Source organism: Aplidium turbinatum, chromosome 6, assembly GCF_918807975.1.
Source record: "Aplidium turbinatum chromosome 6, kaAplTurb1.1, whole genome shotgun sequence".
Lineage (NCBI taxonomy): Eukaryota > Metazoa > Chordata > Ascidiacea > Aplousobranchia > Polyclinidae > Aplidium > Aplidium turbinatum.
In genome coordinates this window covers 30,023,718-30,089,236 of record NC_137477.1, presented here as the reverse complement: position 1 = coordinate 30,089,236, position 65,519 = coordinate 30,023,718, and the positions used below count along the sequence as shown (strand labels likewise).

At 40.1% G+C, this 65,519-nt stretch overlaps 1 protein-coding gene and 1 non-coding gene across 2 annotated transcripts; both read right to left on the bottom strand.

Moving 5' to 3' along the window:
• Nucleotides 1-10,840: 10,840 nt before the first annotated feature.
• Nucleotides 10,841-10,913, bottom strand: Trnar-acg (transfer RNA arginine (anticodon ACG)). Its single transcript has one exon. It is a non-coding gene; the product is annotated as a tRNA-Arg (tRNA).
• Nucleotides 10,914-25,357: 14,444 nt separating this feature from the next.
• Nucleotides 25,358-35,127, bottom strand: LOC145772100 (geranylgeranyl transferase type-1 subunit beta-like). Its single transcript, XM_082583934.1, has 9 exons — nt 34,981-35,127; nt 33,367-33,494; nt 32,615-32,685; nt 31,091-31,239; nt 29,170-29,302; nt 28,168-28,295; nt 27,175-27,277; nt 26,629-26,737; nt 25,358-25,809 (listed from the first exon to the last, which is right to left on the bottom strand). Exons 1-9 carry the CDS (start codon nt 35,073-35,075, stop codon nt 25,517-25,519), a joined length of 1,209 nt encoding a protein of 402 aa, XP_082440060.1. The 5' UTR covers nt 35,076-35,127; the 3' UTR covers nt 25,358-25,516.
• Between the last annotated feature and the right edge of the window lie 30,392 nt (nt 35,128-65,519).

Sequence of the window (65,519 nt, the reverse complement as noted above, 5' to 3'; positions counted from 1 at the left end):
AGTAAGGAGTTTTAGACGCTCTTTGTTTTTGGAGTGCATGATGGCCTAAAATGGAACAAGCTCCTATCGAAGCAAGTCACTACCTTTGGATAGGTTGTTGTCCAAATACCACGTGACACCATTGGCTACCTTACTTTTCTGTATTCAACCGCTACCCAGACAGCAAATCAGACACTTTTTACATCGATTCAACGTCTTTAGACGTTGAAATAATGTTAAAAACGAATAAATAGCTTCCTGAGATGTGCTGTGAAATACAAAGTGTTTCTTGATCATGCATAACCAAATTCGACAGTGTGAATGTGAAAAAAAATTTGCTTGATTTAGTTCCAATATCAAGTAATGACAGTACGTTTGAAAAAGTGTAGACTATAAACATGTGGCTAAAAAAGAACTTGAAATAGTTTTTTTTTGGTGATTTTGTCTCATTCTCTGCAAATGTTGAAACAAAGCAAATTTTTTTACAATGCCTCCGGCAAAACAACAAGCAAACGCGAGTCGGTCGCCAATTACGATTTCATTGAAGCGTGGACGACGTCTCCGCGTAAGAGATTAAAATCTACACAATGGGATTAACCCGTCACACTCAATTATAAGTTAATTACGAAGCAATTTCTCAAGTCAAATAAAAAAATATGACCAACCATCAAATTATTTGATTTTCAAGTTGCGCTGTTGAACAAATTGCAAATGAGTTTCGATGTTATGTTGTCAGATAAATTATCTACACCATGTGAAAATTTGATTGATCTATCTTGCGTAGTTTTTGAGTTACACGAGCTCAAAGTGATAGTGTCGAACCGACCCCCCCGTCCGCAAGTCAATTGGCCAAAATACGTCACAGGAAAAAGGGTTAAACAAACAGTTTTTCTTCCTTTTCTTGACAATTGCATGGCACTAATTCACGAGAGATTCAATGAGCACTGCTCGCTAGCTTTTAAAGTCAACACATTTCTGTCGTCATTGATTCATGAAGATGAGGACTGCCGATCGACGAGATTTTCGACTTCTACCATGAAATGCTGGATAATTGAACCAAGCAATTGCTTTGAAGCTACTACTGAGTTGCGAAGATGGAGAGCAAATTGGCTTGCAGTTTCTGTGGATAAACGACCTGCGACTCTTGTGGATGCGTGTCAAGCTGCTGAACAACTTGGCACTAATCCGATTATCCATAAATTACTTCGAATCTTTGCTACGCTTCCAGTTACAACTGCCTCCAATGAGCCATGTTTCAGTTCACTAAAGTAGCCTACCTGAAAAATTATTACCGCACGACCATGATACCGAGCCACGTTTGGATGGTCTAGCTCGGATGTATTTAAACAAGGATATTGTACTCGAGTATGATGCAGTCATTGATATATTTGCCAAGCGCAGCCATCGCATGGAAGTGTAAATTGTCATTGCAAATCGCCGAGAATTTTCAAAAGGTATTCGAGGTCGGAAGGACTAACTTTTTTTTTATGTTCTGAAGTGTTTGATATCTTTTGTTGGTTCATTGATTGGAACAGTAACTTACTTCTGCGAAATCGCTCTTGATTCTGGACTCCCCTACCTGACAGTATTCTGACGGTTTCATCTAACCTCTCCCCGTTCTGACGCATCATATGACATTTTGGTATACCCCTCCCACCTATTAAAAGGGTCAAAGAAGTCTAATTTTAACCCAACTAGAAAAAATTTGAACCGATTAACAGCCATCCATTTTCACCAAATTTGAGCTTTCTGTGTACTACCGTTGAGACTACCTGTGTGTACTATTCCGAGACCCCCATTGGCATCCAGCCGCCAAGTCAGCCGCTACGCGGCTGACTGACACAATGTCTTGGCCCCCCCCCCAAAGAAACTTTCTAAATAGCCTACGCCACTGTCGACAGGACATTTGGTCGACAGACATTTGGTCGACAGGACGTTAGGTCGACAGAACGATTCATTTTAGGGTTAGGGTTAGAGTTAGCGTTAGGGTTAGGGTTAGAGTTAGAGTTAGAGGTTAGTTAACTAACTCTAACCCTAAAATGAATCGTTCTGTCGACCTAACGTCCTGTCGACCAAATGTCTGTCGATCAAATGTCCTGTCGACCAAATGTCCTGTCGACCAAATGTCTTGTCGACCAAACGTCCTTTGTCGACCAAATGACCGGGTACCGTGCCTGTGCTGTGCGACTACGGTTTGGTGATAGTTGAGCCAGGATCTTCTGCTTAAAATCGCCACAAAAACAACGCTCCGGGGCGGACTGAAAGAGATGTGGATTAAGCACGCTTCCTTGGAAACAAGAAAGAACTTGGAAAACTCCGTTTAAGACGCCAAAAGGTTTTCATAACGTATCGCCCCATCGGACATGCATTGTTTCTAATTCACAGTAGGCTACCAAGACAGCAATAACGCACGAACAAAACCCATTGGAACATTACGCAAAATTAGTTTCTTAAACAGTAGATGATGATTTACTTTGGTAAAGGCTTTGGAAGCATCAAGAAAAGTAAAATTGAAAACTTGCATTGTTCACCCTATTTGAATTAACACCATCACATCCAGAGATGGGCGTGATCTTGATCTTCAAGATCAATTTTTTTTTTGGTGATCTTAATCTAAGATCACTTTTTTTGTGTGATCTTGATCTTGAAGAACAATAAGATCAAGATCACTTTAAAATTGAAGTTTACTTACTAGATAGAGACATTTTTTTTAGAACTCGCACTGTACAAAGTGTCGTACTAACACCAACGTGTCGTACTAACACCAACATACACCCAGTGGCGTAGCCAGAAAAAATTTTTGGGGGGGGGCCAAATATGTGGTGAAATGATGAGAACAACAAAGTGTTTAATTAAGCCATCGCCACCTGATGTGCAATGGTGGGAGGGGGGCCGGGGGCATATTTCTAGGGGGGTCCGGGGGCATGCTCCCCCCGGAAAATTTTTGCAAATTTACACTCAAATAATGAATTATAGCGCTTTCTGGAAACACTTTTAGGGTAATATTTGTATGAAATTTATTAGCAGATAAACAGCTATTAACTTATTAAAGGTAGCTGTTACACACAAACGGGCAAAAACTGCGTATAAAATAGAGAACACCAAAAACTAACTCAGCTACACAAAAACTCAATAACTACACAAAAACCCAACAGAGTAAGCCATTCTGAAATTGCTCCACAAATTAAATAAAAGAAACGTAAATTGCGTAAATTTTGCACGATTTACGATTTGCGAAATTTATTGGTGTCTTTCTGTGTGTCTAAAACAAGACCTTGGGGGTTTTAATAGCCAGATGTCTTGAAAAACGTTATAAATTTCTACAAATTTTATTATATTTTTAACAAAGGGCTTAACTTCGGAATCCAAAATTTAAAAATTGGGGGGGGGCCATGGCCCCTTTCGCCCCCCCCCCCTGGCTACACCTATGCATACACCTAACACACAAAGCAAACAACAGAGAATCTTGGAAACTTTTCATACAAGAGGCAGTCAATGCTTGGAATCAAGTGCGACAATAAAAGAAGACTGTACAAAGTAGTTAGTGGCAACTACTGTTAATATGATATGTGTCCAACAAAAGGCGATTTAAAGACTCCATCTAATCTGGTCAGTGTTGCCATTTCAAAATTGAAAAAGTTTTCTGTGTTGGTCATAATAAAGAAGTCAACTTACGTGTACTTATGTTGACGTATAATAAAAATGATTTAACTTTGCTCACAATTTCCATGTGTGAATTCTAAAGAAATGTTTGCTTTCTTTGACCCAATTTTAGATGTTTCAAAAGTCTAGAATGGTGGTGTTAAAAAATCTGGACTCTAGCCGACTTTGGTCATGCAAAGCGGTTTATTGCAGCAAATCAACCAGACCAAGACTTGTTTAGGGTCTGATTATGGAGCGGTTTGTCTGACCGCAAACCTCTGAACTTTTTTGATAGCAGACAATGGTATCAAGGTTGCCAGATGGATAAATGGTGCAATAAACATTGATACAATAGAGTGAAAGTTAAAACTACTTAGTATTATAGTAACACGTATAAAAACTCCCACATGAACCAGGCAAAAACTTGGTAAAAAATGATGCAGTTTAAAGTTTGTTTTTATTTATTTATTATAAATAAAAAGTATAAAACTAATTGCAGATTTTGCGACTTTTGCAGTAGGCTACTACTGTAATTAACCTCGGCCTTGGGTGTGAAGTTGCGATTATACGCAAACTACGTCAACAATTGATAGGCATAATAGCAACAGTCACTAACTTATTACAATTCTTAGGCCAGCGATCGAGCAGTTAAAAATAAAAGTTAGCAATACCAACTATATACCTTTACCCAGGTTGCTTATATAGCCTACTGTAGTTATTATTTTTTGCAACATCATTGATCAAAAACTTCATTTTTTTCAAGTACACAAAAAGTGATCTTGAAAGTGATCTTGATCTTCCAGATCACGATCTTGATCTTCAAGATCACGATCTTGATCTTCAAGATCACGATCTTGATCTTCAAGATCACATAGTTTGGTGATCTTGATCTTCAAGATCAGTTCAGTTCAGTTCAGTTGTTTTTATTTCTGACCATCATATCAAAAACAATACACGTCAACATAGCAAAGGTCGAGAAAAAGGTAGAAGCGACAAAACGCGAACGTTAAAACGTGCTTGTGACCAAAGTAAGTTATTGAGTTGAAAAAAAAAATTTGGCACGGTCGCAACACTTTCAGAAAAATTTAAGATGTAGGCCTAAAGGGAAAATAAAAAAAGAAAATGTTCCAAAAAAATAAAATAAAAAACATAAATTTAGGCTATAGCTTTATTAGCCCACATAGCTTTAGCTGATATATTTAAGATTTGTATGGACAATTGCTATGAAGATCGGCCATGGTGCGTTATCAAGAGTGCTGATGGTGGTAAGGGGAACACGTCTTGATGCGTTTAGCTCATAGCAAATAAGAGCAAGGCAGGCAAAGAAAACCCCACAAAGAAATCCTACCACGGGCAAAGCCATTTCAAGCGCAACGCACCTCGCACCATGCCTTGCATGAATCACAAAATAGATAGGCCATAACTTGACGACAAGAAAACAATGACAAAACAAAAAACTAGCAAAAACAACATCATCATCTTGCGGAAATCCAATTATACCCAGGAAAGTTATGTCTTGAAAATATCCAGCGTGCTTTGTTACAAAGTTGCGTTGATAAAGCGATAATTTTAGACCCCAGTCAGCTAAACTCGTCACCTCCACATCGATCCAACGTTAGCAAACGTTGAATTAATGCAAAAATGACAGGCATCGCTAGCTGGGATGTAGTAGTGGCATGTCACAGTAATATGAGAAATTTGGGTTACCGTATGTTTTACACGTTAAACCAAAATAAAAGTTAAAAAAAATCCAATTCGGCATATTAGGCCTACGTAGAAAAAATTGCAGACAAACAGATAATAGCATGACGATCCAGTCCAAGACATTAATATAAAAAAAAAAATAAAAAAAAACAAAAAACAACTGGTTGGAGCACATGGCCACCGCTTCACCGAAAGATGGCGATTGGTCGAAGAGAATGGAAAATCTTCTGCAGACTCTGTAGAACTTCTGTGGACAATAAACACAAGAACAAGAAAGCCAGTAGAAGTACCTACAACCTTACTATTTTGCTAATAAATCTACACACATTGGCCTATCATTGCTGGGCAAAGAAATATTAGTATGTTTGGTGTATGTAATACTTAGATAGGATTATTTCAAGGAAGATTTAGCTTGTTCATTTTTGATTTAAAGCCTTTTACAGTTTTACATTCATTTCTTATGGTAGTTGGAAGCTTGTTCCAAACCGTTGGCCCCATGTACCGTATTGATTGTTTGCAGGTGTCAATTCTGCAATATATAGGAATATATGGAGAGTTACTTCTTGTTGTTAGGCTACTTGATTGTTTACACATAATTATATCATTGAATGTTATGGGAAGTAGCTTTTTCGAATATTTAAACATGAAAGTTGCAATCTCTGTATTTATCATGTGGTCAGGGCCGGATTTAGCTGATGGGGGGCCTGGGGCACTTTTAGATCGGGGGGCCTCGCCGTGCAAAAAATTTTTTCGCGCCTGCGCCGCGAAAAACCACCTCTACGTCTACAGTAGCATCAGTTCAGTACTGCACAGCATTTTGCAGAAACTTTAAAGGCCAAAAGGAAAAAAATAACACAAAATCACATTTTTTTCCACATAGGGGGGGGCCTTCAAAAGTCGGGGGTCCCGGGGCAACTGCCCCCTCTGCCATAGGCGTAGCCAGGGGGGGCGAAAGGGGCCATGCCCCCCCACCAAATTTTCAAAGTTTAGATTCCAAAGTTGATCCCTTTGTTGAAAATATAATAAAATTTGTAGAAACTTACAAAATTTTCCAAAAGATCTGGCTATTTACACCCCCAAGGACTTGTTTTACACACACAGAAAGACACCAATAAATTTTGCAAATCGTATATCGCGCAAAATTTACGCGATTTACGTTTCTTTTAACTAATTTGTGGAAGCAATTTCAGAATGGCTTACTCTGTTGGGTTTTTGTGTAGTTATTGAGTTTTTGTGTAGCTGAGTTTTTGGTGTTCTCAAAGTTTAGCCGTAGTTTTTGCCTGTTCGTGTGTAAGAGCTACCTTCAATAAGTTAATAGCTTTTTATCTGGTAATAAATTTCATACAAATATTACCTTAAAAGTGTTTCCAGAATGCGCTATAATCCATTATTTGAGTGTAATTTTGCAAAAATTTTCCGGGGGGCATGCCCCCGGACCCCCCTAGAATACGCGTGCCTTTGGCACGCTCTAACTCCCCATCAGTTTTATTGCTTCTCTTGCTCAACCCACCAGGATACGCCACTGCACATCACATGGCAATGGCTCAAATCAAACACTTTGTCGTTCTCTTCAATTCATCAAATATTTGCCCCCCCCCAAATTTTTTTCCTGGCTACGCCACTGTCTCTGCCTCCCCCCTAAATCCGGGCCTGCATGTGGTAAATTGATTTTAAATTATTGAGTTCCATTACACCCTTTATGCTTTCTCTGCGGTCAATGTCAAATACAGTACGAAGAAAGTTATTGCATGTAGGCTACGTTGTAGCTTTTGCAATGTAGTTGATCTTGTGATAGTTGATCGGTGATCTTGATCTTGATCTTCAAGATCACCAATACTGGTGATCTTGCCCATCTCTGATCACACTATAGGCTACTGATTTTGCTTGTGGCTCCCTAATGTTTGTGCTTTTCCACAGGAGACTCTTTCATTGAACAAGTTTGCCCACTCCTGAATAAGACATGCAAAACACAGACGTGACCATAGCATCTTTTCACATATAAACTAGGTGGGCAATTGCCCACCTAGTCCCTTTTCTTGCCCCCCTAGCCCTTTCTTTGCCCCCCTAGTTTGAAACTAGGTGGGCAGTTTTTAAGACTTAATTTTTGTTTAAGTTAGATCCAAGTTAAAGAATGAACAGCTAAATGGAAAGCTTCGGCATACATTTAGAACTTATGAGCCTACCTTTGACCTTACTTATAATATCCTTAATGTTTCATTCAAGCAGATTAATTATCAATTTGTGTTGTGAGTAGGCCTACCTCAGGGTTGGAAGTCGTTAGTCAAAAAGCAATGACTATTTCACTATTCGATAGTTCCCAAAAAAGCAATGACTTTCCGCTATCGATACTTAAAAAAAGCAATAAATAGCAATTACTAAAAATATTGTATTTTATTGTAACTTATTTGCGTATTTTACAAACGACTCTCACAGGCATGGTTTTTCTGAACCATGTTGCCGCAAAATTTTCCTTAATCCTTTAAAGTTCGAAAACTGTAAGGGGACTAGGTAGGATAGTAAACCGAAAACTAAATCTCGTAAATTCGTTTTGACGACGAAGTAAGTGAACATCAAAAAACGATTCAGCAGTTCTCCTAAATATCGATTAGTGAAAAACGAATAATGATCTCGTTGCTTGCATAAAAAAGCAGGGAATAACGCGCATTCAAAATTTATTTTTAAAAGGAATGGATGTAAGCATTCGATATTCAGAAAGCAACGAATAACGCTATCGAATAGTGACAACTAGTCGTTACTTCCAACCCTGGCCTACCTCAAATTTTGTGTGAGGTTCTAAATGTTTGAATTACAGAATTTTGGTTCTTGATTCTCATCAAAATAAAATACCAGCTCTTTAGAATCATCTAATTCTGCAAAGATTCAACTCATTATAATATCTTAGCAGTTGTGTTTCATATAGATTATTATTATAGTTGTTTCTTTTTACTTTAGTACAAGAGACCTCTGCAACTAACTGTTGCTAGATTAAATTTTATTACATTGTTATTTACAAAATATCGTGGGCGGGGATGAATATAGGAATCAAATATGGGTCTCAAAAGTTTAGTCTAGGTATAATAGGCTATAGGCTACCTTTTTACCCACAATTTGCCTGAGAAATCTACATTTTTAAGCTTAGGCGGCTAGGCCCTATGCATAGGCGTAGCCAGGGGGGGCCAAAGGGGCCAGGGGCGCCGGAAGCGGGAGGGCAGGGGGGGCGGCCGCCCCCCCTGCCCTCATCTTATCTGCAGATGGAGGGGCAGGGGGGGCAATGGTGCCTTTTTAAGTTCATGTAAGCTACTGCACATTTCGCAATATAACAATTTCTGCTATTCGCCTTTAGCCTAATTATTAATCTTTCATTTTTGCCTCAAAATAATATATACGGCACAAAATTTTGCAACACAGTTAACAGGCCTTAAAACTCGTTTTTTTTTCGGAAGCCATCGTGGCCTACCGGGAGCTCCTTCTCGGCGGCCAAATCTGCGTGCTTATAGGCCAAAATACAAAATAAAAATAACGATAGCACAAGTAGGCTAAATAGAATTAAACTTGAAACAATGCAAAAATGATCACTTAGCGTTGTTGAAGTCTGGGCCTGGGCGACGTCTTACAATAGAATCGTTGCACCACGTAATAACTGCTTTATCGGGATTGTAATCCAGTACTGCGGGACCATCTAACGACACTCGCATGAGTGTCTCCAATGTGGCTGATTTTAAAGAAGTTCGCCACTCCCCTAGAATTCTGTTTTGCAACGAAAAATAACGTTCGACATGTGTTGACGATGACGGCAAGGTGATAAAATAAGTATTTCAATGATGTGAAGGACATTACTAAAAGAAGCATAATTTTTGCAAAATGTGATCAAAAAATGTTTTCCCCTCGGATGTCAACTAACCTAGTTCTCGTTTTTAACAACGATTCAATGTCCGACAACATCGAATCGACATAAAAACGACAATATTGCCAGCCGATGTAAATTAGCACTTCGGATTAAGACTTTGTTAAAATAAGCGTCGGGAATTACAACCAAGACTTACAGCGCTGGTGATCGCAGATGGATTGGATATATATTCCATCAATAACAAATATTCCCGCACAATGCAACAGCGGCGATTATGATGCGTTGACCTAATTTTGCGTCACTCTTTGATACTACATATTTTCGACAGTTAATTCGCGATCATTCTATTGCGAAATTAAATAATTGGCTAGAAGAGACCGGCGGCCAAACTTGGCCGATTGAGGAGGTAGCACCGGCGGTCATTCAAGCACTACTTAGCGGCCATGGCCGCAGTCTGCTTTAAGGCTTGACATTAGGTTACATCATTATAACATAGCATGATGCCCTTCTTTGTATACCGGATACTTGTAGGCTATCATTAGCCTACTCAATACATAGTGAGCTGATAGATTAGCATTGTCGCTTTATCTTATCTTAAAACTTGAAAAAAAAATTGGCCTTTTAGTAAACAAAAGTGCCCTTTTTTTTGTAATCTTGCCCCCCCAGTCAAAAATCGTTCCGGCGCCCCTGAAAGGGGCCATGCCCCCCCCAAATTTTCAAAGTTTGGATTCCGAAGTTGAACCCTTTGTTGAAAATATAATATAAATGGTATAAATTTATATTGTTTTTCAAGACATCTGGCTATTAACACTCCCCAGGACTTGTTTTAGACACACAGAAAGACACCAATAAATTTTGCAAATCGTAAATCGCGCAAAGTTTACGCGATTTACGTTTCTTTTAACTAATCTGTGGAAGCAATTTCAGAATCGCTTACTCTGTTGGGTTTTTTTGTAGCTAAGTTGTTTTGTGTTCTCTAATTTTTGCCCGTTCGTGTGTAACAGCTACCTTTAATAAAATAGCTGTTTATCTGTCTTAAAATTTCATACACATATTACCCTGAAAGTGTTTCCAGAAAGCGCTATAATCCATTATTTGAGTGTATGTTTGCAAAAATTTTCCGGGGGAGCATGCCCCCAGACCCCCTTAGAATACGCGTGCCTTCGGCACGCTCTAACCCCCCATCACTTTTCTTGCTTAACCCACCAGGAAACGCCACTGCAGATGTCTTAAATTAAACACTTTGTCGTTCTCTTCAATTCATCAAATATTTGCCCCCCCCCCCCAAATTTTTTTTCTGGCTACGCCACTGGCCCTATGTGTTTTTCGCTCTGGAAAAAAATGCCCCTTTTCCCATCATTTACGCGCGAAAAGTGCTCTTTTTAACATAACTCTCGCGCTAAAAGTGCCCTTTTTTGAAAATTTGCCCACCTAGTCCCAATTTGTGAAAAGATGCTATGGACGTGACAGACCTAAACTAGTTTTGTGGAGAAACAAAATATATTTGTTCTTAATAGCTCTAAAATGTTTGTTCAATAAAAATCAGAGATATGTATAAAATTTAAGTCAAAAAAAATTAGAAAGATATTTTGCTTATGCAGTGCGTACGTCATTGTTTTGAGAAAGTTGCCCTTCATCAAAAATCAAAATGTGTTTTAAAAAATGAAACGAGCGCGCCAGGACTCGAACCTGGAATCTTCTGCTCCGTAGGCAGACGCGTTATCCATTGCGCCACGCGCCCTTGCGCTGAAATCTAGGCAACATTATTTATTTATATTTCATAATGATCGTTGTACTGAGTGAGGTCACTTATTCAATCAATCGATCAATGGTTTTTGACATGCCCTTTAGATCAGTGATTCTCAACGTGATCCAGGTGAGGTGGACCACTGACAGGGGCGTAGCCAGGAAAAAATTTTGGGAGGGGGGGCCAAATATTTGATGAATTGAAGAGAATGACAAAGTGTTTGGATTTAAGACATCGCCACCTGATGTGCAGTGGTGTATCCTGGTGGCTTGAGCAAGGGGAAGCAATGATCCTGGTGTTTTTTTTTGTTTTTTTTGCAAAATTACACTTAAATAATGGATTATAGCGCTTTCTGGAAACACTTTTAGGGTAATATTTGTATGAAATTTATTAGCAGATAAACAGCTATTAACTTATTAAAGGTAGCTCTTACACACGAACAGGCAAAATCTGCAGCTAAAATTAGAGAACACCAAAAACTCAGCTACACAAAAACCCAACAGAGTAAGCGATTCTGAAATTGCTTCCACAAATTAGTTAAAAGAAACGTAAATCGAGTAAATTTTGCGCGATTTGCGATTTTCAAAATTTATTGATGTACCGGTATTGCAAAATTTATTGGGGGGGGCAAAAGGGGGCATGGCCCCTTTTGCCCCCCCCTCCCCCCTGGCTACGCCTATGACCACTGATGGTCCACTTGGAATTTCTATTGGTCCAGAGAGTTCTATAAATCTTTGATAAAACGTTCTTCAAAATTGTATTCTTTACTACAGTAAATTATGTAGGCTAATAACTGCAAACCGGTATCAGAAAATTATGTAGCGTGAAGACATCAACAGAAGAGTAGCTATCTGATTAAAACTGAATGATTTTGTCAAAATAGATTTTGATTACTTGTGCTAAAAACACCAAAGCCAAGTTAGTTGCTATAACTGTGAACTGTTCTATTGAAACTAAATAAAATTTGAAATTAAGTTAGAATAAAAGTTAGAATAAAATTTGAAATTAAGTTAGAATAAAATTTGAAATTAAAATTATTTATATTCAAACAGTTAAGGTTGAGTGTGCAAATTAAGAGGGTTTTCTTAATTAGTTAATTACGTATTATTTTATTAAGGATTAAGATTGAACACGCCCTTGAGCAGGGATGGAGGAACCATTTTAAAAGTAGGTGGGCCCAGAGGCGCAGCAGTCAAAGTCAATCCAAGTAGCACAATCAATAGAAAAAAACAAGAAATCGTATAGTGGTGAAGAATTTGGGAAAAGGTGTAACATGGAGGTTATTGAAAACATATGTCCAGAGAAAAAAAATAAACCACTTTTCCAGTGACGATCGGTGAGGGAAAGCAAGGAAAGCAGTGCTTACCTGAGCGAAAACTATGCAAAATATAATGACTGAATTCTAGGTTTAACTTCTTATTATTTTTATCAAATCTATTTTAACTTGAAAATTACTGTGTTCGTGACTAGAATTACTCGTAACTCTTGTGAGTATCTAAGTCCTCACCAAACCGCATTTCTTGCCTATAAATGCCAATTAACGCAAACGCTTTTGTCAGAAACCATCACTGAAGCTCCAGGGAAATCAACTTTCAAAAGTGCTTACCTTACATTGAAAAACGCCTTCGTTTTATCCAATCCTCAATCGTTTTGCAAAACGACACCAGCTGCTTAGCCAATCAGATGTGTTATCTGGTGTTATGGTTAAACTTGCTTTCCCAGTGACGTCATGGGTATCTCATAGCGGCTGCTTTTGGTTTCAGGCGAAAGGAAATCAGCCTCTACGCATGAGTGATTTTCGGGCTTGTAACTATAGGCTACTGAGTACGCTGAAAATAAAGCTGGTTCTCTTACCAAAAAAAACATAGATTCTACAATAAGACATGCAATTCCAAAGGGTACATTAACCAACCAGTACTGAAATAGCACAAGTGTTTTTTAAATTCTTTGGGTCAATAGACTGACATCACAAGTTCAGAGCAAACATACTTGTGTTCTTCAAGAATGGACTAGCTTAATTTATAGGCTAATTATTTGCTCTTTACTAGTGCACCAGTCCAATGCATGTTGTAAATGCTTACAGATGACATTGACAATAAGTTTTTGTGCTCAGTCTAAAAAAGCAGCCAACATTCTAGACTAGTCCCAGTTTGATTGATTGATTGAATCTTTATCCTCGGACTGGGAAAGTCCGAAGATTTTGTTTTGGAAATGCTCTCAGAGCGCACCAAATTGGAAGTGTTTTTCAAAATTTTCTGGGGGAGGCCCCCCAGACCCCCCGCTGGAAGTGTTGCCTTCGGCAACACGCCTTCGGGCTTCGCCCGACGGTTACGCCCCTCGTGCCTACTACCTTGCTGCAACATATTTCCAAGTTGCTTTCCCAATGGTTTAAGCCACCGAACGTCACTGCACTTTTCAGATATAGGCTTAAGTCTTTCAACAAAGAGTTCAGAATGCTGCTGCTCGGCTAATTACTTTAACACGTCAACGTGAGCATATCACTCCTATACTAAAATCCCTGCATTGGCTTCCAGTATTGTATCGTATTCGCTTCAAAATATGTCTATTAATTTATAAAGTTTTCCATGGTTTTGCTCCGAACTATCTAGACACTTTGCTTGTTCATTATAGCCTAAACCTGCCAGAACTTTGCGTTCTCAACATCAATTGCTCTTGTGCAACCCTTCATATAAGACACAGTATGGAAATCGTACCTTCCCAGTTGTTGCTGCCAGTTGCTGGAACTGTTTGCCTATTTGTGTGAAAGAAGCAGAAAATTTAAATGAATTCAAAACTCGCTTGAAAACGTTCTACTTCAATGAACATTATGACTGAAATTACCCTATTAATTATCACCATTGTCATGTACAGCGCCCAGGAGCATAGTTTGACTGTGGATGTGGCGCTATATAAATATTGTTATTATTATTATTAACAAGATCCGTAACTCGACGAAAAGAAGTCTTTCAACACATAGGTGTAGCCTGGGGGGGGGGGGGGGGGCGAAAGAGGCCATAGCCCCCCAATTTTCAAAGTTTGCATTCTGAAGTTGAACCCTTTATTGAAAATATAATATAATTTGTATAAATTTATATCGTTTTCCAAGACATCTGGCTATTAACACTCCCCAGCCAGGACTTGTTTTAGACACACAGAAAGACACCAATAAATTTTGCAAATCGTATATCGCGCAAACTTTACGCGATTTACGCTTCTTTTAACTAATCTGTGGAAGCAATTTCAGAATCGCTTACTCTGTTGGGTTTTTGTGTAGTTTTTGTGTAACTGAGTTTTTTGTGTTCTCTAATTTTAGCCGCAGTTTTTGCCCGTTCGTGTGTAACAGCTACGTTTAATAAGTTAATAGCTGTTTATCTGCCTATAAATTTCATACAAATATTACCCTGAAAGTGTTTCCAGAAAGCGCTATAATCCATTACTTGAGTGTAATTTTGCAAAAAATTTCCGGGGGAGCATGCCCCGGACCCCCTAGAATACGCGTGCCTACGGCACGCTCCACCAACTTTATTGCTTACCTTGCTCAACCCACCAGGATACGCCACTGCACATCAGGTGAAAATGTCTTAAATCAAACACTTTGTCGTTCTCTTCAATTCATCAAATATTTGCCCCCCCCCAAATTTGCCACTGTTTCAACAAGAACCGTAACTCGACGAAAAGAAGAGATATCAGAAAACATAATATCTAGCAAAAAGTGACTGTTTATTTACAGTTCTTCGCAATAGCAATAGATGAGAACACAGACACGACAGATAAGCCTACAGTTAACTGGCAGTATTTGTGCGTGCAGTAAACGAAGATTTTGATGTTTGAGAATTTGTTCAGCTGATTCCCGTCAAGGATATTACTAGCCGATATTCTGAAGGCATTAGGCTACGTCAACGCCTTGAAATCATGCCTCTGAATCTATCAAAACTGGTATTAGGCCTAATAGGCTACTGCCCGCCAAGACCACGTAAAGTTTGGCTTTGGCCCACTGTTAGAAAAAGGTTGTCGACCCCTGGTTTACACATTGCATTTTCATAATTGCCTTTCGTGCCAACAGGTAAAATTTTCCATTTTTGGGCCGGATTTGGTAAATTTTTTTTTATAAAATTGTTGAATTGCTCTAAGATACCGCTGTACAAAATGTGGCGATGTAGGCTACACACAAATAAAAAGGCAACAATGCACTTACAGTTAGCCTATCATACCACCTGGAAGTAGCCTAATAATATGCAACATTATACAGTCGGTATTTGTAATGATATCACTGTTCTAATAACCATAGAGAGCATAGAGAATGATTGTACTGATTGATAGATTGCTCCACCAGTCAAGGCCTATGAGAGGGAGGTAGGCTACGGAGGGTACGGCGTACCCTTGAGGGTCCAGGCCTGTGTTTGTTGGGGCCTGGGGGGCCCGAAATTGTGGTTTTATAGTTTACGCGTAAAATTTTTTGGTAAAAACCATCCTAAACGACTGATTTCAAGCATAAAAGTTGTTATTCTTTAGTCCTGGGGGGCCTGTAATCTAGCAAAAGGGCCCAGAAAGATAATCGAGTGCTTTGCGAGCAAATTAGGGCCCCAAAGTGTTAATTTAATGCTTTACGTGCAAAAATGTTCTGTTAAAAGCACCCTAAATTAAATCATAAAAGTTAGTAGTTTTCTTGTCCGGGGGGGGAGGGGCATAGTGTAGCAAAAGCAGGTTTGAGAAAAACCCGGGCTAAAAGCCCGGGTGTTTTTGTTTTTGTTTTTTAAAAACTATTTGACAAAGGTAGATTCACGCTTATTTCACTTCAAAATGAATTTCGGAGTTGGAGCAGGAGCCGGAGAATACTTTCGGAGCAGGACCGGAGCCGGAGTCAAAAAAAGTGACTTCTCTCGTTCACCTCTGCTAGTGCTGGGCATGTGGTGAATGCAAAAGTTAATGAAGAAAGGTTAGGATTGGTCAGATGATTAACTTGATGTTGTATTTCCAGACGGTTAATATAAAATAAGCAATAATAACAGTAGTAATAATAACAGTAAGTAATAATAACATGTAGCCAACCAAGTGAGAAAACCATTTACCTCTTGTTACTTACTAATAATAATAATGTTATGGTTTTATTTATTGTCGCTCTACAACAGCTAAATTCTTTTTAGCGACAGGGCTCATTTTTAATTTATATCAGGTTTACGATGTTATCACATTATTACCCGACTCATTCTCACTGCGCTATGCAGGATAGAACACAATCGGTACCGTTTTTAAAGTCTTCGGTTTGACCCGACCTGGAATCGATCTCAGATCTACCAGCACCAGAGCCGAAGGCGAAACCACTCGGCCACTGAGCTGGTCTTGTTACTTACTGATTCAGTGTATAAAAGCAACGCAATATATAGTAGGTTAAGAAACGCAAAACAATCAACTAAGGAACGTGGTAAAGAACGCTTAATTGATTACACGCGTTGTGCGGTGGTAATCAATTCCAGCGTCTGTACCAGAAAACGCTGAATGTTATTATGTAGTGAGGCAGGTCACAAGTTACATAAAATCAACGTAAATAAAATGACGACTATAACACCTCCCCGGCTCCCCCGATAATTTTTATACACAAAGAAAAATATAAACAAGACAACAAATTAAACAATAAAACTCAAAGTCGGAAACGAGCCGGAGGTCTGCGGCGACGGCTCGACCTTCGTGGGTTGTGTGGCCCGAATTCCGGTACAGTCGGTGTGTCGTCCGAATCCGTTCGAGCTGAGGTGGAGACAGCGGAGGAGTCGACTGTTGGTGCAGGAGTTTCTCCCGGCTTCTGGTCCTCCGATGATGCATAGCGAGGTTGCAGTTGGTCCATATGGCGCCTCCACGTCGGAACATGTGGCAGCAGACGTACCAGAAAGATTTGGCTACCCTGTCGCTTAATCACCGCGGCTGAAACCCAACGAGGATCCTGGCTCCGTCGTGGAGTGAATGATAGCGCGTAACAGGGATCTGAAAGAACATAATAATCATGCTTTTACAATCATGCTTTTATTTGCGCCCATTGCGATAACATACAGTACACTGCGATCACAGATGCGATACAACAGACGACAGGAAGCAGCGAAGTGACATATAGTCTTCGAGTCAGCTGCTCCCCTTATTTTGGCTTGCCTTTAAGTGTCTTTCGCCGAGACACAGCCGCATGCTCTGGAGCGGTGTCGAACCCACGTCCTTTCGAACGTCGCACAGACGTTCTCACCACTCGGCTACGCAGCCACTCGGTTACGCTCGCCACCACTCGGCTACGCAGCCACTCGGTTACGCAGCCACCACTCGGCTACGCAACCCGTGATTGGTACTAGATGCTTGGTAGCAGATTGTGGTTGAGCCAGCACAGTGGACGCCCAGTTACTATTTACGAGACAGCCGAACTGTCTGGGCAAGCTTTTGCCAGAGCTTTCTCAATTCAAAACATTCTTTCTTCTTTTAGAGCTACGGGAATATATCCTTTCAATCCAGACATTTTCCCAGATGATGTTTTTTTGCCTTCAGTTGTCACTGACATTCCACTTGAAGAAGGAACTCCTGCTAATAATTTATCCGATGGCATTTGGGCAACCGATGTTGAAATTGATGATGAAACTCTCCTAACGTCTATTCTGCCTTATCCGAGAGTGTCATCCACAGCAAAGCGAAGTACCAGAACGAAATCAAAAACAGCCATCATCACTGACACTCCAGAGAAAGAAAGGATTTCATCACTGCGAAAGAAAAAAGTACCAGTGTTTCCAATCGAGCCAAAGTGTCAGTGCTTACTAAACGAGCACAACAGCTCTCTTCCAGTAGCGACAGTGATCTGGCCATGTCTCTCCATTCCGGCACTGAATATGATGAGGATTGAGGAATCATCAAGCGCTGAAGACAGCGATTACCAGGAAAGGCAAACTGCAGAAGATGTGGCCAAGAATCGCTTGCAGATCTTGTAAAAGTTGGCGATCACATCATCGTGAAGGTATTCACAAACGGAAAACGACACCAAAATTTTATAGCAGTTATTACAGATGGACCAGATGATGATGGTGATTTTGATGTCAAATATATGAAGCGCTCTCAGAAGATTACGGGTGGTTTTTTGTTTCCAGAGGAAGATGACCTGGCATCAGTAAAAGGTGCTGACATCGTCCGTGTTCTGTCTGCGCCAATACCTTGTGCTGCTACAAAACGTCTGTCTGGAATTTTTAAGTTTGAAAGAAATCTTGCACATTATGAATTGTAAATCTGTAACTGACAAATAGTCTTCACTTTTGATTTTATTTTGTGCATTTATTGTCCAGTAATTACAACCTATTGTCGCAAAATCTCTGTACGCTCTAATAAACAGAAGAAACAATGATATTAAAAGTAAAAATCAAGTTAATTGTGCAGCACCTTTAACAATATTTTTCTAAAAATGCGTGTCCCATAGGTCCCGGACCATGTCCCATAGGTCCCCATCCGTGGGGACCTATGGAACACTTGATCACGTTTTAAATATATAAAAAAATATAACAAATAGTTATTGAAATCTTCTTATTGTTCGCAGTTAGGTAGAGCGTGGACAGCAGTAATAGAAAAACACCACCTTGGCCAACGTGTGCTGACATGTATCGCTAAATTTCAAAACATCTGAATTTGGTTCCATAGGTCCCCTACCTGTAAGTTGTCTAGTTTTTGGAGGTTTGCTGATGGTCCTTACTTTCACAACTGGTGCTGGTGGAGTGCCGTAAACAGTTTCTTTGGCCACCTCTTCGGTTTCTGATGCAACCTCCACCGCACGTTTGAAAGTAAGTTCATCAGCTCTGATTTTGAATAACGCCTTAAGCACCGCCTCGTTACCTATTGAACAAATAAAACGAGTACGTAAAACTTCGTCCAATAAATTTGAAATGGACGAGAAGTCACAGGTGACAGCTGCTTGGCGTATGCGGACGGCTAGTTCTTGAGCTGTTTGCAAGTAACGTGGCATGGTTGGTCGTTGGTGTACCTGTACGCTGCAGAAAGTATAATTCTTCGTGAAAGCCAACATTTGAGTTGTCAACACTCAACAGCCTTTTCAATGAACCCGTAAACTTAAACGGCGTGTTTTTGGATATTTACCGGTAGTGCATTTTTTAGAAGGGTGTTGATTTGGACCCAACAATCACATTTGTGCCGGGCCTAGCTTGTCTTCTCAATGGCCCTGGTGTTTATTTTGGAATACTTTCTCAGGTTTTTCGATGCACATAACATATTTTCGACTTGTTACATTTACCAATGAAAACACGCGTGTCGGGAACGATAGGCTAATAAAATCTGACTGAGCGGGGGAAAATTTTCTTTCAAAACAAAGAGAAGCTGCTTGTCTTTTCTCGGTTTAGGGGGCACGTGATCAAGCACCTCAACCCTGCATCCGATACTGTCCTCATCTGATAGAGGTTTGGTGATTTTCAGGTTTGCATCTAATTTTTATGACTTCGTTTTCTATGCGAATTTTTCAAGAATGTAGCCAAAAATTGGGTCAGAATTCGAAAAATTTTAGGGGGGTTTCTAGACACTTAGCCTACGGTACCTCTACAATCTACATTAGGGTCTCAAATTGCTCTGAGGACCAAATGAATAGCGCATGCGGCCGGCATGTTTGAGACCCTTGCTCTACATCACACTTAAACAGCCACATAATGAAATGCCCTTTTGATGGACTGTCGTAGCATGACTGCACCTGGAGATAGCATGGCCTCGGCAAGATTTATTTATAAGCATCTGATGCAAAACTGAGCATTCAATAGTAGGGGAGACTCGGGTAAGTTGGCCCAGCAAAATGAAAAATTGAATTTGTGAGCTAATAACACAACATATGTTAAAGCGAATGCTATTGAAGAGTAGAGAATTTATCACTTTAGAAGTGGACATATTCTTGCATCAAACAAACATTCTTAAGTATATAATTTTTCAAGTTTTCCGCAAAAAATAAAATGGACCATCTTGCCTTCCTGTGCGGGTAATTTGGCCCACCATGGAAGGTAAGTTGGCCACGTGGGCAACATGTCCATGTACGGTATATTAAACAGTGGAAAAGTTCTCTTTCTCCCCAATTTTATTTTCTTTCTAATTATTTCTTGGTTTTATGGAGGCATACATAGATTGTATGCATTCATGTATAGCTTATAATATAATCTATTATATTATGGTTTATACTAGTCCGGAAAGCAGAGGAGAAGTGTGGAAGGAACATATGGAAAATGTTATGAATAAGGAGAATGTATGGGATCATATGACAGAGGTTGATCTGGTGGAGGGTCCAGTGGGAAAGGGGACTCGTGATGAAGTGGTGGAGGCAATGGGGCAAATGAAACTGCATAAAGCAGCCGGTCCATCAGAAGTGAGCGTAGGGATGATAAAAGCAAGTGGAGAGTTGGGAATTGAAGTAATGCTACAACTTAGCCAAAGGGTATTAGATGGAGAGGGAATGCCGGAGGAGTGGAAGCATAGTACTGTTGTTCCACTGTTCAAGAGAAAAGGGGATGTGAGAAGTTGCAGTGCATATAGAGGTGTAAAACTACTAGAGCATGGAATGAAAATTGTGGAGCGAATAGGCTACTAGAAAAGAGGTTGAGAACATTGGTGAAATTAAATGATATGCAGTTTGGATTTATGCCAGGAAAAGGTACAGTGGATCCTCTGTTTATATTGAGAAGAATGCAGGAGGAATACCGAGAGAAGCAGAGAAAACTATATATGTGTTTCGTCGACTTAGAAAAGGCATTTGACAGAGTACCAAGGAAAGTGATGGAGTGGGCAATGAGGAAAAGAGGTATAACGGAGGTATTAGTGAGAGCTGTGATGTCTATGTATGAGGATGCAAGAACAAAAGTGAGAGTTGGATCAAATTATTCAAACGAGTTTTTTGTGAAGGTTGGTGTACACCAAGGATCAGTTTTGTCACCTCTGATATTTGCTATTGTGATTGACGTTGTAACTGAAGGAGTGAGGGAGGGCTTATTGAGTGAAATTTTGTATGCAGACGACCTGGTCTTGGCAAGTAATAGTATGGAGGGACTGGAGAGAAAATTTGAGAAATGGAAAGAAGCATTTGAAACCAAGGGTATGAAGGTGAATCTTGAAAAAACAAAAGTGATGGTGAGTGGAGCAGAAGGAACAGTTGTTGAGAGCAAAGTAGATCCCTGTGGAATATGTGGCAAGAGAGTGATGAGAAATTCAATGCAATGCAAGGATTGTGGAAAGTGGGTAGCCTACATGCAAGATGTGCTAATGTCAAGAGAGCCGCAACAAGATTGGCGAAGTGTTTTGTTTGTGGGAAATGCAGTAAAGGAAGGAATGAAGTGGAAAGCCATGATGATGAGTTCTGCCATGGCATCGAAACAGTGACAGACTTCTGTTATCTGGGTGATCGGATAAATGGAAGTGGTGGATGTGAAGCAGCGGTGACAACAAGGGCAAGATTGGGCTGGGCAAAGTTCAGGGAATGTGGGGAAATGTTGTATGGCAGAAAATTTTCACTAAGGATGAAAGGGAAAGTATATCGGAGCTGTGTGCGGCCTGCAATGCTATATGGTAGCGAGACATGGATATTAAGAGAGAGTGAACTGGCAATCCTGAGAAGAACGGAAAGGTCAATGGTGAGAGCAATGTGTGGGGTGAAAACGAGAAGGGAAAAAAGGACTGAAGAATTGTTGGATATGCTAGAGATGAGAGAGACCATAGACCAACTGGCAAGGACAAATGGAGTAAGATGGTATGGACATGTGATAAGGAGGGAGGAAGGAAGTTTTCTTAGAAAGGCACTAGATCTAAAGGTGGATGGGAAGAGGAAACGCGGTCGTCCAAGAAGAACGTGGAAACAACAAGTGAAGGATGAATTTAAAAAAGTCGGACTGAAGGAGGAAGATGCAAGGGACAGAGTGAAATGGAGAAAAGGGATTAAAACAATTGCTGCGCGGAAACAATCGGCCACCCCCACTAGTTGGGAACAAACCGACGATGGATTATGATGATATTATAAATATGGTATTAGGCTCATGGGCGTCCGCACATAGGGGCAAATGGGGTCAGCTGACCCCCCCTGGAAAATTGTTGGATGAAAAATGAAACAGCGAGAACATGCAAAAATAGGCATGAATTCAATGAAGCTGTTCGTAACATTGAATCATACAGAAAAGAACAATCAGCCACCAATTTAGTTAATCAGTTCTTGAATAAAAAGTGAAGTCGACGTGGGTCTTTGCCTAATTTTTCGATGACTTTTTGGATGAACGAATTTTTGTCCGAGTTTATTCGACTTCTGTGGACACTCATCATACACAGCCCAGATAGCCTGTCGTCAGACATGGTTGATCTGAGCCATGTTTTGACCCGCCTCGTTGTGCTGAATGATCTTTCTACCGTACAAGTAGTGGCGTGGAGAGTCAGTAATGTTATCATCGCTTGACGTACAGCTGGAAAAAGTTCCATATTTTTCACCAAGTCTACAAATTCCAATTCTTCCTGGTCTTCGGACTGAGGAAATTTTCCTTTTATGGTTATGTCATACCACGACATGGCGTCCTGCTGAAAGTTGTCAAAGTTGTAGAATTGGTGTATGGTTTTGACCAGGGCTTTGTAGTCTGAACGGTCAAATTCCTCCATCTGCGCTGGATGCAGTCGGTATAACAGGAATGCCGGCAAGTTCGTCTCTTAGAAGCGGCTTTGCAGAGACTGGATTAAAGAGTCCATGTAAGGAACGTAAATGGAGCGGCGATAGTATTCCTCACTGGTGCCACCAGTATTTGCTCTGAATACTTGACGGACACATTGCCGTGGGACAGATATGTTGACACCGAATTCTTCGGCTGACTTCAATGCCGCTGTATAAATGTTTTCTGCAAAAAGTGTTTCTGCATTTTGCCGATAATCACAAAACATTGATACGAGTTTGTCAATGTGCTTCTTGACACCTAACATGTTCAGTTGGACTGCCTGAAGGGCTTGGGTGACAGGCTCCAAAACCTATAGCGTTACTACAAGAGTAGCGGTTTCAGAAGCGGTCCGCAGCTGGTGTGCGGTCTGCCGTCTCTTTGCATTCGATTCGTGCTGCGCTAAATTCTCCAACTGCCTGCGAATTTTGGTGAAATTTTCCGCGAAGAGTCTTATACTTTTATATTTCGCGCTCCACCTCGTTTCACATAACAATGGCGTGTTTGGTATTAGGCATCTTCGTTTCGGGTTCTCTCTAAAAAAACTTATTATAGCCTTCACTGTTCCAATAGTGTTCCGTACATTCGAAACTGCATTCAGATTGTTGACCACGAGGTTAAAGCGATGGGCTGAAAAGTGGACAAATACTGCCAATGGATAGGCCTACTCGCTTCTAATACGTGCCTGCGTACTCCATTTTCTTTGCCTGCCATAGTGGAGCATCCATCGTATCCTTGACCACGTAGTTTATTTAAATTTAGACCGTACTTATTACACTGATTTATTATTGTCCCTGCAATCGTTTCTGCGTCCATTTCGTTCAGTGACGCAAAACCAAGAAACTCTTCTCGAATGACGAGATTTTTTTCGTCGAAAAACCTCACTCCAATAGCCAGTCGCTCTTTTCCTGAAAAGTCAGCGGTCTCATCCGCTAAGATTGAGAAGCCAACGGAATTGTTTGCTTCAGTAACAATTTCATCTCTAAACGTTTCTTCACACAAACTTATCACCTCGTTTTGTATACTAGCCGATGTATAGCCTACTTAGCATTGTCACTTGCGTGCTCCATGTGATCTTTCAAAATTCGATCACCAGCTTCAATTCTAAAACTTAATAAATCATTCAGATTACCAGACTTGGAATCCTTGACGATGAAAGTGAACCCACCTTGACCCCCTCTAAAAGAAAACCTGCGGACGCCCATGATTAGGCTATATAATGCTGTATTTAACATCAGTAAACTTTTTTACATGAGTAGCCTACACCAATTAAGCTTTCGAAAATAACAAAGGTTGTATCAAACATCATGTAGTTGGAACGGCATGCCTTTATTCCTAACGATTTGGTCACCTTAACGATACTGATAGGCAGGACCTTGTTTGCAATAGGCTACAAACTCAATTTTTGCATGGATACCAATATCGGAACATTTTTTTAATGTAGCCTATCTCCGACACGAGGTACGTTTTAGACCGTCGCTTGAGAAGTGGTTGATACACATTTCCGCGATTGGTTGTTTTGATTACTTACCATTATTTTATTATTACCATATGGGTTAGGAATAAGTTGTCGCAATTTTTGCCATAAAAACGATGTTAAAAAGTGTATTATTGATCGTTTAAAGCCGATGTCGGCCTAAAACCGCGATTTACTCACTTTGGATACTTGATGATAGGCTGCTTTAATCTTGCAAAAATAAGTCATCGTATTAATTAGTCAATTATTATCATTCTATATAATACCTCATGAAGGCAAGTTGGCCATGGTGGCCAACGTACCCACCCACGATATGGGCCAACTTCCCTGCATGGCAACCATATTGTAAAAACTAAAATTTATGTCAAACTATCGAGCTTCTAACAACGGTTTCACCGTCAAAGTGAGTCTTAATGACCACTCTAGCGCTGCACTCACTAAATAATAACCTTTCTTATATAGTAAGAAAAAACTCACGCGACATCTAAAAAATTCTAAAATCCAAAAATTTTAAAAATCATAATTTTTCATACAAAAATTGTGCTCACATGTTTATACTGCTTGCTAGAGTCTCCCAACCTGGTGATAAGGTAGTTTCAACAGCACTTTCTCAGTATGCGTACGAAACGTAACAATAACTATTGTACTTAAAAAATTATTTAGAGTGGGCCAACTTACCTGAGTCTCCCCTAAGCAATAGCAAAAACAGACTTTTTCATCTGAAGGGCTAAATTAAATTGCAAATTTAAGTTTAACTTGATCGATAAACACCTAAAATGAATTGTCCGCCTCAGCTCAATAAGCCCGGCTCAAGATCACGCGGCGCTAGTTCGACTCCCTTTGAGTAACGCATTTCAGGACTACTCTCCATTCAGCGGCACCTATTAAATGGAAAAATTCCCCGACAACAACACTTCAACAATCGGAAAACTTCACTCTGCCAATGTCGGTAACCGGCCGTGCGTTAAGAGCCTACAAAAGTATGCGAAACTACCAGGAATGACCTATCAAGGCTTTGTCAGTCCGAGGATAGGTAAAGATTCAAAATCCAACCAACCTGCCTAAGATAGAGGCAGGTTACGACCGAAGATATGGCAACAAAAAAGCTTAAAAAATGCAAGAGGCCACACCAGGCGCGGGGGTATAATGGGTAGGGTATAAGAAAATGGCCATTTACTTATATCAAGGGCATGCACATTGCAGTGACACACCCCTTTCTGACTTCTTAATCCGAGAGCAAGTTGAAATAGACAAACAGGATCGGTATACAAAGAAATAAATCTGAACACTGGTTGCAAACAAGCATATTATTTCGTTGAAATAGATCAGAATTTACGAACAGAGACAATATAGAAATATTTAGAAAGCCGAAAACAAAATCTGTAAACCCTGCATAAACAAATGACAATGATTATCTTCGATACGAAGGATCTCTAATCCACGTCTCATGTCTTGCTTAAGTATGCATTGTATATCCAAGGAATAAAAACTGCTCCAAGGCCGATGGCAAAAGCGATTACGAGAGTCCCATGGTGACCGACGTCCCTACTCTTCTTTCTGGAGCGCAAGGATTCTTGTGCAGCCTCTCTCTTCTTCAATTGTTCCTCCCATTTTCGGTGGACGGACTCCATGTGATCTTTTGCTCTTATTGTCATATTAAGATCAGGAGATATTGGATGAAGATCATGCAAGCCCATCAACGAGAGTCCACATATTCCCATGTAACTGTGCAAAGCATCTGCAAAAAACAAAACAACAACATTTTTCGAATCGCCACAAAACGACCTACTGTAAAGTAACATTTTACCTTGTTTTATGCATATATTTTTTATCATATATAACTTCAGTAGACTCAAAACCACAGGAAAAAGCAATTTACAAATAATATTTTAGAAAACATTTTTTCGTTCTTAGTCAGTTCATTTCTTTTTATTTCCGACCGTCACAGCCAAATATAACATTGGCATGGCACAGTTCCAGGTATGGGTAGAAGCGACAAAACGCAAATGTTATAACGTGCTTGAGACCGAAATTATAATAAGACAATTAAATTTGAAATTGGACGTAACAATAAGACAATTATGTTGTTCGACCTTGGTGCGCTATCAAGAGTGCTGAATACTGATGATTGTGTTCGAAGAGCAATATCGTGATGATAGCTCATCATGAAGAAGAATAAATAAGGTAGGCTAAATAAATCAATAAGGTAAACAAGAAGAAATAACGTAGCCAAAGAAAACCACACACAAGCTACTGGTACAGCCATTTAAAAATGCTTGTGGCCTTGCAACCCCCACAAAAACGATATAATGGAACAATACCAGTCAAGCCGATGTTAAAATACAACAAAAATATTTCAAAATTGGGTTGGCTGGGTTGCACGATTAAATTCAGGTCGTTTTTAACATACACTTTAGACTTAGATTTTTAATAGCGTTAAAATTGTGATTGCAGAGGATGCAAACCTATGTGCTATTGTGCCATTTCAAAAATGTGAAATATCCGAATGATAAACAAATATTATGTAATGTCCGTAGAAGCAACACAATGCTCTTGCCTGGATGGATCTGCGGCCATTTGCCAAATCCTCCTACAACGAAGTCTTGAGTTGACAGAATAAACGCTTCGTTCTCGTTGAAATCCACAAGATCAAACATACCAAGTAACTGCAACAAAATAAAAAAAAAGTGTTAAAAGTTCCAAAGTGTTTCCTTGAACAGCATATTCAGTTTATTCACACAAATCAGGGGATATCGTAAAGGAAACTGTTATGTCAGTTTTCCCTGCCATCCGGATCTCAAGACTTTACAGTCAGTTAATAACAACCGAAGCAGCTTGCCATCAAGATAGAGCTAGCCACTAAATAACTGCATTACAAAATGTGAATAAGCATCTCAGCTGTTCCAACAATATTTAACAACGTATGGCACAACGTATCAAGACCAACATTTGAAAAGTCGTTTTGATGTGGCATTGTCAAAGGATTTATAATCTTTCAAAGTGAGCTATTGTATTAGCAGTTACTTTATTATGTGCTTATAGTACAAGGAAGTTCTATGACAATTAATTAAGAGAAAACATTCATAACTTGGACAATCCTTACTTTTAGCGAGGCACCAATCCAAAACGAATAGCATGTATCGTCATCTTTGTTAGGTCGTCCATGAAAGCCACTTTTTTGTCTGCTGATGCACCACATCTTCAATCTGTGGATGGAGATCAGCAAAATAAGACATCGACGCAAATTCAGAATGCACAAACAACGTTAAATCAGACAGAAACTCATCCTCTTTGATATTGCTGGAACTTCAGCACAATAACCGAAATACAACTCTTGATTCATTTCCAATTGTCTTCAACATCCCCAATTGCAGCAAGAAGATGTCTCTCGGCGATATGATTAGTTAAGATATAATAACTCTTGACCAAAAGCTCATTTGATTGTCCCTGCGCATGGTTTGGGTGTAGGGTTTTGCCATAATCTGGTGACATATTAACCTCTACCAATCTGCCTTGAGCCAGCAGGGAAGCAGTACGACTCATAAATTCACATGGAACCCGGTCAAGTAACCCATGTTGATGCGCAAGAGCATGCAGTGCAATAACGTTTTGTTGATAGCACTACTACCCACGAGGTTGCTTGTTATGTTGTCCCAATGCTACAGTTAAGTCAAGACACCTTGCCAATATGGATGTAGAAGTGGTATAGCTTTTTTGCTTTAATTTGTCATGTATGAAAATTTCATATTATTTTCATTGTACTTGCTATGAAAGCAAGCGACCTACAGTAACAGTATCGTTCGTGAAAAAAGGCAAGATCCAACAAGAAGAGTTCAACTATCGGCGTGATCAGGTGAGCAGCACGTTTCAAGGGTAATCCTCCGCTCAGCGGTGAATGGAGTATTTTACAGTCAATAACGCTACAACTGCAATTGGAAACTAAAAGCTACCAACCTCAGTGATCGGGTCTGCGTCAGAAGTTCAAACGCTCCGCAAGTACGTGAAACTACAAGGATTACGATTTCGACCAGATTTTATTACTGTGAAAATGTTCAACATTACACAAAAAAAAATCAACCTGCAAACATTTGCCAACCTTTTAACTTGACGGGCAGACAGTGCTGAGTGCAACCGGCCAAGCAACTGTAGTGAAGCGCAGGCGCAAAAAGTAGAGCCTCCATGACTTTCTTGGCCCGGCCCTTGTCCAAATGCACCATCGTAACCCTGAGTGAAAAAATAAAGTCATAACCTATGTGAAATGCAATACTTGATAATATTTGAAAACAAATCGTTCTGAGTTGTTCGTACAGACGTCCCATCTTAACAATGTGGAGATCTTTCTCGTCAGAGACACAGAAACAGAAACTCTGTATTCACTTAAACATCTTCTTGCTGTCATCCCACTGGCAAAACACTGTCCTCCCCCTGTACCATTTCAAAATTTGACAGGATTAACCAGCACAGGTCTACGACTTCATGTCGCGATCCCTAGGCCGCAAGGCACGAATGACACGAGATGTGATTATTTCGTACTAAACTTAATTGAATACGGCAGTAATTTAATTCGACGCGGTAGCAATTTTCATTTTTTATACTAACAAAAATATAAAAATTGGCTTTTGCACTTAACAAAATAAAGATCAGACTTTGTGCAAAAAACCATTTTTATATTTTTTGCAAAAATAATGAAATAGGCAATAAAACGTAAAACAACAACTGCACGCCCAGTAAGCTGCTGCTAGAAAGAAGCCCAATTGCGGATCATTGGATGCACTGCCTCAGCCTGGTAATTCTATATTCAAGAAAAATGTACGACGAGTTCAAATTACACCAACATATTGTGTTGTTTATATAAAAAAATGAAAATTGAAATTGCTACCGCGGCAAATGAAATTACTACCGTATTCAAAAGAACAATTTATTTTAGTACGAAATAACCAAATCTCGCGTCATTTATAATCAAATCTCGCGGTCCGAATGACGTCAAACACGAATGGCGCATTCGGGCCTTGCGTCATTCGTGTTTGACGTCATTCGGACAGCGACATAAAGTCGTGTATCCATCAAAACATAAAGTACAAACTAGAAAATACTTTACCACACTCTTTTGAATAAAGGAGACGGCAAGTTCTTTATCAATAGACGAGAAATCATTGAGCATTGCACATACACAACAGGCACAGTAGATAAACCTCATGTCATTTTCGCTTCCATCATAGGTTGATTTGAAACTGAAACACAATACACAATATCAGTTACCACATGAACAAAACAAGAATGAACGAATGATGATGATGACACCCACAGCGACAATCATTCACCAACCGCATGGGTACATGACTGTGTCAATCCAATAAATATTGAGGATAATGGTGGTTTCTATGCTTGATAATGGGATGATATGCAATGCATAGAGGATGAGAAAATGAGTTTCTCGTTAATAAGCTTTTGGCACTAACGAGGTGCCCAGTTTCTTTCTCTCAGCCACTGTAGTAGCACTACCTAAAACAAACAATCAAGCCAACTGATAATCCCAACAGCTATCGCCCGATATCACTACTCTGCGTCCCATATAAGATACTGGAACGGCTCCTGTTAACTAGACTTGAACCAATTGTTGATCTTCAACTGCCTAAAGAACAAGCTGGATTTCAGCACGGACGTTGTACTAGTGTACTACTCATTAAGCAGTAAAGCTGACCGAGGATATTGAGGAAAGTTTCGAGAAAGGCAACAAGGCAGGACTAATCTTGGTGGACCTCACTGCTGCCTATGACACTATGTGGCACCAAGGGTTAACAGCTTTTCAGCATGATCCCAGACAAAAATGCAAAGCCATTTCTCACAAATGTTCTTCTTGCTGAAGACCAGTGACGGTACACGACAACTGGGCGATACGCACTTGGGCGAGACCAGGTGGGCGACGAGCCAAGTGGGCGACGAGTCAAGTGGGCGACGAGCCAATTGGCGACGGCCAAAGTGGGCGACGGTAGCGAAAGTTTAGTGGTGGTGACATATATAATTTATCTAGTTGCTTTGCGGCGTCACGGTTTATCGTGAAGCTTAAGAGAAACCCATCAGAAAATAGACAAACGAATGGCCAAAGAGTGGTTGAAATCATCGAAGCTTGTCATTCTCACGCTGAGTTTCACGAAGCATTGGAAGCAACATTTTCATTATTTTTTGTTTTAAATCATAAAATATGACATAATTTTTACTTTAAAATACAATAATTGATTTGTGGAAGGGAGACAATGAGAGTTCTCACGCTGAGTTTCACGAAGCATTGGAAGCAAAATTTTCATTATTTTTTGTTTTAGATCATAAAATATGACTTTTAATTTTTACCTTAAAAATACAATAATTGATTTGTGGAAGGGAGGCAATGAGAGTTCTCACGCTGAGTTTCAGGAAGCATTGGAAGCAACATTTTCATTATTTTTTGTAGTCTAGTAATAGCGCTTGCTGTTTGATGTTAATTTGCATTGTGACATCATCTTGACACATTATTTTGCAATTTGCGGCGTCACGGTTTATCGTGAAGCTTAAGAGAAACCCCTCAGAAAAGAGACAAACGAATGGCCAAAGAGTGTTGAAGTCATCGAAGCTTGTCAGTCGTTATAAAGTCATATTTTCTGCTTTAGATCATAAAATATGACTTTTAATTTTTACTTTAAAATACAATAATTGATTTGTAAAAGGGAGGCAATGAGAGTTGTCATCGTTGTCATCACAATCGAAAACGTCTTTCGAACGATACTCAGCTACCGGTGCTTCAACAAACAAGTCAGGAAAATACTTCGTTACGAAATATGGCAGAAAGTTCCGAGCTTTTCCGAATTGGACTAGCCGAATCGGACTAGCCGAAAAGTAGCAGACCCGTTTAACTATGAGACCTTCTTGCATGATAAAAACTGGACAAATATGATGCTCTGGTTAATTTATGTTTTTTTTTTAAAACCACCCGGTTTTTTTGGGGTTGGGTAAAATACTGACAACCCTGATCACCAATCACTTACCTTCCATCAGGGAGTTGAAGAGCTTTTATACCTTGGAGACAAGCATGTTTATTGACTAGTCGTAAATCATCACCAAGTATGAGCAAACATGCCAGTCCAGTATATGTCATTGCTATGTGGCTGCTGTCATACCGATTGGTTTCACAAGTCTGTAAAAAAGAAATTACTAAAAGTCACATTTTAAGAAAAACTACTTACAGTAATAATTTAAGTTCAAAAGGCCTGCAGTAGTGCAGTTAACTAATACTATGATTTTGAAAACCGTAATTATTGCACATCGTGCAGGTTTGACGGGACGGTTCAATCTACAGTATTTTTGCGGATTGGGTTATACAGTACGGTACTGGGCATAAACGGCGATACCTTGTTACAATGATTACCGTAGTAGTACAACATATCATTTCGAGATTCGGTGATGTCTAAGGCAGTGATGAGCAACCTTTTTGTGACTGTGGACCATAAATTTTTTTTTGAAATCTCTGTGGACCATAGCCTTTTTTGCATATCACATTTATAATTGTTTATAACTATTTTTGCTTTTTTATGAACAAGAGGAGCCATTTTAAGACCAACTTTAAACCTAAAAAAAAACAGGTAGCATACTGGTTAGCAACCTTACTCAGGCAATGCACACTGAATATACTTCAACGGCATATAAGATAATCAGTCTTCTGCTCTATTACTCAGTCAGTTAGTTTTACCAATATCGTTATGTTATCCGCTAACTGGTAACTATTCAGCACTTTCAACTCATCTCAGTAGCGCGGAAAAAATAGCAAAACAGCTGATCGTAAACAAAGGCGAAAGATAAGGATTACCCAAGAAATCGTAAACACATATTTATAATATTGTTCGGGGGCCAATGATATGTCAGAAGCACAGTGAATACGGAGTTAAATTGCTAATAACTTAGCATTGGTACAATACCATAACAATATGGAAATAACTTTACCCAAAGTGTGTGTGTCTTGAATTATTTTATCCGTGGACCACCGAAAATTCTCTGTGGACCACTTGTGGTCCACCTGGACCACGTTGCTCTTCACTGGTCTAAGGCTACGTTTACATGACAGGCGAAATGAAATCTCAAAGCAGAGAGAAAAACGTTTTGTTCACATGGAATCTCGTTGCGACAGCTGTTGGTTTCGGGCAAATGGATTTATGTCTCTACGCATGAGTGATTTTTGCGCCTGTTACTATATGTGTTACTACTGAGTAGGCTACTCTACTGTACGTCGAAAATATACATATGTAATTAATAATTACCAGGTATACAACACCCACTGAACTTAGAAACTAAACTATTGTATATTCCTTCATTTCTCTCTGGTATAGACTGTTGCATGATAAATTAATTAACTGTATATGTATGTAAATGACCAGTCACAAGGCTGAAGACATGTAGACAATTTAATTTGCTACACTCCGTTGTAGAGCATGTCACATGCAATAGGCCAGATGTTCTAAATTGTTCTATCACATCTATCTATACAAAACATAGAAACATAAAAATGAATCACATACCTTGGCATACTGCTGGGTGGTAATACCATTGCTATTGGATCCTCTGAAGCCACATTTGTTTAAATTTGTTTCTGAAATCGTATACAGTACTATATTTAAATATGGCACTTTCTTAAGGTATTTAATTCAATGTGGGTCAATATTTCGTATTTGGTTGAGCTTGAAACAAACACCATGACACTTTAAAGACAAAACCTTACAAGTCACAGCAAATTTTTTTAGTTGTATTATAAACTACGGGTCCACGTCTTTTTGTGTGAAAAGCATTGCCCTACCTGCCAAGCTGATGCAATCTGCAGACTTTACTAGGAATAGCACCTAAATGAACAGACGCCACAGTGCTCCGCACCTTAATATCCAGACGTCACAGCCACAGTGTGGGTGCCTATTTGACCGGCGCCTAACTGTCTGCGCCTGAAAGACTTGCTCCCTATCCCTAGACTACAGAGTATGGTACATTGCTAATAAAAATCAGCGTCCATGAAGCAGCTTTTGCTTAATCTTAGTCATAAAGTGCATTTTGCTTTAAAGGTATCATGACTTTAAAATGTCAAATATATTTCTCGCACATTTTATTATTCAATCGATCATGTCACCTACCGTAACAACTTGTCACAACATCTTGCTAACCCAGGTTAACGAATCTGAATAAACCATGTACTTCCAGTACTTGTACTGGAAAGTCACACTTTACAAACTAAAACAAAACATATATATATGAAACACATTTGCAATGTTAATTGTGAACTTACTGGATTGATTAGGTATAACTTGCAATGAATATATCCAATTGATAATATCTTCTTTGTGTTTGTCAGAAAGAGTTTCCAAAGCGCCAAGAACATCCAACCCAGAAAGTGCAAAAAATGTAATGGTCAATCTGTGATGAAAAATAACATCGTTAAGACTTAAATTACAGTTGAGCAAAGCAGGTTCTAGTAATGCATCACTTCTTTTTGAGTTACAAACAACATCTTTCATTTGACCAAACAATAACAAATAAATTTCTGATGGTATAAAAGAAGTCAGTGGCTATTTGACCGGCGCCGGTCTTTGAATCTGAAACACTATTTGAGCGGTCATGACGTGACTCTTTAGGCAATTTTTTCTTTTTCTGTTTCAAAGCAAAAGACGAGAAGAGTGCCTATAATAAGTTCTAAATTCGGCAGTTATGTTTAACTGATTCGGTGGCGCAAAGGATAAGTCTTCGGCTGGTGCTCCAGAGGGAATGAGTTCGATACTACGCGGAAGCGTTTTTTTTAAATTTTTAACTAAATTTTGACCCGAATTGACTCAATCATTAGGCTGCTGCATTTTATTGGTCAATTTTAAATTTGAGTAGCCTACAGCCCATTTTTTTATGTCTTTTCAACTATGAGTACGTAATAAAGTTAGAGTTTTTTTAATTTTCTGGAATTTGAGAATTTCTCTGGGTAATTTTTCGTTCATCATAAGAGGATGTGACCGTGTTTGCCGAACGACGCATTACATTTTTGCGTCGTTCGGCAAACACGGTCACATCCTCTTACGACGAATGGAAAATTATCCAGAAAAATTCTTCAATTCAAAAAAATTAAATTAAGTAATAAAGTTAGAGTTTTTAATTTTCTGGAATTTGAGAATTTCTCTAGGTAATTTTTCGTTCATTACATTTTTGCGTCGTTCGGCAAACACGGTCACATCCTCTTATGACGAACGGAAAATTATCCAGAGAAATTCTTAAATTCAAGAAAATTAAAAAACTCTTAACTTTATTACTCATATTTGAAAAGACATAAAAAATTGGGCTGTAGGCTACTCAAATTAAAAATTGACCACAAAAATGCAGAAGCCTAACGATTGAGTCACCTCGGGTCAAAATTTAGTTAAAAATTAAAAAAAAAACGCTTTCGCGTAGTATCAAGCTCATTCCCTCTGGAGCACCAGCCCGATACGTATCCTACACGCCACAGAATCAGTTGAACATAGGTGTTGAATTTAGAAGTTATATACTCTTCTCGTCTTTTGCTTTGAAAGAGAAAAAGAAAAAAATGCCTATATAGTGACGTCATGACCGGTCAAATAATGTTTCAGATTCAAAGACTGGCGCCGGTCAAATAGCCACTGCCATAAAAGAATGTTGAAACACAATGCAGTTATAAATTAATTGAAAATAATAATTAACATAAACTATTCAAAACAAGGCAATTTTATTTTTAAAGAACAGTCCTATACAAATATCATTGAAAAAATAAACTAAAATATGATTATCACATTTTAAATCAAGTCTATAATATAATATGTGTTGGAAAATTTCGATTTGTTAAATTTCTTACATACAATAGATTATACAATAACAACAAATGTTGCATAGAATTAACACAAACCTGCTAGTATCCAGCAATGAATATCTATTTGGTAAAATTTCCAATATTCTGGAAAAGAACCGAACATGCTTCTTCCTTTCAAATGACGTTGCCATCTCTACAAACAATCTACTTTGCTTCACAAAAATCCTTAATTTATTTTGCAAAGTACTCACCTACAAAAAAGTAAAGTGAATCCCAATTGCACTTATTGACATTTAACGATGCAGGCTAACTTAAAAAATAAATGATAATCAACATGTGCTACAAATTTACACTGGCACTTTTTGCCAACGTAGTTCATTGTTTTGTTGATTGCTGATGTCAAAGACTGACTTTGTATTTATTTTTGAGTATATACAGTAATTCAGCAGAACTTTTCCCGGGTGGACAACTTTGTCCAAAATTTGTGAGTTAAAGTCTGACCACAACATGGTCTTTATATTTTGTTGGGTTTGTTTAATGGTTAATGTTGAACAATATTATCCATAGACAGACCCAACAAAACATGAAGACCATATTGTGGTCAGACTTTAACTCACAAATTTTGGGCAAAATTGTCCACCCGAGCAAAGTTGTGCTGTTTTACGATAATGGAAATGTTGTAGATATGTCATATGATACCAATGACAACTTTAATCGTAACTCACTATCGTAACACTTTAATTGTAACTCTGGCAACACCTGATCGTATGCATGACAACAAGTGTGTAAAAATAGCCACTTTGTTTTAATTTATACAGTATTGTCGTGTCATCAGCAAACATAATGGCTGTGCCCAACTGCCCATTGTAAAGTCATTCATGTAAATTATTGTTTTGACAAAGTCAATGTAATTTAGGAATTTAATGACAAAAAAGTTTGATGTTACCGGTACTTCATTTAGCGAAATGTCAAAGATAATTTAGGATCGAAATTCACTTGTTTTTCTGTGCAAAAGCTAAAGCCTAAATAGCAAAAGAATACATGACTAGGCTACTCGATTTGCTTTACAAATGTTTAGAAGTTTGTGTTGTGCTCAGAGAATAAAATCCATTATTCATTAACTTTTTCTGATGCTCCTATAGAATCGGCCACCCTGGTCAATATGGGTACCTCTAAATACCCATTGTCAGGCATTGTCGGGCATTGTCAGGCATTGTCGGGCATTGTCGGCTTCTCGGGGGGTTGTGGAGAATTTCTAGGGGTTGTCGAGCATTTTCAGGGGTTGTCAGGCATTGTAGAGTAGCCATAGGCGCCGACTTTTCAAAAAATCTTGGGGGGCGAGAAAGGTGATGACGTCATAACCATAACGTTATTTTACTCAATTAAAATAGTCTTTGATTAAGCTTACCGTCTTGTTTATATTGACACCTAGGTCGCAAACCGAATTTATTAGAACCGCTGCTTGAAACGATTAGTTTTTCGCATGCAGTACGCCTAGTCGTAACAATTTTGATATTGTTAGCTCATAATTGGAACAGTTGGAAAACAAGCCGATTCATTTTCTTTTCGCACGAGTGAATAACAACGATCAAGACAGTGAAGTTATCGAAATAAAACGCAAAAAATCATGATCTCAAGCAGAGTGGAAACCCGCTATCAGTTTTATTAAACCTTGTTTCGCTCGTTTTTCTAATTACTTACCTTCAAAGCGTTAACAACAAGTGCGAAGTGTTTTCTCTTCTGTTTTTTATCGAAAGTCTTTATAACTTAGTCTTTTATCGAATAGCGTATATACTCGAGTATAGGTCGAGATGTTCGCAAGTGATTTTCACCTCAGAAAGCAGGTTCGACTTACTGTATACACGAGACAAGCAGCTGTTGTCTCCAGCTCGACAGTTTTCAAAATGAACACATGAACACATTTTTGCAAAATCATTGCCGCCGTAGATTACGGAGTGTGAAATGTTGTCGGCCGAAGTAAAAGTTTTGAATACGTTTATTTGCAGTAATTCAAACTTAATTTTCAAATTGTATGATTTATTGTCAATTCTAAACTTTATTCACTTGTTGAGCAATATGCAAAGCTCACGAGACAAAACAGCAGGAAGAGCTGTTTCAAGAGATCAATTTATTTGTATTTTTGTGTGTAGGATATAATCGTTCTTCCTACGTAACATTTCACGATCGTTGAAGTCGATGTCAAACCTTAGCAGCCGCATAAAACAATGATGTCAGGTTAGCTAGGTGATAAATAGCGGTAAGAGACGTCGTTATTGCAGCAATATCTGCGACCAAGACCATTAAGCACCTTTTGTTTTATCGGTTTTCGATTTAATTCTCACACATTGTGAACAAAACAATGCGTTCTGTTGAATCATAATTGATCTCACAGCGCGTTGAAAATAGCGCGTCTAATTTAGCTGATTTATTTAATATTGCCGTGAATAGTTACGTGACTATTCCAGCAGCGTAAGTTACTTTATCATCTACTTTGAAATTTCCTCACCGTATGTCAATGCCAACAGATGATTCTAATGAGCTATTCTACTTATACACGGGAGAAGGAAATATCACCGATTTCAGCTCAAAAGTATAGACGTTCGACCTATACACGAGATCGTCCGTTTAAATGATTTAAATCTCTTTCGCAAACTATTTTATCTTTAAACACTACTTGGTAGCCATTTTTGTTGCCCCTCAACAATAAATTTACGGGGGGCGCCGCCCCCCGGCCCCCCCGGAAGTCGGCGCGTATGAGAGTAGCTACTTTTAGGCATTGTTCGGAATTTACAGGCATTGTCTAGGATTTCCAGGCATTGTCGATCATGATCAGTGGTTGACGGGTTTGTTAGGCATTATAGAACATTTTCAGGCATTGTCGAACATTTTCAGGGGTTGTAGAGCATTTTCAGGGGTTGTCAGGCATTGTAGAGTAGCTACTTTCAGGCATTGTTGGGAATTTCCAGGCATTGTCTAGGATTTCCAGGCATTGTCTAGGATTTCCAGGCATTGTCGATCATTATCAGTGGTTGACGGGTTTGTTAGGCATTATAGAACATTTTCAGGCATTGTCGAGCATTTTCAGGGGTTGTCAGGCATTGTAGAGTAGCTACTTTCAGGCATTGTTGTGAATTTCCAGGCATTGTCTAGGATTTCCAGGCATTGTCTGAATACGCCAGGTTCCGACTCCAAAGCCATGTTTCACACTGCGCATCCACGATTATCGTGTTTTTTATTTCCATTATCTTGAATCGTCATATAATCATAAAAAGCTCTCCATTTTACTTGGTGTTTTGACTAAACATGGGCCAACTCGAGATGCGATTTTTTCAAATTGCGAACTACAAAATTGGTATAAGAAAGACATTAGCTTATAAAAGTTAGACTTTCCACTCTATCTTTATTGTGAGATTCAGTTTGTTTTTATTTCTTCGATGCAACTTGAAATATGAAGATCGCGGGTAAGCTATGCTGTACAGTAGGCCAGGGGTTCCCAATAACCGGGTCGCGACCCAGTATGTCCTTAGCCATAGAATAAACTAATTACAGTTAAACAAGATCAAGCGGCGCTGGTTCGGCTCTCGGGGTGTGTATTTGACTGAGCAACGCATTTCAGTTTAGTTCTCCATTTAGTGGCACCAAGTAGGCTAGATGGAATAATTCACCGACAAGAACACTTCAACACCGACAAGAACACAAGCGAAAATTCCACTCCGTCAATCTCAGTGACCGGCTGGTTCAAAGCCTCTACAAGTACGCGAAACTGTCAGGATTAAGCTCTCAAAGAAGCTTTCCCAGTCCGAGGATAAAGATCAATCAATCAACTACCCAACAATAAAATTGAAGTATAAGGTGAAATGTGCATTGTATAAGCTATAGGCTATATGAAAGGTGGGGGCACCTGAAATGGATTTTCGAAATTTTACTTTAAGCTCATACAATATACTACTATACAAACTTTTAACAAATAAATTATTGAAATCCTTCTGTAGTCGAGAAAGAAAATATATTTAAAAAGTAACTTTAATTTTAAATCAAAATTTGTCACTCAAACTTCTAAAAATCTATTTTTAATTTGATGATGTTGATCAATTACGAGGTGTGCGACTTCATAAATAAATCATTATTGGGCCTAAAAGTGCATCAAAATGCGATCAAAACAACGTAAATTTAGTCAAAATTTTCTGGGAAGCAATCCTCACAGACTCCCTGCTAAACTAGCTTCATTTTCCGACCTCAACTGTTACATTGTCTATTATATTTTACAAATCTTGCTCAAAGTGTGTTTAAACCGCAATAAAAAATTGGACCTGGGCTATACGTAGATGTCAAACTTTGATTTTCCTATCGCCGGTCCGCAAGGCAATTTTTATTTAAAAACGGTTCGTGAGAGCAAAAAGGTTGGGGACCGCTGCAGTAGGCTATTTCGATTATCATGCGTATGGTGCTGATACCATACTCAAGTCCTACTTTGGATGGGGGTGAAATACCACAGGGTGAGAAAAGTCAGCTTCTATTGTAGCCTATAACCAAAAAATACAGTATGGCAGCTCATCTTCGACTATTTAGGGTAGGCCTATAACAATGTAATAATGAAGTAGCCTATGGCAATGCATTAAAATCAATCAATTGAGAATTAAAACAAAGTTCCTTCAACCCAGCCTCTATGCTGGCGATTTTAATTGCCACCACGTTCACTGGGGCTACAACATCACCAACACAGACGGAGAAAGCCTGGCCTCATGGTCTGCCAATAATAACCTCACCCTATAGCCTACTGCACGATCCCAAGGGTGCAGCGAGTTTCTTCTCCGGGCGCTGGAACACTGGTACAAACCCCGACCTGGCTTCGTGAGTGATGACCCCGATAATGGCCAACCGGACAAACGTGTGCTAAAGAAGTTCCCCAAGTCCCAACACCGACCCTCGCTTATCACGGCTCCAACGCTCACAATGCCTGTCCCGAGCAAGCCTGTTAAGCGATGGAACTTCAGAATGGCTAACTGGGAGTACTATAGCCTCCTCACCAACGAAGCCAGGCAGTATCTTCCATCACCTCACACCAAGAACGTGGAAGAAGCTTACTAGGACTTTTGTGATGCAATAACATCAGTGGCAAAACACTCTATCCCCCGCGGCCGACGAAAGAACTACATGCCGTGCTGGGACAAGGAGTGCGAAAGCCTCTTCTCCGACTTCCTCCACGCCCCTCAGGGCAATGAAACCAACAGTTCAGCCACAGCCCTGTTGGCAAAGTTGGATTCAAAGAGGAAGGAGCGCTGAACAGAAGCCGTTGAATCAATCAACTTCACGCACTCCAGTCGCATAGCATGGAGTAGCCTACATTGAACAACCTAACTGGCAGATCACATGCCTCTCGTCAACAACGTCCCGTTTCAGCAAATTCCATCGCCTCACAACTTGTGGAGAACGGGAAATACAAACCGAGAGACCGTGAATCAGACAGATTCGTCCTACAAGAAATGACAGACCTCTGGAGGGTAACAACCCCAGACGGAGACAACATCTCGGGTGAGTTCAGCACGGACGAATTTTCCGCCGCCCTCCAGCACATAAAGCCAGGTAAAGCCCCGGACCATGACCACCTATGCCCGGAGTTGATACTCCATGCTGCTGCCTCCTCAAAGTCCTGGTTAAAAGACTTCCTTTCCTGCTGCTTGCGCCACCTGAGAATTCCAAGGATCTGGAGAAGAGCCCTTGTGGTTGCAGTTCCTAAGCCAAAGAAGCCCCCAGGAGACCCGAAGAGCTACCGCCCAATGTCACTGCTCTGCATCCCCTTCAAGATCCTCGAGAGACTTATCTACGCCCGTGTCGAACCAATAAAAGATCCGCAGCTCCCCCGTGAACAAGCTGGCTTCCGACACGGACGATCAACCGTAGATCAGGTCACACTTATGACCCAAGACATTGAGGACAGCTTCTCGGCTAAGAAGAAGGCTGGCGCCATGTTGTCAATCTCACGGCTGCCTAATGCCTATGATACTGTATGGCATAGCGGCCTTACTTGCGAGTTACTCCGTCTGCTCTCTGACAGACACATGGTTCATATGATGATGGAACTTGTGCGAAACCGCAGTTTTACCCTCACAACCGGTAGCGGTTGTCGAAGCAGACTATGCCGACTCAAAATCGACGTCCCACAGGGCTCAGTCTTGGCTCCAGTCCTGTTCAACAAATAGCCTACACCTACGACATGCCCCCACCATCTCCACGAAATATGCTTACGCAGACGACCTGGCACTCCTGCACTCAGAGGGAAATTGGCAGTCAGTGGAGAGGAACCTCAGCCAAGACATGCAAACACTATCAGCATACCTCCAGAAATGGAAGCTACAGCTCAGCAAGGCTAAGACAGTGTCGGCGGCCTTCCACCTTAACAACTGGGAAGCACAGCGCAAGATAAACATCAACATTGACGGGGAACGCCTTCCCTACTTGCCGAACCTACTTATCTCGGCATAACCCTGAACAGGTCACTCACGTACGGCCGACACTTGGAGTCACTGCGCAAAAAAATATTTACACGCTTCGCACTTTTGAGGCGATTGGCGGGTTCCTGCTTGGGAGCTGGTGCCAAAACTCTTCGTACAACTACCCTAGCCCTTGTTCATTCCACTGCTGAGTACTGCGCACCAGTCTGGTGCCGTAGTTCTCACACCCACCATATTAATACCGCCATCAACGATGCGCTGCGTACTGTGACTGGATGCCTGCGTCCCACTCCGACAGACTAAGTCTACCTATCCTAGCAGGCATCCAATCTTCTGAGCAACGTCGTAAAGGAGCCACGATTCCTCTCGCTCGCCGCGCTCTGGACCCCGACCATCCCCTCCATGCAACATTCAAGCGACCACCACCTATAAAGCAGCGACTGAAATCAAGACACCCCTTTGTGCCTGCCGCACAACAACTACTTAAGAACGAAGAAGAACTTTGGTTAAGTGGGGAACACTGGACGAACCACATGTGGAACACGGAGTGGCAAAACCATATACCTCCACGCTCCGTGACTTCATACCGGACGCCGATCCCCGTCCACCGGGGATGTCCCTCGCAAGGCTTGCGTGGGTCAGGCTTAACCGCCTGCGAACTGGCGTCGGCCGCTTTCGTTCGGACATGCACAAGTGGGGCCTGGCTCCTCCATCAGAATGCGAGTGTGGCGCCACAGAACAGACCGCAGACCATGTCATTCACCACTGCCTAATCCACCGGCCTCCACACGGTGCGCATGGCCTAAGGGTCCTGAACGACGAGACTGTTGAGTGGCTGATGACTTCCTGCCCTCCAATCTAGCCTGGAAAGACCTGCTCATACGTCGATGATGATGATTCAAACACGATGAATGTCTTTAGCCAATTCACTTTCTAACTTCGCAATGTTTACAAAAACATTGAAAAAATATCAGGCAGTAGTAGGCTACCATTTTTGGTTACTGTTTAGGTACCACAAATGGGAAGCCTCTGCTCCACATTTTTATTTGAATTTCGTCTGCCACGAGAGCCACAATTCAGATCTTACGCTGCCTTCGCCTTGTAACGCTGTTCTTGCCCGCTCGGATCAACCTCGCTCTGCTTTCAACGCATTGATCAACACGATCCCCTGATCAACTCGATGCAGCCTCAAAATTTCCACCCCAATTTTCTACTTTTTCCTGGTAATGTAGCCTATCAGTGCCTCTGGTTTCAATCGCTATAGCCTCCCCGACCCAGCTGGGCGAACCTGCCTCAACGTCTGGCCAGTGCACATCCGTGCTCGCCGAATCAAAGCTTACTCTTCTCCAGTGAGTATGTATTACATTCCCACCTATATTTTTTGTTTCTATTGATTAATCGAGCCTCTGCTCCACATTTTTATTTGAATTTTGTTTGCCACGAGAGCCAAATTATCCTTAAATAGTTGACTCTCTTTCTCGTGGTAGACCCCAATTTTATCCGCTCTGCCTACAGGCAGACCGGGTATAAGAGTCAAGTACCTGCGCCGAGGTCGCGTGAGGGAGACGTGGGCGCCGCCCGGCGGTCAATTACTGCCGGTTCCAGCGTCCACACGCGACGAGTCGCCCGGCCCGTCGCAGGCCATCTTTCTGGGCAATGCAGAAAGAGCCTGTCTCCCTGGCCCGCTCCGCCATTCTAAATTTGCGGACGGGTCATGTAACGTTTCGATCCACACTCTCCCTCCACAGGTACCTCGACTCCCCAGCCTGGCCCCCGCGACCTAAGCTGGTGGACTTACCCCTCCGGGTGCATCGTCACCCCTAAATCACGCCGCTCCCCGCCGCCGCGGGGTGTGGCAGGCCGGTTTCTGAAAGTCTTCGACCTGGCTATGTTTGTTTGTGCTCTCTCGCCGTGTCAATTATTTGTACTCGTGCGCTGTTGATGCGAATAAAACAGTTTAACACCTTAACTACTGCACTGATGAGACCGGGAGGTCGAAACGGTGTGCATTGTCTGCAGTTAAAGCAATATTTTAGATTATCACACACTACCTTCTCCCGATATGCTGCTCTTTCCCGCTCGGATCAACCTCGCGTTGCTTTTAACTCATCGATACACATGATTTCCCGATCAACTCGATGCAACCTCCAAAGTTTCATCCCACTATTCTATATTTTTCCTGGTAAGGTAGCCTAGTCATATCTATGCTTCGATCGCTAGTCCCCCCGACCTATCTGGGCGAACCTGCCTCAACGTCTGGCCAGTGCACATCCGTGCTCGTTGGTTCAACGTCAACACTTTTTCGGTAGGTAAAGCATACAATATATTCCCACTTGCCATCTTTTTTTTACACCAATTAATTGAGCCTTTGCTCCAGATTTTATATAATTTTCGTCTCCCACGAGTATTCAAATCGTCCTTGTAGCTAAGCTTCTCTTCCGCGTGGGAGACCCCAAAGTTTATCCGCTCTGCCTACGGGTATAGGAGTCAAACGTACCTGTATTACGGTCACGTGATGGAGACGTGGGCGCTGCCTGGCTTTATAAAACTTCTGTCGCCCGGCCCGTCGTGAGCTGACCTTTTTGCGTTTGCAGAAAGCAAAGCCCGTCTCCCTGGCCCGTTCCTCTATTCTAACTTTTGCGGACGAGTCGCACAAAATTCTCGATCCACACTTTCCTTCCACAGGTACCTAGACTCCCCAGCCTGGCCCCCGCGACCTAAGCTGGTGGACTTTCCTTCCGGGTGCATCGCCACCCCATCATCACGCCGCTTCCCGCCTCCACGGGGCGTGGCAGGCCGGTTCTTTAAAGTCTCTGACCTGGCTATGTTTATTGTGTTCTTCTCGCCGTGTCAATTATTTTGTACTCGTGCGTCGTTGATCAAAATAAAACAGTTCATCATCTAGGCCCTATATGCACCAACTACAAAAGTAAAGGTTTTCAAATTCCTTTCTTCAGAAACATCATTACAGCCCAGTGGGCTACTTTGTAACCAGCATGCCGTGGCACCGTAGTGTGCCGAGCGGCGGCACTATAGGTGTAGCCAACGGAATGATAATTGATTTTGAGATGTTTCTATTCTTGGACTAAAAAACCTTCTTTGAAAGCTTAATTCTTGTAGTTTCCCATTCCCATAGCCTACTTATAGAGGCTTTGAACCACCGCCGCTGGCCCGGTCACCTAGATTGGCAGAGTGAAGTTTCCGTTTGCTGAAGTGTTGTTATTATTCCATCCAGTAAGTGTAGCTGAATGGAGCTCTTCTTCATGATGCAATACCTTCAATAGCTTGCTCTCCTCCATGATGAGACACCCACCCCATGACTATAACGCACCCCTCCAGACCATCAACACTCTTGATAACGCACCAAGGCCGATCAACATAGCAACTGTTTATTATTTTTTGTTTTTACCAATATAAATTTAAAAAATTTTCCTTGCTCTTTTTTCCTCGTCGTTTTTCTAAATATTGGAACTCTTCGAAGGTGTTGGATGGATGGTCATTTTATTTTAGTTTGGATGCGAAACGCCGAAACATACATAAAACAAAAACTGACAGTGTGCATCCAATGAGAGAGTGCGAAAGACCGTAGCCCTGAAGGCGTAGCCGTAGGAGGTCGTCGAGTCTGCACTCTCTCATTCAAATAGTTATACGAAAGAAAGTAGGCCTATTGGGTTTTTAAATATTGTAGCAAATTGACACAAAAAAGAAGAAAGAAGGAAGAACAGAAAAAAACAAATACAGATACTACAAAAAATAATAACAATTAACATAGTCAGGTAGTGGATGTCGTTTCTATGGCTTTTGATTATTGAAGAAGTGTTTTTTGCACATTTTACTGAAAAATTTGAAGCCTTTTTTCATGTTTTTTTCTTCATATTTTGAGGTAAACTGTCCCATACCTTGATTCCCATGCATTTTAAACTTTTTTGAAATAATTGGGTATTTGCCTGTTTAGTATAAAGTGAATTAGAGCTTGAACGTCGGGTGTTATACGAATGAATAGCTGATACATGTGTAAAGAAAGTTTTGAAGTTTTCCGGTAGTTTATTATTATAAAATTTGAACATAAATTTGCTTATTTCCAGTTTAGGCTATAAGTAGAATTAACTACAATTAACAATGTCTTCTTAAGTAAGCTAAAACCTCAATTGCTAAGGTAACAGGGATCAGTTGTCAGTAGATGTTACAGAAAATATATTTCGCACTTATTCAGTGCATCGTCAGTTCTGATAAAGGGCAGTTAAAACCTACAAGTAATGTTTTAAACAACATTACAGTGACGCAATAATGTAGTAAATCTTCTTAAGTAACTTAAATAAGTAGAATTAACAATGTCTTCTTAAGTAACTTAAATAAGTAGAATTAACAATGTCTTCTTAAGTAACTTAAATAAGTAGAATTAACAATGTCTTCCTGAACGAACAATTTGCGTGTACTGCAATGATAACAAAATTGAACAGGTTCAAAAATTCAATTATTTGGGCTCAATACTGAATCCAAGCACCCGATGTGAAGAAGAAATTAGACGACGCATTGCATTATCAAAGTCAAGTTTCAACACCATGGCAAAAATCTTTAAAGATCGAAAGCTCTCCAAAACCTTAAAAATTCGTTTGTTAAAATGCTTTGTTTGATCAATTTTGATGTATGGATGTAAAAATTTTGACACATCATGGAAGCAAGTTTGTTTCCTATCTTGACTCTTTGTTGCTGGTGTAGATATTTTAGTGTAATGTTTACTAAATGTTTATTCATCGACTTGGCTGAGGGTGGCTGCTTGACTCGAAGACCGTCATGGTCACTTCGCAGCTTCCCGTTGTGATTTACTTATCAACGATGCAGTGTACATTTGTTATTTTTCTTTGTTTCAATTGTGTTCGTTAAGCGTACTGCATCATTTAATGATTTTGCTGTTATAATATTGCACAACAAAATAAACCAATCAATCAATCAAACACTAACGGCAAAAACACGAAAAAAACTTGAAGCTGCAGAAATGTGGTTTTACCGAAGAATTCTTAAAATTCCATGGACAGCTTTTCGAACCAACAGAGCAGTTCTCCAACAGATGGGCCAGGAGCAGCAGATAATGAGATCTTTAGAAATGCGGCAGCTGAAGTTCTTAGGTAACATTATAAGGAAAGGCGAACTTGAAGATTTATCTTTAAGTGGAAAAATTCTAGGAAAACGGTCAAGAGGAGCACAAAGATTCACATTTTTGCACAATTTTCAACCACTAATCAAAAACCCTACTAAAATTTGGCAAGAAGCACGAGATCGATCAAACTGGAACATCATTGTACATTAGGGTGGGGTGAACCAAAAATTTTTCTTTGTCTCGTTGATATTTCTTGTGGAACATCATAAAACGACCAGAAACCGAATTTGAGGAAATTTTGACCTTGGGAACCTACCCACTTTTTGGGTTGAAAATTCTGCCTTTTTCGAAAAATATGCAAAACATATGCTTATGAAAATAGAACTTTAAAGACACTTTTTTTGGCTATGTTCAATATACTATTTTACATTGCACTAATAATGACTTGGACTAGCTTCAAATACAAGTTTTGTTTAGGTTTTGAGATTCGATTGCTTTAATTTTTTTTGCAAAAACATGCAATTTTTTTCAAAAATCGAATACCATTGCATTTTAAAATCAGTTTTGGGAATATAAAATGACAGTCATGCAAAATCAATTGGATTCAACAGTCACTAATTCAATTGTAACACAAATATACTAGCACTTGATTTTAGTGTTAACAGTATCTACAAATGTGCTTGGCTGTAGTGCGCCTTTGTATCTGCAGCAGGAATCAGATTCCTGGAAGCTATACCAGCACGGATGAATCCATGTCTTCTATCAAACCCACACACTTTGTACGATGCATTAGTCACCATTTTCACAATTCTTTCTACTGATTGGGAGTGGTTTGGATAGCTTTTCACTTCTATTTTGCTTTCACGATATGAGATGATGTAATCAGATGTAATTGTGGTTGTGAAGATAGGTTCATAACATAAATATACGGTGATGTCGAATAATGGTTGGCCTCATAATTTATCGTTGGAACAACAAACTTCCGAACGGATCTATCACCAATATTTGCCCCATTGCGAATTTTCAATATTGCCATGACTGCATTTTCTCGAACTTTTCTGGTGTCATCCGCAAGCATTGCCATTATCACATTTTCAGAGTGTGCTGCGGTCGTAGAAGTAACTACACTCCGTGTTAGGGATGCAGAGTGCGAGCGCCTCTACCAACCTTTTGTTAGCTCTTCAGATGGTCAAACAACACCCTCAGCCGCCAAGGCTCTTCTGGAATGACTCAATGCAAAAAAAAAGAACGCTGGACAGAGACCATCCAATCTCTCGCACTCAAGCCGTACAGCGTAGAGCACACTCAATAACCTTACGGACGGTCAAGACAATCACCCCCACAATGTCCCATTCCTGCTAATAAGATCGCATCGCAGGTAATAAAAAATGGGATATATAAGCCGTGTAACCATATCTCCGATCGGTTTGTTACCAAAGAAGTGACAAAGCTTTGGGAGATCAACACACCAGACTAGGAGAGCATTTCTAGCTCCTTCTCACGGAGCGAATTCAATGCTGCCCTCAAGCACCTAAAACCTGGTAAGGCCTGTGGTCCAGGTAGGATATGTCCAGAGCTTATCATGCACGCTGGTTATGTTTTAAAGTCCTGGTTATACAATTTCCTGTCGTCCTGCTTGTGCCGCCTCAAGATTCTTAAAGTATGGAGAAGATCTCTGGTCGTCGCAATCCCTAAGCCATTAAGCCAAACAAACCACTAGACGATGCAAATCGCCCCATTTCCTTGCTCTGCATCCCTTTCAAGATCCTTGAGAGACTGATCTACGCCCGTGTCGAACCAATAATTGACCCACTGTTTCCCAAAGAACAAGTTGGTTTCCGACACCGGAAGTCAACTGTAGACCAAGTCACACTACTAATTTAAGATATTGAGAAGAGCTTCTCGGCAAAAAAGAAAGCGGGGGCTGTTTTATCCACCTAACAGCAGCCTATGACACTGTTTGGCACCGTGGCCTAATCTACAAGCTACTCCGCCTACTCCCTGACAGGCACATGGTCAAAATGATCATGGAACTCATCCACAACAGGAGTTTTACCCTTGCCACCGGAAGCGGAAAACCAAGTAGACTGTGGCGACTCAAAAACGGTGTCCCACAGGGATCAGTCTTGGCTCCCCTCCTTTTCAACGTCTGTACGCACGACCTACCATCAACAACATCTGACAAATATGCATATGCTGATGACTTGGCCATCTTGTACTCTGCGAAAGACTGGCAATCATTACAAACGACGTTGAGCCAAGACATGACGACCATATCTGGATACCTTCATCAATAGAAACTGAAGCTCAGCGAAAGTAAAACTGTGACGGCAGTCTTCCATGTCAACAACAGGGAGGCAAAACGTGACCTGAAAGTGACCGTTAACGGCAAAATTCTGCCGCCCTGCCCAGAACCAACATACCTTGGGGTTACACTTGACAGGTCACTCACATACCGTCACCATTTACAGTCACTACGCAAAAAGCTGACATCTCGCGTCGCCCTGCTGAGACGTCTGGCAGGCACAACTTGGGGTGCAGGTGCTGACACCTTACGCACTGCAACCCTGGCTCTGGTTCACTCCACTGCTGAATACTGCGCCCCTGCCTGGTGCCGCAGTGCCCACACCCGCCTCATCGACAGCCCAATCAACGACGCATTGCGAACTGTGACTGAAGACTGAATGCCTGCGCCCAACTCCAACAGAGTACTTACCAATTCTTGCAGGCATCCAACCTGCTGAGATCCGCCGAAAGGGAGCCATAATACACCTGGCTCGCCGGGCGGGGGATCCTAACCACTTGCTCCATGCAAAACTCAACATCCCACCTCAGGAATCTCCCCGGCAACTAAAGTCAAGACACCCCTTTGTGCCAGCTGCTGTTGAATTACTACATCTATTCAGCGATCATGCCATCAGTGCAGCACACTTCATGGAAGATACTTGGAAAGCAGCGTGGCGCGCCACCGACATCAAACTACATGGTTTTATACCCCACCCGGTGGCGCGCCCCCCTGGTATGGACCTGCCTCGGCCGACTTGAGTCAAGCTCAAAAGAATCCGAACCGTAGTCGGTCGCTTCCACTCCAACATGCACAAGTGGGGTCTGGCTCCCTCATCGGCCAGCGAATGCGGAGCGGAGGAACAAACTGCTGACCATGTCGTTCTCGAATGTCCCATCTACAAGGCACCAAATGGAACGCATGGTATAGCAACGCTGGACGAAGCTACACTCACCTGGTTCTCCACCACCTGTTCTGAAATTTGATCTAGTTTCAAACGAAAGAAGAAGACCGTCTGTATCAAATTGTCAGACTATCACAAAAGGGTAAACGGCTATTCGACGCGGCACTTTTTCGACAAGGCCCTATTCGACGAGGAAACTATTGAATGCGGGAATTATTGGCCTATACAAAACTAGATAGTGTAACTTTTGACTTTGGTAAATTTTTAAAAAAATCCAAGATTTTTACACTTTTTATGATTCATTTCCCTACTTTAATTTGCATCTATTGGCCCCATATTGGGAAAAACACATAAGTAAACTAATAGTTTTAGGTATAAAAGAAGTATTACAATATTATATCAACTTTAAATAATGCGAAAAAAACTTTGAAATTTTAGGGATATTTTGAAATATTATGAAATTTCAACTCAAAAAGTGGGTAGGTTCCTGTTGGCAAAAATCGCTGAAATTTTTTGTGTGATGTTTTCTCAAACCTCCACAAGAAATATCTGCGAGAGAATGCTCAAATCCAAAATTAGTACTTTTTCACCCCACCCTATTGTACATCGAGGACTGTATCAGCTATGATACCTAAAGAGAAAGAATTAACAGTTAGTAGGCTATTTTATTTTCTTGATAGAGTGGCAGTAATTTAGTTTTCATTTTAATTATCTTATTTTGTCTAACTTGGATTCTATTCAAGTATTTTGTAGGTGCGCATCCCCAGTTGATAATTCCATATTGTAGGTGCGAGTGTAGCCTACAATGCTATAATAAATATTGATGAGAACTTTTCTAGAAGTAAATTTTCTAAGTTTACTCAGTACGCCTGAAGAAGATGATAGTTTTTTCGAGATAGTTCTTGCTTACCTTTGTGTCATATTTTAAGCTGATTATTCTATTTTGGTGTCAAGCACGTCATAACTTCGTTTTAACGAGCGTTTTGTCGCTCCTACTTTTTCTAGACCTCTGTTAAGGGGGGAGGGGGGGGGGCGCTTAACCAACTGAACTATCGGGACGGACCGCAATCTGAACATACTTTTAAAAAAGCGACTAGCAATTTGAAGGCAGACTAGTGATTTGAGAGGATGATTTGATTTTCAGACGTCAGCATAAATTGTCGGTCGGAGGTCCTATGAAGTTAGTTCTTTATGGGCCTACTGTTTGTTTTCCAGATTTGAATATAGAAAACTGCTTTGAAGTAGCCTACATTGCTCAAGCTCATATAGTTACATAGCCTACTCCAAAAATTAAAAAATTACTTTTGTTTGATCTTGCTGCTTTTTTGTTTATTTTACTAAAATATGATATTTATCCACAGACCATTCGGGGCAGACGTTTTCACCATTATTGAAGAACAAAAAGATTAGGCTTAAGTTCTATTTGAGCCTCATACTAAAATTTCGAGGCAAGGTTTGTCAGGTTGTCTTTGTTGAACTGACGGAACTCAAGGATTAAAGTTGTTTCAATACACTATACCACTTGATTATTTTTGAATTTCTGTTGAAGAAGATATAGCCTAAGCAAACTTCGGAAGCAGTTATTACAATTTGCTCCTGTTATACACTAGGCCAGGGATGGCCAACTTCTCATCGATTGTGATCGACTAGAAAATTTCTTAATCACTAGCGATCAATCGGTCGGTGATAAAGTCGCTAAACAATTTTTTTCCAGTGACACCTTTACTGTAAATGCATTTACATTTATCACACATCCACCATCGTCAGCACAGAGCAGTCTATTCATGTTTCAGTTAATTTGGTTCTTTACAATAAAACACGAGAAGAATAATTATGTTCTACAAGTAAATTTACTTTAAATTTCTTCTAAATGAGTCAGTGAAATATTAGAGTCATCATGTTGTAGGCAGAGGTGGGCAGTAACTAGTTACAAAAGTAACTAGTTACTGTAACTAGTTACTTTTTGAGTAACTGTAACGGTAACTTCGTTACTATTTTCCAAAAGTAACGAAACGCGGTAACTAGTTCCTATTTTAGCACTTTTTCAACAGTTACAGTTACAAGTTACTTTTGTATTGAAATTTCAGTTTCCATAGGAAATTATTCCATCTATTAGATGCCGCTAGATGAAGAGCAGTCCTTAACGTACGTTGCTCAAGCGCATGACCTGAGAGTCGAACTAGTGCCGCTTGATCTTGAAGCTTCTTCGTTCCAGAAGTGACGCGCTAACCAATTGAACTATCGGGGCGTGCATCATCAATGACTGTAACATCTTCAAGCCACCTAACGGAGTGGAAGGTCTGCGTGTCATGAATGATGAAACCAAAGACTGGCTGCTCTCTAGTAGCCTTCCAGTGTAGTCCGAAAACATCGTGAATCTGGGGCGGTAAAAGGATAAACTCTCGGCCCCAGAGGCTCACACGACGACGACGATTGGGCAAGGACATTTTAAAGCCCAAAAGGGCAGGCCTGAGTGACCAGCACTTTGAAATGCTCGTATTTCTTAAAGGAAATAAACATATAAGCCAGTGATTATTTTTTTTTAAATAAAACCTTGTTGGTTTTGTAGGCCTACTTGTGCTATTATGTTAGCATGGATGGCTCTAACACTATATATCAAACATTGCGGTTAAACTGGACTTGCACGCAGAGCTGGCCAAGTGCAGAATTTTATGTTCAGATTTGTGAGTAACTGAAAGTAACTAGTAACTGTAACTAGTAACGGTAACTAGTTACTTTTTAAAATCGGTAACTGTAACGGTAACTCAGTTACTATTTTGGCCAAGTAACTGTAACTGTAACTCAGTTACTTTTGAAAGTAACTTTGCCCACCTATGGTTGTAGGTACTTCAGCTTGCCGTTATCATTACATCAGGTGTCTAAAGCAATCGTCCAGGTGGCGGTCGGTTAGCACAGCACGTTGCTTTTTTTGATTACGTTCACAAATGAAAATGCAGATTGACATAAATAAGTTGAACCAAAACTAGAATGGATGTGTTCCGCACATCTTTTGATATTGCACTATTTTGCATCAACAACAAACCACCAGAAATCATCTTCGGATGCTCGAACCTTCAATGTCTACATTTCCACTTCAATCGTACGTACGTACCTGTTTCCAACAAAAATATTTCATTTATTTTGAGAGAAATTAGTAGAGAGTAGACACAATTAAATCCGACTTGAACGGGTATGAGACGTAGTCGACTATTTCTTCGATTTCATGAAAAACACTAAATCGAGATTCAAAATCATCAAAAACAATTTTTATTTTTCAGCAATGGATATTTTGTTTCGATGGCCTACTTGCTAAAGCTCTGACTGGATTTATCTACCAAGCAAATTATCTGAGTCGATCGAAAATGTTTCTCTCCGGAATATTGATGAAAAACATGCTTTTTAGGAATGTTTTTCTTCCTTGTATGACTGTTTGTTATCGAAAACATGTGTTAATGTTTGTTTTTTGCTGTGTATTGTGGATAGTGTGTAACATCGACAATGCCTGATAAACCTGGAAATGATCGACAACCCAAGAAAACTTTCGACAATGCCTAACAAACCTAACAACCACTGAATATGTTCGACAATGCCTGGAAATCCTAGACAATGCCTGGAAATTCCCAACAATGCCTGAAAGTAGCTACTCTACAATGCCTGACAACTCCTGCAAATGCTCCACAACCCCTGAACATGCTCGACAACCCCTGAATATGTTCGACAATCCCTGAAAACGTTCGATAATGCCTAACAAGTCTGTCAACCACTGATAATGATGGACAATGCCTGGAAATCCTAGACAATGCTTGGAAATTATCGACAATGCCTGAAAGTAGCTACTCTACAATGCCTGACAACCCCTGCAAATGCTCGACAACCCCTGAATATGTTCGACAATGCCTGAAAATGTTATATAATGCCTAACAAACCTGTCAACCACTGATAATGATCGACAATGCCTGGAAATCCTGGACAATGCCTGGAAATTCCCAACATTGCCTGTGCGGAAATTTTATATGAAGGGTATGATGCGGGGATCGCCACACCTGAATGTAGCTACTCTACAATGCCTGACAATCCCTGAAAATACTCGACAACCCCTGAATATGTTCGACAATGCCTGAAAATATTCGATAATGCCTCACAAGCCTGTCAACCACTGATAATGATCGACAATGCCTGGAAATCCTAGACAAGGCTTGGAAATTCCCAACAATGCCTGAAAGTATCTACTCTACAATGCCTGACAACCCCTGAAAATGCTCGACAACACCTGAAAATGCTCGACAATGCCTGAAAATGTTCTATAATGCCTAAAAAACCGGTCAACCACTAATAATGATCGACAATGCCTGGAAATCCTAGACAATGCCTGGAAATCTTGGACAATGCTTGGAAATTCCCAACAATGCCTAAAAGTATCTACTCTACAATGTCTGACAACCCCTGAAAATGCTCCACAACCCCTGAATATGTTCGACAATGCCTGAAAATGTTCTATAATGCCTAACAAACCCGTCAACCACTGATAATGATCGACAATGCCTGGAAATCCTAGACAATGCTTGGAAATTCCCAACAATGCTTGAAAGTAGCTACTCTACAATGCCTGACAACCCCTGCAAATGCTCAAAAACCCCTGAACATGTTCGACAATGCCTGAAAATGTTCTACAATGCCTAACAAACCCGTCAACCACTGATAATGATCGACAATGCCTGGAAATCCTAGACAATGCCTGGAAATCCTAGACAATGCCTGGAAATTCACAACAATGCCTGAAAGCATCTACTCTACAATGCCTGACAACCCCTGAAAATGCTCCACAACCCCTGAATATGTTCGACAATGCCTGAAAATGTTCTATAATACCTAACAAACCCGTCAACCACTGATAATGATCGACAATGCCTGGAAATCCTAGACAATGCCTGGAAATCCTAGGCAATGCCTGGAAATTCCCAACAATGCCTAAAAGTATCTACTCTACAATGTCTGACAAGCCCTGAAAATGCTCCACAACCCCTGAATATGTTCGACAATGCCTGAAAATGTTCTATAATGCCTAACAAACCCGTCAACCACTGATAATGATCGACAATGCCTGGAAATCCTAGACAATGCTTGGAAATTCCCAACAATGCTTGAAAGTAGCTACTCTACAATGCCTGACAACCCCTGCAAATGCTCAAAAACCCCTGAACATGTTCGACAATGCCTGAAAATGTTCTACAATGCCTAACAAACCCGTCAACCACTGATAATGATCGACAATGCCTGGAAATCCTAGACAATGCCTGGAAATCCTAGACAATGCCTGGAAATTCACAACAATGCCTGAAAGCATCTACTCTACAATGCCTGACAACCCCTGAAAATGCTCCACAACCCCTGAATATGTTCGACAATGCCTGAAAATGTTCTATAATACCTAACAAACCCGTCAACCACTGATAATGATCGACAATGCCTGGAAATCCTAGACAATGCCTGGAAATCCTAGGCAATGCCTGGAAATTCCCAACAATGCCTAAAAGTATCTACTCTACAATGTCTGACAAGCCCTGAAAATGCTCCACAACCCCTGAATATGTTCGACAATGCCTGAAAATGTTCTATAATGCCTAACAAACCCGTCAACCACTGATAATGATCGACAATGCCTGGAAATCCTAGACAATGCTTGGAAATTCCCAACAATGCTTGAAAGTAGCTACTCTACAATGCCTGACAACCCCTGCAAATGCTCAACAACCCCTGAACATGTTCGACAATGCCTGAAAATGTTCTACAATGCCTAACAAACCCGTCAACCACTGATAATGATCGACAATGCCTGGAAATCCTAGACAATGCCTGGAAATTCCCAACAATGCCTGAAAGTAGCTACTCTACAATGCCTGACAACCCCTGAAAATGCTCGACAACCCCTGAATATGTTCGACAATGCCTGAAAATGTTCTATAATGCCTAACAAACCCGTCAACCACTAATAATGATCGACAATGCCTGGAAATCTTAGACAATGCCTGGAAATTCCCAACAATGCCTGAAAGTAGCTACTCTACAATGCCTGACAAGCCCTGAAAATGCTCCACAACCCCTAGAAATGCTCCACAACCCCCCGAGAAGCCGACAATGCCTGACAATGCCCGACAATGCCTGACAATGCCCGACAATGCCTGACAATGCCCGACAATGCCTGACAATGCCTGACAATGGGTATTTAGAGGTACCGGTCAATATGATCATCAGTGCTTCCACTTCTGACAATTGATAAATCCTCTTCAATTTCCTTTTTTGTCCTGAAAAATCCCTTTTTTCTCAGTCGGAAATCTTTCAAAATTTCCTTCATAGGCGAGGTTATTTTTGACGTTATTTAGGTTAAAAAAGGTGCTAATACAACTTTAAAGTTATTATAATCTCAGTTAAAGCTATTTTAATCTCGATTTTACTCAGTAGCATTGGTATGTCGAAGCAACGTTGTTTTATTAGAACAGTAGGCTGCACAAAAGCAGCCCATATTTTACAATAACATGGTTTACTTCTTTTGTTCACTGTCCAGCCAAAAAACTGCTTGTCAGTTAGTCGGTTCTGGGACATTTACCACCTGGAGTCCTGGACATCATTTACCAATTACCACTCTCATCTTTCCTACACGGACTCCTAACCTATCCCTAACAGCGAAAATGTACAGGTGGTAAATGTCCAGTTTCAACAAATTATCCATCCATTAACAATTAATTTATTTTTGTGTTTAGTTTAGTTTTCCTTGATGCGCTAAGCCGCTAACTTAACACTATTGGCTAGGCTATCTCTTTTTTCTCCTTGTCAGTAACGTCTTCACAATCATCTGAGACTGACGATAAACTCCAGGATATAGGCCTATTCATGATACTGACTCAGTCTGACTGTGTACACTATATATACATGTTGTAAGCTTATACATACTACATAGCCTCTTTTATTGATTGATTGATTGAATTTTTATCCTCGGACTGGGAAAGCTTCTTGCAGAGCTTAATCCTAGCAGTTTCGCATACTTGTAGAGGCTTTGTATCACTGACGCAGGCCCGGTCACCGAGATTGACAGAGTGAAGTTTCTGATTGTTGAAGTCTTGTTGCCGGGAAACTATTCCATCCATTAGATGCCGCTGAATGGAGAGCAGTCTTTAACGTGCGTTGCTCAAGTGCACACCCTGAGAGTCGAACCAGCGCCGCTTGATCTTGAAGCTTCTTCGTTCCAGAAGTGACGCGCTAACCAATTGAGCTATCGGGGCGGACACCATAATATCGAGCATGACACCATAATCAGTTAGCATAGGCAAAAACTAACTTTTCTATACCGGAAGGATATCACTAGCCTAAGCTTATCATACCTAACTGTAGGCCTACGTCGAACCTCAGTGAACTTTGTCATTTCTACTCAACTTCAACTGTAAATCAACGGGTTACCTAATTTTAACTCAAAGAATTGAGAACTAACTCTCTCACTGCAGACTGCAATCACGTCCAATTCCCAAAATGGCGAGAAAAGAAATCAAGCCACAGAAAGGCGAAGATGGGAAAGAGAGTAAGAGGGGTTCCGGATGTACAGTGACGACGGAAACCAGCTGATCATCGTTATTCCAATCGTTGTTAGAATTTTTGAAGGGGAATATTAATAAAATTTTCTTTAAAATTGCTAAAAACAACAATTCCTTTTTTAAGACAAAATTTCCTTGTAAAATTGTTAAAAATCCTTCCTATCTTCATCAAAGCGTTGAAAAATCCCGATTTCGGGATAAAATCCTTCAAAGTAGAAGCACTGATACTGATGTCTGATGATCATGTCCATGACATCACCGAACGGACGCAACTATTATTGGGATTGGGAAGAAAAAAAAAGGATGAAAAAACGGATGATGAAAAGCGGCGGAATGGAGGTGAAAAAACGGAATGGACATGGATTTGTTTGACAACTTTACTATGTTTTTACAATAAAAGCATCGACTGTTCAATATAAGCCCCTAGAATGACTTAAAATTCACCAATTTGCATCAATTCAACTAAAAATTTACCCAATTAAAGTTTATCAGTAAGAATAGGAAACGTTTGCCACTAAATGTGCTGTAGCTTTCCCATTTCTATTTGAATTTTAACAGTTTTACCATCGTTGGAAAATACGATTGTACATCAACCAGAATAAACTTATCTAAGTACCAAATAAGCACTAGCTTTATGTAGTGTTGACTGAAACTTTACCAACTTCTACCGATTGTCAGCAATTTAATTTTTACAATAAAATTATTAAACCTTTGCAATTTGAAAAAGTATGTCTTGCTTTATGCACATGAAAAGTTTCACGTTTATATCTTATCTACAAAACGAGCAATCGTTGTTCAAACTTAATCGCTCGGCAAAGCTTTTTAATAGTGCTTCCACTAAACTTCTGTAGTTTTCTCGTTACCTAACCAACAGTTGTACAATGCATTGTTTGACAATTACATTTACTCTGCTTGTTTGTTAATATATTGTTATATATATTGTTAATATAATTGATTGATAATAAAATTAATTTGCGTTCTTCTGGTGACTATTTACTAGGTTACCTCGTGATGTTAAAGATGATAACTAGCTTTTAGCACTTCTGTCTTGTCTGATGTCTTTTCAACGTTTCTTGACAGTGGCCCAATAGATAGATAAATTTACGCTGCGGGAAGTAGCCTACTGGTTTTAGGCATTCACTGCATTTAGTTTAACCTCTAGGTATCTTGTTGCGTGTTTTAATTCTGATTCTTGCTGCTTTACTTTACTCATTTTATCAGTATGTTTTGTGTTGTGCCATCGTTGCTGAACAGGTTGTATTAACCTGTTTTAGCCACCTTGATAAAGTCAGTCGTGCTGACTGACGAAACGTCGGAAAAAAAAAAGCTAGTTATCATCTTTAACATCACGAGGTAACCTAGTAAATAGTCACCAGAAGAACGCAAATTAATTTTATTACCAAATGCCTGGTGAACAGTCTCTCTCTGTTTTTACTATAATTGATTGATATGGCGCTGTTAAAAAAAAATATATTGACTTGACTTCTGCTCGGATTTTAACTAACAATACACCTTTCCCGCAGCTCTGTGCAATGAAGCGTGACGTTGAATACAATCACGCTGGCTGCTTCTTTCATCGGCAAGCACCAAATTGCTTGTGAATCAGTGTTGTTCAGGATCCGGATTTTTGGAGTCTGATCCTGCCGGATTTGAAGAAATTTTTCGGATCCGGATTGGATTATATTTTTCCCAAGCTGGATCCGGAGCCGGATTATCCGAATCTGTTTAACTTTGTTTAGTTACGTTTAAATAAATTGAATGACATAAATTTCATGTAGTTGCTGTTCTTCGTCTCAGGGAAGCTCGCCTCCGTAGATCTGGCAGCACTAGTCTGATTCCGATGTACTCGCAGTCTGTCGCAGTCAGCGGTCCCACGAATTACCCATAAGTACCCATAAGCACCATAAGTACCCATAAGCCCCATAAGTCGCGTCGAATTACCCATAAGTACCCATAAGTCGCGTCGAATTACCCATACGCCCCATAAGTCGCGTCGAATTACCCATAAGCCCCATAAGTCGCGTCGAATTACCCATAAGCCCCATAAGTCGCGTCGAATTACCCATAAGCAACGTGGAATTACTTACGCCTTCATGTCAGCGTATATGTAATCTGCAAGTCGCTGTTGCGACTTGCGATCGTGTCACTTAAACTGATTGTCCTGCTTTGGTATCATGCATGTTATAACGTCCGCGTTTTGTCGCTTCTACCTTTTATAGACCTATGAACCAGGTGACTGCAGCATAGCAATCGTTCTCGCACTCAGCTAGAGATTTACCCATAAGTACCCATAAGCACCATAAGTACCCATAAGCCCCATAAGTCGCGTCGAATTACCCATAAGCCCCATAAGTCGCGTCGAATTACCCATAAGCTCCATAAGTCACGTCGAATTACCCAAATGCCCCATAAGTCGCGTCGAATTACCCATAAGCAACGTGGAATTACTTACGCCTCATGTCAGCGTATATGTAATCTGCAGGCTTTGGTATTGTGCACGTTATAACGTCCGCGTTTTGTCGCTTCTACCTTTTATAGATCTGTGCTAAGTTTGTCGTGTATTGTTTTTTCGTTGTGATGGTCAGTCCGCCCCGATAGCTCAATTGGTTAGCGCGTCACTTCTGGAACGAAGAAGCTTCAAGATCAAGCGCCGCTGGTTCGACTCTCGGGGTGTGCGCTTGAGCAACGCACGTTAAGGACTGCTCTCCATTCAGCGGCATCTAATGGATGGAATAATTCCCTGGCAACAAGACTTCAACAATCGGAAACTTCACTCTGTCAATCTCGGTGACCGGGCCTGCGTCAGTGATTCAAAGCCTCTACAAGTATGCGAAACTGCCAGGATTAAGCTCTGCAAGAAGCTTTCCCAGTCCGAGGATAAAGATTCAATCAATCAATCAATCAATGGTCAGAAATAAAAACAAACTAAACTGATAATATTGTGAGCGTTCTCGAAACATTACCCATATAAACAAATTAAGCGAAAATTTCCCGAGCGCTTGCGTGGCTGAGTGGTTAAGGCAAAGGCTATTGAATTTGGTGACACGGGTTTGATTCCCACCCCTGCCATTATTCTTTTTTTTCTTTAATTATCAAGTTCAAAGCAAGAATTAAGCCTCTAGCTGAGTGCGAGAACGATTGCTATGCTGCAGTCACCTGGTTCATAGGGAAAATTGCCCAATGTTAAGGTGTTTTATCGGACAAAACACTTCATCTGCTGCAGCAAACTGCAGATTACACATAAGCGGACGGGAAGGCAACGAAGCCAATCTTCGTGTCCACCTTTAGGCATGCCTTCAAGTGTCCTGCTCTTGAGCGGTGTCGAACTATATTTTGGAACACCCAGCCCGTGCTCCTCACCACTCGGCTGACGGCTATGCAGCCGACTACTATAGGCTTCTAGACGGCTATAGACTACACTCTACACTATACAGGCTTATGGGTAATTCGACGTTACTTCTATGTAATTCAATGTTACTTATGGTGCCTATGGGTAATTCGACGCGACTTATGGGGCTTATGGGTAATTCGACGCGACTTATGGGGCTTATGGGTAATTCGACGCGACTTATGGGGCTTATGGGTAATTCGACGCGACTTATGGGGCTTATGGGTAATTCGACGCGACTTATGGGGCTTATGGGTAATTCGACGCGACTTATGGGTAATTCGACGCGACTTATGGTGCTTATGGGTACTTATGGGTACTTATGGGGCTTATGGGTAATTCGTGGGACCCGCAGTCAGCACTCAGCAGAACAGTGCTTCCACTTTAAATTTCGGTGCAAGTATAGAATCCGCCACGCTAGTCAACATGACGTCACAAAACGGACGCAACTACTACATAAGGGGTGAAAAAAAAGGATGCTGAAAAGCAGCGGAATGAAGGTGATAAAGCGGAATGGATATGGATTTTTTAACAATTTTACTGTGTTTTTACAATAAAAACATTAAACCAACGTCGAGTGTTGAATATAACTACCTAGAATGACATAAAATTTACCAAATTGCATCAATTCAGCTAAAAATTTACCCAATTAAACTTTAAAAGAAAAAATATAAAACGTTTGCAAATAAATGTGTTGTAGCTATCTAAGTTCAGCTCGCATTTTAATTTTTACAATAAAAGTACCAATCTAATGCAACTGCAAAGAGTATGTCTTGCTTTATGCACCTGGAAAGTTTCAGGTTTATATCTTATCTACAAAACGGGCAATCGTCGTTCAAACGTAGCCACTCGGCGACACTTTTTCCAATGCATTGTAAAGGCGAATCGATCCTTATTCAGTATAAGCCACCCCCTGTTTGCTGTGATCGGTAAATAGTGCTTCAACTAAACTTGCTGTAGTTTTCTCGTTTCTGCTCGGATTTTAACGATTTTGCCATCGTTGAAAAGCACGATCATACATCTACACGAATCAATTAAACAGTAGCACAAAATAGGTAGGCTACTAGCTTTATCTTGTAATAACTTAAACTTCACCAACTTGTAACGATTCTCAGCAATTTAATTTTTGCAATAAAATCATTAAATCTTTGCAAACTAAAAAAATATGTCTTGCTTTATGCACATGAAAATTTTCAGGTTTATATCTTATCCACAAAACTGGCAATCGTCGTTCAAACGTAGCCGCTCGGCGACACTTTTTTCCAATGCATTGTAAAGGCAAATCGATCCTTATTCAGTATACGCCACCCCTGTTTGCAGTGATCGGTAAATAGTGCTTCAACTAAACTTGCTGTAGTTTTCTCGTTTCTGCTCGGATTTGAACAATTTTGCCATCGTTGGAAAGCACAATTATACATCTACCCGAATCAATTGGCTACAAATCCAAAACAAGTACTATCTTTATCTTGTAATAACTTAAACTTCAGCAATTTGTACCGATTCTCAGCAATTTAATTTTCACAAAAAAATCATTAATTCTTTACAAATTGAAAGAGCATGTCTTGCTTTATGCACATGAAAAATTTCAGATTGATATCTCATCTACCAAACGAGCAATCGTCGTTCAAACTTAACCGCCCAGCGAAGCTTTTTTCCAATGCATTGTAAAGGCGAATCGATCCTTATTCAGTATACGCCACCCCTGTTTAAAGTGATCGGTAAATAGTCCTTCCACTGAAAGTGCTGTAGTTTTCTCATTTCTGCTCGGATTTCAACAATTTTGCCACCGTTGGAAAGTACAATTATATATCTACCCGAATCAATTAAATGCAAGCACAAAGTAAGCACTAACTTTATCTTGTGATAACTTAAACTTCACCAACTTGTACCAATTCTCAGCAATTTAATTTTTACAATAAAATCATTAAATCTTTGCAAATTGAAAGAGCATGTCTTGCTTTATTCATCTAAAAAGTTTCAGGTTTATATCTCATCTACCAAACGAGCAATCGTCGTTCAAACGTAGACGCTCGGCAAAGCTTTTTTTCAATGCATTGTAAAGGCGAATCGATCCTTATTCAGTATACGCCACCCCCTGTTTGCTGTGATCGGTAAATAGTGCTTCAACTAAACTTGCTGTAGTTTTCTTGTTTCTGCTCGGATTTGAACAATTTTGCCATCGTTGGAAAGCACAATTATACATCTACCCGAATCAGTTGGCTACAAATCCAAAACAAGTACTATCTTTATCTTGTAATAACTTAAACTTCACCAATTTGTACCAATTCTCAGCAATTTAATTTTTCACAAAAAAATCATTAATCCATTACAAATTGAAAGAGCATGTCTTGCTTTATGCACCTGAAAAGTTTCAGGTTTATATCTCATCTACCAAACGAGCAATCGTCGTTAAAACTTAACCGCCCAGCAAAGCTTTTTTCAATGCATTGTAAAGGCGAATCGATCCTTATTCAGTATACGCCATCCCCCTGTTTGCAGTGATCGGTAAATAGTGCTTCAACTAAACTTGCTGTAGTTTTCTTGTTTCTGCTCGGATTTGAACAATTTTGCCATCGTTGGAAAGCACAATCATACATCTACCCGAATCCATTGGCTACAAATCCTAAACAAGTACTATCTTTATCTTGTAATAACTTAAACTTCACCAATTTGTACCGATTCTCAGCAATTTAATTTTTACAACAAAATCATTAATATTCTGCAAATGGAAAGAGTATGTCTTGCTTTATTCACCTGAAAAGTTTCAGGTTTATATCTCATCTACCAAACGAGCAATCGTCGTTCAAACTTAACCGCCCAGCGAAACTTTTTTTCAATGCATTGTAAAGGCGAATCGATCCTTATTCAGTATACGCCACCCCCTGTTTGCAGTGATCGGTAAATAGTGCTTCTACTAAACTTGTTGTAGTTTTCTCGTTTCTGCTCGGATTTTAACAATTTTGCCATTGTTGGAAAGTAAAATTATATATATACCCGAATCAATTAAATGCAAGCACAAATTAAGCACCAGATTTATCTTGTGATAACTTAAACTTCACCAACTTGTAACAATTCTCAGCAATTTAATTTTCACAATAAAATCATTAATCCTTTATAAATTGAAAGAGCATGTCTTGCTTTATGCACCTGAAAAGTTTCAGGTTTATATCTCATCTACCAAACGAGCAATCGTCGTTAAAACTTAACCGCCCAGCGAAGCTTTTTTCAATGCATTGTAAAGGCGAATCGATCCTTATTCAGTATACGCCACCCCCTGTTTGCTGTGATCGGTAAATAATGCTTCAACTAAACTTGCTGTAGTTTTCTCGTTTCTGCTCGGATTTTAACAATTTTACCATCGTTGAAAAGCACGATCATACATCTACACGAATCAATTAAACAGTAGCACAAAATAGGTAGGCTACTAGCTTTATCTTGTAATAACTTAAACTTCACCAACTTGTAACGATTCTCAGCAATTTAATTTTTGCAATAAAGTCATTAAATCTTTGCAAACTAAAAGAATATGTCTTGCTTTATGCACATGAAAATTTTCAGGTTTATATCTTATCCACAAAACTGGCAATCGTCGTTCAAACGTAGCCGCTCGACGACACTTTTTTCCAATGCATTGTAAAGGCAAATCGATCCTTATTCAGTATACGCCACCCCCTGTTTGCAGTGATCGGTAAATAGTGCTTCCACTAAACTTGCTGTAGTTTTCTTGTTTCTGCTCGGATTTTAACAATTTTGCCATTGTTGGAAAGCACAATTATACATCTACCCGAATCAATTGGCTACAAATCCAAAACAAGTACTATCTTTATCTTGTAATAACTTAAACTTCACCAAATTGTACCGATTCTCAGCAATTTAATTTTCACAACAAAATCATTAATCCTTTACAAATTAAAAGAGCATGTCTTGCTTTATGCACCTGAAAAATTTCAGATTGATATCTCATCTACCAAACGAGCAATCGTCGTTCAAACTTAACCGCCCAGCGAAGCTTTTTTCCAATGCATTGTAAAGGCGAATCGATCCTTATTCAGTATACGCCACCCCTGTTTAAAGTGATCGGTAAATAGTCCTTCCACTGAAAGTGCTGTAGTTTTCTCATTTCTGCTCGGATTTCAACAATTTTGCCATCGTTGGAAAGTACAATTATATATCTACCCGAATCAATTAAACACAAGCACAAAGTAAGCACTAACTTTATCTTGTGATAGCTTAAACTTCACCAACTTGTAACGATTCTCAGCAATTTAATTTTTACAATAAAATCATTAAATCTTTGCAAATTGAAAGAGTATGTCTTGCTTTATTCATCTGAAATGTTTCAGGTTTATATCTCATTTACCAAACGAGCAATCGTCGTTAAAACTTAACCGCCCAGGGAAGCCTTTTTCAATGCATTGTAAAGGCAAATCGATCCTTATTCAGTATACGCCACCCCTGTTTGCTGTGATCGGTAAATAGAGCTTCAACTAAACTTGCTGTAGTTTTCTCGTTTCTGCTCGGATTTTAACAATTTTGCCATCGTTGGAAAGCACAATCATACATCTACCCGAATCAGTTAGCTACAAATCCAAAACAAGTACTATCTTTATCTTGTAATAACTTAAACTTCACCAAATTGTACCAATTTTCAGCAATTTATTTTTTACAATATAATCATTAATATTTTGCAAATGGAAAGAGTATGTCTTGCTTTATGCACCTGAAAAATTTCAGATTGATATCTCATCTACCAAATGAGCAATCGTCGTTCAAACTTAACCGCCCAGCGAAGCTTTTTTCCAGTGCATTGTAAAGGCGAATCGATCCTTATTCAGTATACGCCACCTCCTGTTTGCTGTGATCGGTAAATAGTCCTTCCACTGAAAGTGCTGTAGTTTTTTCATTTCTGCTCGGATTTCAACAATT

Bases quoted from the DNA above. Each gene is read 5' to 3' on its own strand.
- LOC145772100 (XM_082583934.1), bottom strand. From the start codon at position 35,075: ATGGCAACGTCATTTGAAAGGAAGAAGCATGTTCGGTTCTTTTCCAGA. The intron at 29,303-31,090 runs GTAAGTGATTGG...ATTGTGTTTCAG, and splicing joins CTTCAACTCCCTGATGGAAG to TTTCAAATCAACCTATGATG. The intron at 26,738-27,174 runs GTAAGGATTGTC...ATTTTGTTGCAG, and splicing joins GGATTGGTGCCTCGCTAAAA to TTACTTGGTATGTTTGATCT.